General features: G+C 42.7%; 2 protein-coding genes across 9 annotated transcripts; both read left to right on the top strand.

Moving 5' to 3' along the window:
• Nucleotides 1-12,703: 12,703 nt before the first annotated feature.
• LOC109433229 (protein split ends) lies at nucleotides 12,704-49,161 on the top strand. 8 transcript variants are annotated; one of them, XM_062851461.1, is made up of 12 exons: nucleotides 13,002-13,810; nucleotides 18,774-20,968; nucleotides 21,548-25,459; nucleotides 25,523-31,759; nucleotides 32,292-34,286; nucleotides 34,359-34,507; nucleotides 34,898-35,065; nucleotides 35,268-35,347; nucleotides 35,411-35,583; nucleotides 35,656-35,985; nucleotides 36,088-36,521; nucleotides 45,248-49,161. In XM_062851461.1, exons 1-12 carry the CDS (start codon nucleotides 13,146-13,148, stop codon nucleotides 45,533-45,535), a joined length of 16,626 nt encoding a protein of 5,541 aa, XP_062707445.1. In that variant the 5' UTR covers nucleotides 13,002-13,145; the 3' UTR covers nucleotides 45,536-49,161. The 8 variants fall into 8 exon arrangements, with proteins under 8 accessions (XP_062707448.1, XP_062707450.1, XP_062707449.1 ...); XM_062851463.1 differs by having other exon boundaries at nucleotides 21,548-27,805; nucleotides 27,890-31,759; XM_062851462.1 differs by having other exon boundaries at nucleotides 21,548-31,759; nucleotides 32,292-33,505; nucleotides 33,587-34,286.
• Nucleotides 49,162-60,650: 11,489 nt separating this feature from the next.
• On the top strand, nucleotides 60,651-65,860 carry LOC109433230 (peptidyl-prolyl cis-trans isomerase, rhodopsin-specific isozyme). The gene is made up of 4 exons (XM_019709646.3): nucleotides 60,651-60,930; nucleotides 61,001-61,211; nucleotides 65,293-65,638; nucleotides 65,709-65,860. Exons 1-4 carry the CDS (start codon nucleotides 60,889-60,891, stop codon nucleotides 65,809-65,811), a joined length of 702 nt encoding a protein of 233 aa, XP_019565191.2. The 5' UTR covers nucleotides 60,651-60,888; the 3' UTR covers nucleotides 65,812-65,860.
• The last annotated feature ends 6,229 nt before the right edge of the window (nucleotides 65,861-72,089 follow it).

Below are 72,089 nucleotides of genomic sequence, written 5' to 3'. Positions count from 1 at the left end.
GTGGGTGTCGTAAAAATTGCGCAACGGAGGAAGAACTTCACAGTTGAAGTACTGATTGCAACTATTTTTATCATTTTTCTAAAGCACATATTATAATCCATTGTTAACATTGAGTGTCGAATTAGCATAAAGTAACAATACACATAAATAAAAAAAAATGTCAACATAAAAACGGAATGGTTTCCTTTTTGTAACGATATCGTAGAAGGATTTTTATTAGATCTTTGGTGAGTTCATTCTTAACTCCTTTAAGAAATCTTGGCGAGGTTATCGATAAATTCTCGTGTCGAAATCTTTGGAAAACTTCTTGCAAAATCATTGACTATTGATGAATCCAGATCTCTGATGAATTTTTGTTTTTTTTTTTATTCTCATGGTTTATTAGGGAAATTCATGGAAGGTCCAGAAATTCTTCGTAATGGGAAGCTGAGATGCAGGCTTTGTCCCAGTAGGGAAGATATACCAACAAGAATATGAAAAAGATGGAGGATTCAATCTGATATTTGTTTCAGTTCCTTTCAATTTTTTTGGTGGATTTTTGCCTAAAATTTTGATAAACGCTCGTTGAGATGGGTAGTTGGTGACAAAATTATTTTAGTCTTAGTCTTAGTCCTGGTGTCCTCGTTGCAATGAAGGACAGCAAGCTTCCACGGTTCTGTGTGTCTGTGTGACCTTGTGCAACACCACTAAACAGAACAAGCTATCTGCTAGGTGCATCACTCAATGTAGGAATTTCACGTAGTTTGGTCAGTTTGCTTGTTTCACAGGTGCCATGGACATTGTCACAAGATCATTGGGAATGAAGCGTCTTGCAAAATCTAGGTAACATAAACGGGGCAGTAAGAGGGTATATTGCAGCCAGTCTTGTTAGCGATCACAGTCTTTGACACCTTTTCGTCGATATTCGGCTGCCTTTGTCTCCAACATTCGCAACACAAGCGATCAAACTACTGTACGGAACAAAAATGTCGAATGAATGCGCTTGACCACGTCTTCGGGAGAAGGTTCGGTTTTTGTTATTTCTGTCTTTCCCATAAATAGAGCTGTTTGGATAAATGTATGTGTCGTAATCGATTTATCACACACGAATAAACTAACATTATATCAGTGTTAATCAAAATTGGCTGAAATCTTGCGAAAAGCTGGAATTAGACAAATGTCATCGTGTCAGACGACGTTGATTTGATCCACTTTTTTGTTTATTGATCTTCGTTCTGCCGCTCGTGTTGTGTGTAAGAGGTAGCGGTCGCGCTCGAATGAAACAAAGCAAGCTGACACCCGATCGCGGCAACGAAACGAAGGTAGTGAAAAGTGTCGAATGTTTACAAACCTGATTGCAGCAGCGTTACAATCTGAGAAAAAAAAACATAATTACCATAAGAAAAGCGTTGCAAGAAGGCGGGGGCTGAGTCCAGGAGGATATGTACTGAAAATTTGGTAATGTGTGTACAAATTCGTAATGTGTGTACCAGGAATCACAAGATATCATGCCTAACGGCAAATCTGTACCAATAAATGCACTAAGCCAAAAATAAAATAAAAAATGGCCTTCTCCAATTTGAGATTAAAATTGTTTAGTGAAAACTAGACCTTCGGATCAGTAAACAGTAAAATCATTTCAACCTTCAAGAAATTAAGTTTCCAAAACATGTGGTCATATTGAAAACATCTGTTACAATTTAAAAAAAAAACTTCAAAATGTCGAAATAAGGCAAAAAATACACAAATTTTGCCATGGAAGCACTGAAAGTTAGCTAATCTCCGAAGAATAATCTGTATATTGTTAGCTTGACCCAACCTTGGTAAAGCTAACTTCTAACTTCAACTTCACTAACATTTAGCTGAATTTAGGTAATCTGAACTTTTACCGAAACCAGAATAGTTGAATAAGTAGCTCCAATAAAAAGAAATTTCAAGAGAACTTATCCAACCATCCAGCAGTACTAGGGGAGACTGAGTTGATCCCTTTTTCTTAACCCATTAACGCTCACAATGATGCCACAATCATGATAAACGTCTGATTTTTTCTGGAGTATCTCAAAACCACAAAAGAGTGGTAGGGTGCGGGCACCGGTTTTGGCCAGTCTAAGGGAAATCATTTTTATTAAAATAACCAATAATCCTATGTAAACAACCAATGCGTCAAATGAAAGGTTTCAATCTATATTTTGAAGGAAAAATGCAGAAATCAAGCCAATACTTGATTTTTATATTAAAAGTGGCACTGGCCAAAATAGAAGCTCTGCCGCAGTTTTGGCCATATTCTTAAGTTTGGTTTCTATTTTGACCAATCACGTGTAACACTAGTTTACAAAATAAAATGAAAGTCGTGAACTTCTGTCAACGACCAAAATTTTTGAAGCATAATTTAGCGCTGATTTCGAAACCGTGCTTCAAAAAATTTAAAGTAGAACAGTTTTTGAGTTTTAGCTCAATATCGAGTTATACAACTTTTTAAAATATGAAATTTAATGAAATTCAAATATCTTGCGTTTTGTTCAACCAATTTTAAATCTTTTTCCATAAATTAAAAGCTGAATATAATACCATTCGATCATCTGAATGCAGGTTTTGCGTCAGATTGATGAAATTCAAGATATTGACGAGATTTAGGGACGATCTCCTTAAATTTTAGCAAAATTTCCAAAAATATATGAAGAAATGTATTTTTTTCAATAAGAAAAAAACAATTTAAAAATTATTTCTCTATATTAATTTGACATATCATATGTGGGCGAGTTACAGTAAAAAATTCAGCTCAATCGGAGCATGGGTTACGGAGAATGAGATGTATGAAGTGAGCGACTTTGCTTAAAAATAGAACAAAAATCGATTTCAAATCATCAACGTTGTATGGAAAGTCGAACAAAATTCCGCTCTACTGTAATTTTTTTCCTTCTCGTTTTCGAACTCAGGGCATGATTCTACACCAAAAACGATCATCAGCTTACCGAGTTCAAAAATGCTGTAAACTAGTGTAATTAGAGGGTCTTGCCCGGGATTTCCCGGGACAAAAATCCCGGGATCTGAAAAATCCCGAATCCCGGGAATTCCTGAAAAATATTCCCGGGATTTCCCGAAAATAAAAAAAATGGCAATACTAAAACAAATCTTTTCACTTTGAAATCTTCTCTTTATCAATGTTTCCTTTTTTCCATCCAATTCTACGCTATCTGTCAGGTATAGTTTATTTCTACTCAAATCAAGTTTAGATGAAAGTCCAACTAATTATACCAAAGATATTTTGACTGGATTTATGTCATTAATTTTTCTTTTTTTTTTACTTATTCGTTTATTTGAAAGGCTCGGGCGCCACATGAAATGTGAGCCGAAATCTTTTGTTTTTACATTGATTTTACATTTTACAATGTATTACTACTGCCTTTCAATTTTTCATTTATGTGGCGTTACACAGTACGAACAAAATCTGTAAATTTATGACGAACTGAATGTAACAAATTGACCTCCATCGTGTTCAATAGAAATTTATGTGTGATCTTAAAATTACACGGCTGATTGCTGAGAGAAAAGTGTTAATTAAGCATCGACTTTTCAGAGAAACTTCAAAAAAATCTTTATACGAGAATCGAACTCAGATCTTCCGAGTGAGAGTTCACGCCTAACCCTTCTAGGCTGTCTCACCAAGCTGAAGAGAGAGCAATCAAAGATTAACATGTTCCACCACAAACTGTTGTACCGCTTCAGCCACAGAGAGCGAGAGAGCAGTCTCCGCAGCGAGGCAGACGACTGAGCGTAGCTGTCCTCGTTTACGTTACTGCATGTAAATTTCAAGCGGATATGTCTCAAAAAAATGTAAACAGTACGCATGATTGGCTGATTACTGAGCGGATAGTATCATCTCTCGGCAAATGGCTGTAATTTTGTAGCTTCTGCTATATTTTTAGTCGATGCTTAACTTACGTGCTGTTCAATTTTCATGATTTCTTTCTGTGTACATTACAATTATAATCAAACTGAATCAACAGACAGAATATCGGAATGTGAAATAAAATGATTTATTTTAAGCTAGATTGTTCTGGTAGTATTCTTGGAATTTATGACAATGTTCAACATTTTTACAATATGTGAAATATGTAAACTTTTGCAAATATTTTTAGATGTTTCTGGAGTTATCCCTTAAGAATACTGTGTTGTTATATAAAATTCAATAGCCCTGATAAATTGCTTGCACTTAAATTATGAGGAAAATTCGCAGAATTTTCAAAAGAAAACGGATAAACAATTCCTAACCTCTGCAAGACTTTGACAATCTTTGAAATATTTGTTGACGATTTCGTAAAGATATTTCCGATAAAATTCGTTGAGACATTTTGTTCTTAAGTCCAGGCGAAATTTTCTGCGGAACTCATTTCAACAATCACTAGAGATAATACAAGTGATAATTTTGACGAAATTTCCAAGAGAAATCAGGAATTCATTTACAAGCAGGAACAGAACATCGTTTTTAGATCTTCTGCAGAAATTTCTGTGATGAAAAACAGAGCAATATCGAATTGCAAAAAAAGAAAATAAAGCGAATCGTACAATGAAATCGAAGAATATAATTTAATACCATATAATAGAAATAATAGAAATATAAAAGTTGTTGTAAAAATCACAAAAAACATCTAAAGAAGTTGTTAAAGTTGTCATCTAGCCAAATAAATAAAAAAAAGATCAATGGACTTTCGGGATAGAAATGTTAAAATGGAAATCATAAATAATTTTTTGGAAGAATTTTATAAGGAATGATGATATAAGGATATGAAGATATTCATATCAGTTTAACAAGAAGTTTGTTGAGAGGGTCTGTCTTGAATTATAATGGATTTTTTCCATAGTTTCTTCAATGTATTTCACCAAAAAAAAACTAATCGAGATTCTAAAATGTTAACATGAATGTATATTCAAATATAATTGAAATAGTCACACATTTTCTTTAAGAAAAAAAAAAAACAAAATGCGGACAAATAATATCTTAAGAAATTGCCGTTTGAAATTCTCATATCACCATTCTAACACTGCAATTTTAATTCCGTCATAAAATTCTCACACAGAATTCGTTCACGTCTCAGGGTAAATTATGAGGGATTACTCTAGAAATATCATCAAGTTTTGTCAAAAAATTCCTTCGGATAAGTAAGGCAGAAATTAACCTATAGCCCAAGTTAACCTATTGCGGAAGAAGATGAACTTTTTTTTGAAAATTTTCAAATATCTTTGAATGCCTGCAACTGCCCTCACACAATCAAATGTCTATGAAATATGTATTTTCTTTCGAATATAACGGTTATTAGTTGATCGAATTCAATTAAAAGTGCTTAAGAAATCGTTCCATTAGCTTTTTCATCGTTTTTTAGAAAATTTAGATTTTTCCCGGGATCCCGGGAAATCCCGGGATTTGGAAAATAAAAATCCTGAATCCTGGGATTTTTTTCAGTCCGGGAAACAAACCCTCTACGTGTAATTCTTATGGGAGTGGCCAAATTAGAAGCACCCTGGCCAAAATAGATATATGGGAGCAGATTTTTTAAGGAAATATATTTTTTTCTTCTAGTTTTTAATCCAAATGTGTGGTTTTCACAGCTGTAATCATCATATTGTATTAGGATCTACTAGTAAAAATTAAATTTACGCCGATTAAGATCGCAATAGGCTGAATCCCGCACTTTGGCCAAAACTCCAGACTGGCCAAAACTGAAGCTTCTACGCTATTGCAGTCATTCAAACGGAAATCTATGGTGAAATTTTTATTTGAATACACAATGAGGAATATGCAAGTGAAACATTGAAAATACTATATTACCGTGGATACACAGTTATGGATCACATACGGTTACGTATTAATTCAATGTTTACGGTCAAATGTCGCCTCACTGCACAGCATGGCATAACACAGCATAGTCTTCATAGCATGAACACTATACTATTTATGCCACTCCATGCCATGCTAATCTGCAACTTACGATCGTAAACATCGAATTGATCCGTAACCGTGTGTGATCCATAACTGTGTATAACTGTATAACTGTATAACTGTGTATAACTACTTCCTGCCCACGATTTCTTTTAAAGTTTTGAATGCTAAGGAAGGCTTTGAATAAAAAGTGCTTGAACAAAAGTTATTAGGAATCAGCTCAATTTATCAAAATCGTAAAAAAGTTTTTAATTGTTTATCAATAGTTACTGATTGTTTATCAATAATTTCACTATTGAACCAAAAATTAGAGTGTACAAGTACTCCAATAAGCTTATAACCTCTTTCCAAATGCTCTTACAAAATATTGAAGTGAAACTGGTAAAGTGATGGTGCTCTACAGACGCCATGAGCGTTAAAGGGTTAACTTATCATCAGATAACTCTTGGTGTCCTAATAACTTTGCCTAAAACAAAATTCTTCAATGTGATCTGATTCTCGAGATACTCACTAGCGCTACCGACAGAATCCATTAATTAGGGACCATTCACAAACCACGTTGATGACCACGTTGGTCATTTCAGCCTCCTTCCCCCTTTCGTCCATACAAAAATTTAAAAATTTGTATGAAGCATTGACTTTGACCAGATCGCCCCCTCCCCTAAAAAGCCTGCATATCGGATATCTCTAGATGTCCTGATAAACTTTACCGTAGACGAAATTCTTCTAAGTGGTCTGGTTCTTCAGATACAGCAGTTTGGAATTTCCATGTCTCTCTAGAGCCACCTTGCGAATAAACCTAGAATCAACTAGTTCACTATCTGGCAGCTCTTGATGTCCTGACCAACTTTGCCGAAGACAAAATTCTTCTATCTGATCTGATTCTCGAGATACAGCAGTTTAGAATTTCTGGTGCCACCTAGCGGATAAACCTAGAATCAATTAGTTCACTACCTGGCAGCTCGTAATGTCCTGATCAACTTTGACGAAGACGAAATTCTTCTAAGCAGTTTAGAATTTCTAAGATACACTAGCGCCAGCTAATGGATAAACTTAGAATCAACTAGTGCACTATCGGATAGCTCCTGAAGTTCTGATCAATCTTGTCGAAAAACTCATCTCAAAACTAGACTCATCTAATTCATTATCGGACAACTCTTGATGTGCTGATCAACCTTGCTGAAGACGAAATTCTTCTAAGGGCCGATTTCTTCACCTCGGCTTAACCGGTAAGCTAGGCTTACCCATATAGTTAAACCTGGTTTAGCGCTTAAGCCAGGGTGAAGAAATCGCCCTAAGTGATACAGCAGTTTAGATTTTCTTAGACTCACTAACACCACCTAGCGGAGTGACATCTTCTTCTTCTTCTTCTTCTTCTTCTTCTTTGTGGCTCGACGTTCGCATTGGAACTTGGCCTGCCTCTCTTCAACTTAGTGTTCTTAGAGCACTTCCACAGTTATTAATTGAAGGGCTTTCTTTGCCTGCCATTGCATGAATTTGTACATTGTGTGGCAAGTACAATGATACGCTATGCCCAGGGAGTCGAGAAAAGTTTTCCGACTGGAACGGGAATCGAACCCGCCGTCTCCGGATTGGTGATCCATAGCCTTAGCCATAGCCTTAGAGGAGTGACATGGAATCATCTAATTAACTATCGGAGAGCTCCAATGTCCATGATGGGACGTTCTACCGTATCCAATAACCTTTTTTGCAAGTTGTTTTAATTCTCCTCAATCTTGTATTGTCTCCCCATCATTCAATCAACACATCCGGAGGACGCTCGTTAGTGATCCAAGGCCCCAATCGAAGTAATGTCAATCAACACCTATCTATCTCTCTCTCAATTTAATGGAAACATTCTAGCTTTTAGCTGAATCGGTTTTTCTCAACTATTTTGCGCCGGAACCGCCTCTCTTACCTACCCACAAACCAAACATACTCAGCTACGTAGAGCTTCGGTGGGGCTTCTTACCCCTTTAGAAAGAGCATCGGTGGAGCTCATGGGACGTTAGATGCGGTGAAGGTGCGGTGAAATCCGATGACGCAAGTTTCGATTTTTCGGGCCGCCGGATGGCACGTATTGCTGTGGTTTTCGATTGTGAAAATTGGAAAGCGGTTTCGGCCTGTGTGTGTAGTGGATGAACCTGAGTAGTGTGAAGACCGATGAATGACGAAGTTCGACAGGGTCGCACAAAAATAGCCTCCACCCCTCACAACTTCTGCCATTTTCACGACTTCTCGCCGTAGTGGCGATGCATTTTTCGCCGCTATGCTGTGGTGGATGTTAGGACACTCTCGAGACTCATATTGAGGCGAGGGAAAATCACCAAAACAAGGTGTAGCTCTACAACAACAACATCAATGCCCACAAACAAACCCCAATGCGTTGCGATTCGATGGCGGTGGCGTGTGTGCCCCTGTGGATTACCTTCAACGAGTTTGTTTACCTATGATCTAGAAACTCTCTAACTAGCTAGAGGCTCCAAGCAGCAACCCTACACTGAATGCGATCTGCCGTCAAGTACATACACGATGGTTCATACGAGAGCCACAGATTGGTGGCGGGCGATGGTTGTTGTGGCATGGTGTAAATGCGCACGATGGCGACGACGACTTACGACTTAGAAGGTGCAGTCATTGAAAACAACGTGCTCGGTGTGCTCGGTGGCCGTCAAGTTGAGCTAGAGCAGAACGGAGTGGACCGGCGAGTCGAGAGTTTAGCCAAGACAAGCACAAACCACCGCCGCACTTGAGATTGTTATCAGTATGTCTGATGGGGATTCGATTTGGGGGCACGACTATGAGTATTTTACTGAGTCAGCACAAGTTGTAGCAAAGTGATGAGACTATTTTAATTATTCACTGTTTGCAAATTTCAAAGATTGTTTGATTTTAGGAGATGTCAGAATTATAGATAGTAGAGTAAACATAGATCCGCGGACACCGCTGACTAAAATGTTTCAAGCGTGTAAGTAGTAATTTTCAAGAGTGCGACGGTGGAATATGACGTCATGCGCTCCATTGATGCTATCCAAATCGTGACGTCATGCTCGTTTGGATACAGATTTTGACAGTTCGTTTGGATACAACGGATTCATCAACACGGATCTATGTTTACTCTACTATCTATAGTCAGAATCATTCATTACAATTGTACAATTGTACGTACTATCTAAATAACGCAAATTTTAGAAACTTTCAATTTGAAGATAGGCAGAGTTTGCATACCAGCAGCCACATCGTCATAGATAGCAAGGTTCGTTTGAAGAATGTTTGATCTGTTACATACTTTACTGCTTGAGATGCCATTATTTGATCGTAGGTAGGTGTGGTCTAAGGGAGGGTTTGGTACGCTGCGCTGTTAGAAATCCGACCAGCAGAGTTAGAGTACGGTTGACGTTTCCATTCATCTGCCGGGTATGTGATTCAACAAACTGTTCAAGCGTAGGGAATTTTTAAAAGTTTATTTTTGGTTAACCTGCAACTCGAAATGGTTGAAATATTGTTTTCACTGTAACATCCTCTTTAATCAACAGTCGTCCCAATAATGGTTCATGAATATTAAACCGCTTTTATTCACAGAAAATGCTAAAATTGTTCTCAGAACACCGCTATCAACCTTTGATTAATTTCCCCCGTTCCAAGTCGCGTAATCGAATTTCGCAAAACATGCTATGTGGCCATATCAATCCCTCTCTCCGGAGGCGGCTCCCCAAGCCAGTTACCGAATTGCGTGGAATTCGATTCGTTGCGAAATTCTCTGTCCAAAAATCCAGTAACAGCACCAACGACATACCACGACCCGTAATCCTTTGTGAATTATTTCCATTTGTATGGTTTTCCGATAGCTTGCCCGTATGTAGAGAATCAGAATCGTCACGCGGATGAAAGTCAGCTACAGTGCAGTGGCCAGAGCGGAAAATTAAATCCTAAAAAAGCTCCGCACTGTCGGCGCTGTCTCTGATAGATAAACAATGTCGTCTCCCACCACAAGTAACCTCTCTAAGCTGATTAGGGTGACCAATTCGGGCCACAATCAACAATCCTCCTGCCCCAACCATTTCCCGAACAGCAGTAATGAATGTGGAAAAATTGATAAATTACCATTTACGTAATTAGGTTTAGCTTCTGTTTGGGTTTTGTGGCATCAGGGAAAATGGTGACTGGTGGCTAAGCTGATTGAAAGGGGGTTCGCGCCCGGTCCCCATCACATGGCACCGACGAGCAGGACGGAGGTTCATCGATGGCTTCTTCCTGCGTGCAATACGATGTTAGTATTAGTAGTAGTAGTAGTACCTCTGTTTGGCACTTAGGCAACTACTGTAAGCACTGGAAGGATTATGTGACAGGCTGGGAGGGGCTTGCTTTCGGCCAACTATTACCCATATTGTCGTATTGAACATAGAAGTTCACTACATTTACGAGGAATAGTAAATATACAATTTACGAATAAACTTTAGATTTCCCTTTTAAGTGAGACTAACAAGTAACATTGGTCCATTGGTTACCGTTTCTGATGCGTTCGCCGAAGGTTCTGGCTTCAATCTCTGGGCTGTCCCTTTCATAGCCATTGCTAAAACTAGAAACAGTTTGAAACCCTGTTTTCCTTCCATCCTACTCCACAAAATTGTATACTTGGCTTACCAATCGATGTTTCATTTATTTAAACTTACAAAACACACAACAAGTTTTAATCCATGCTCCCACCGTAGGCAAGAAAAAAGCAAGATTGAAACTTGATGTGGTAGATCTTACGCACCGTTCTAAGGTGATCTACCCACGTTACGGGACATTCTGCTAGAAAACTTCTATGTACAAATAAGCAGCGATTTTCGGTTGAAAAGATTGCTTCCGAAATTACAAACCAAATTCATCCAATGGAAACTGTTATTGGAGCTCCGATAGACATCCTTTTACGGACATTGATTCACAACTTGCTTCGTAGAATCAATCAGAAGAATTCTTAGAGATTTTTTTTTTCTTAAAATTCCTTTCAAAATACCATCTTGGAATTTCAGCAGAAAAAAACTTTTGTTGTTTTCATTGGAATTTCCTCAATTGGGTTTTTAAATTAAGAATAATATATTGATTTTTTGATTTTATTCGAAAGAGCACCTTTTTTTAAGCCAGTATGATTTTTTTCAGATTTTTTAAACTTTATTTTGATACCTAAATTCAATTACAAAAAGATTTTTTGAAATCACCTTTTGACAGCTGGGCAACTGCTTGACAGCTCCGCCCAGTACGAAATGCGACGAGGGGTGATTCGACAAATCGCTCCCATACAAACTTTAAATCGATTTTTAAATAGGTTCCCGGGCATAAAAGTTCATGAAAATTTGGATTCGGCTCAGTTTGGCATGTAGATTGTGAATATGGAATTATCTCAACACCACTAAAGAAGCCAATTACGGAATACAGGACTACGGCACAAATAACATCAAGAAATAAAAGCTAAAAACTCAAAAAGTATCATATGTATTAGCATAGTTGTTATGCAGGTACATTTCCAAAGATTTTTTTATGTAATTGTACTTATATCATATTTCGGCGGCATCCCGAGAACTGTGTCACATCATCTTCACAGTAACTTACATACAATATATCGCTTACTCAAAGTATACGGTATACCAATCCGTGTATCTGTTTGCCTATCTCACAGGCGTTGCTTCCTCAACGAGTGTGCTGAAGAAGAACAATTGATACCTGGCAGGCAACCAACGCATCGTTCACATTCTTTCAAAAGTGTAAAGTTTCGGTTTACCATTCCGTGTGGTCAATTACGAATTCTCAACGTACAATCTACTGCCTTACGTCTATCAAATGCGGCGACCCATGTAATAACGTAAGCCTCTACCAAATATCCGTTTCCCTAGCGCTCCAACATCCGTGTGAACTTGCGCAGACGCAGTAGTGGTATATACAGTCTGCCTTGGGAAAGCGTTTACATCATCACTTCCTTCCTCTTCATCATATTGATCTGCAATTTGGCGTATCAGACGCCATTGTCACCTGAAAATAGAATATCATCAACACTCACATACTGAAGTTGGCTGGTAATGCCAAGCAGCCATCTGATTGGTTCCTTGTGTATGTATCTGGATACATTGAAGAAGCAACTACGTGCAGTAACTCAAGCTTAGTGAAACTTACAAGAAATATTTTGAAACCAGCAAAAATAAGCGAATAAACGCTATACTTTATTTAGTTGTCAATGCATCAATCAACCAATATGATTAGCCATTCTCACTGTTAACATAATAGTGTTTCAATGTAGTTGAGTATCCCTATATTAGAACCATAAGCGAAATCCGTCCCAACAATTTATTAGTTATTTGCGTTGTACAGTATTATATGTTGATTGTAATGATGAGGCATAACACATGTATATGGGCATATTAGGTGTAATTGTATATAACTGCATGCGTCGTTTTCGGCAGGTCGACATACCGTTAATTGTTAGCTATCACCAGGTGTTATGTATACATTGTGTGTGGTTTGGGATCTTCAGCTGCTGACAAAACCCTCGCTTCAACTCAATTACTAATCCACCACTAACAGAACCGCAGTGCCTACATCCGACTAACCCAGCGCATCATTGGAACTTGGCTATTGCTATTACTAACAACGCCGTCACAAATAAGCAACATCCACCCTTCCTGCTGTTGGAAAACCTCGTCCTTTTTCGTAGCCCCTCTCGAGAGTCTGTTTTCTTATTTTAATTAGTTCAAACACATTATTTTTTTACCACTAATCAATGGCGAATCCATCCTAATAGTAAATTTTTCTATATCTCTCTCCCTTTCTCTCCACCTACAGATATGGCAGAGTTCAAAGTGTTAGAATTATCACCTCTCAGGCGTACAATCCCACCTCCTTCTCATCCGTTGCTGAATCAGGATCGTCCAGGGATCTCCACGGAGACGGTAGCAGCACCTCGTGCAACGGACCCAGCCTGCTGGACATCGACGGCTCTGCAGCAGCAGCAGCGTCCTCCTCCGCTTCGTCCTTCGCTCCCGTATCCTCTGCGGCTTCTTCTAGTACGCCATCGTCGGTACCTGCTGCAGGATCAGCAGCCGACTTCAACACTATCAATAGCACTAGTAGTAGTAACAATAGTAGTAGTCATAAGAACATTCCTCCTAGCTTACTTGGCACCAGCAGTAGCAGCGGCAGCAACGGCGGTGGCAATGGGCTCGTCATCAGCGTCTGTGCGACGATTGCCTTCATGGACATCAAATCTGCGTCGAAGGCGCACACTGCCGAGCACAAGTTCGACGATCGCATACTGACCACGGAATACTACGAACCCTCGCTGCTGACGATGCCCCCAACCGTGGCCCCATCGACCTTGAGCGGCGGAAGCGTCAACACTTGTAGTACAACGACTCCCGGTGATAGTAGTTGTAATAGCGCGTCTAGTACTACAATGCCGAAACATGATGGCAACTGTAGCAATAACGGCGCAGGGAACAGCGTTCAGTATCCTTGTCCACCGTCGTCGGTTGCGGGCTTCCATCCGGGTGTCGGTGGCAGTTGTCCCAATGGTAGTATTAGTAAATGTGAACCCTCGGGGGGTGGTAAACTGCTAGGGCTTAGCGATGAGCACGGTTCGTTCTACGAGTGTAGCAATGGCAATAGTACCGGTAGTAGTAGCGGCAGCAATAGTAGTAGAGCGGCCAGCTTCAACCGCTTGCAGCAGCAGCAGCAGACTGGCGACGATCATGGGCGCCGGATGTCCTCCGGATCGGTGGGTGGCGGCGGCTATTCTAGGGAACTGCTGTTAGAGGGCGCCGGCTGCGGTAGTGGCAGTAACGCTGCGGTCGTTGTACGCGGTCGTCAACGAGATCGGCAACACTACCGCAACGGGCCGTATGCAACGACGGCGGATAGGTGAGTGTACCGTTTTTTGGTACGTTTTACCCTCATACCCCTTCAATCCCGTGATATGTTTTCTTCCTCCAAGTATACTACTTTTGTTCGTTTTCAGACACCGACGCCGATCTCGGTTTTGCTCTTTGGTTTCGATGCGCGCTCTAATACAAACACATAGAGAAAATTCTCTGAATGGAAGTCTTTCTGAGCTTGAAGACGTTCGTATTTGTTGGTAGTATCTTGGAATGAAGTAACTTTTAATTTCCTTTTACTAGATTTGATTTTGGATAATTTTCTTCTGTTTCTTTTTTGTTTCTTACAGTTGTCCTTAGATCCTCCAGAACGAATCTGCTGTGCTTGAACTTATGCCGTATATAGTTAGAAGTACTAGATTTCTTGATGTAGTAGATCATAGTATTGAATATTCTCCTTTTTACTGTAGATAGTGTGTAGCGGTAATAATAGTTAAGCTTTATTGTAGTTGTTTCGGAATGCTGCGACTGCCTTACCTAGAATGGATTATCGGTAATTCTGTGAAATATTGCGATTGTCTAAAGTTTTTGTAACAGACATGAAGATTTGTGCCGTAAGTTTTTACTATCACCTTCGTTAAAGTATGATGCTAACGTTATTTGAAGTTTTTCTATTCAAATGTGGAAAGCGCAATATTTCACTTGAATATTACCATATTTTTCATATTTTTAGTTCCTAAGTTTATTAATTCTCATGTTATTTCCAGCATTTTTAGTGTTATTGAATCATCTCTACTCATTCTCGCAGTGAACTTTGTTTGAGGATAATAAATAAACGAAAATCACCGAACATACCGTTGTACACGAAAAACCCTAAAGGGAGACTAATGGACTCGGCATCCCACGCCGATGTGGTGAACGATTGAAGTCCAATCTGTTGCAGTAGTGCACTTCAATCATTCGCTTATCGCTCCTCGCACATATTCATGCCAGGTCTCTGTGCATTCTCGCGCGCCAATGCTGGGTTTGCATTGACCCACATAAATTTTATTTCTCGGAATAATAAAAAATACAGTGGCGAAGTTGATAGCAGTGGAGGCGGCCGCGAGGACGACGCAAAAAGCGAACATCATTTCCCCAATTCAAGGAAGATTCGAAACGAGTTCCCCTACGAGAGAGGTCCACAGTCGAGTCAAGGATGATACAATCAAAAGAAGCGAAACTAGAAAAAGAAGGAAACAGCACCTTCACTCTGGCTCGGTTCCCATCACAGTTGAATCCATTTCTGACTATATATGAAGTGTGTTTTTCTCGTTGGTTGTATGTTTCGTCCGCCACTGTTGGATTCGTAGTTTTTCTTTTCTGTGTACTTGTTTTGCATGTGATTCCGTTTGTCGTTTGTTCATTGTATATGTATGATTGTGTGTCTGCACTGAACTTGGTGATGCCCTGACTGCATGGGATCCAGATTCAAATTTGCTGAAAAGAAAACAAGATTGCTTCGAATAGATAAGTACTCAAATTGTACACACTTAATTCAGATTGCCGGGATATCAGCATTTTTCCATTCTTTTGCCGAGATTTGCACAGCCGAGTAATCAGCAAACAACAATTTTGCTGAGATCTCAGCAATTTTGACAGTTCATTGCTGAGCTTCGGCAATCGTTTTGCTGAGAGTCAGCTAACAAATGTCACTTTTTGCTGGGATATCAGCTGATAGTTTTACTGAGCAGACGGCTGTGCGCGTTTTTGCCGAGCCCGCAAATCTGTTTTGAGTGTGTACCCTTTTGTTGCAAAAAGTAATACGGCTGAAATATTTACAAAAAATGATACATATGGTTCATTGACATCATTAAGTCATGTATCGAGAAAAAGCTGTTACTTTCCGTATAGATTCCAAGTAATGATTTCCAGGACTGTTTAGATGATGAGGTCTTTTGTTTTTGGAAAACATTGAGTCAACGTTTACAACTAGAGATCTTCAAAATCATTTTTGAAGACAAAATACAATCCATAGAATATTTGTTGTTGAGCTTCCAATCTGCCGGAATGTGTGAATCTACCTGTATTATTTTGTCTGGACAAACTCATATCTTATAGCGTTATTATCTTAGAATACATTACTTCTAGTAGTACCAAATCGCTTATATATCTAGGGTTAGTCTATGAATATGATTCGAGGCTGGCTACAACATCGAAAAACTATTTTTACTAAGAGCCAGAAAATACATTATTCCAGAAATGTAATACAATTATGGGCTAGCGGCACTTCTTGGAAGTGTGAACCAAAAATTTTGAGTATCAATTAGTTATCCTAAAATCAATCTCTTCGTGAGAGTGTGACCGGCAATAATGACAATCATGCTGTTTTGATTTTGCCTTCTTTAGTTGATGATTGGCAGGTTATTTTTCATTCTAAGCTCAATTTTAATTGTCGATTTAATTCAAGGGGCTCATCTGAAAATAATTAGGGTGTGGGACAGTTTGGGTAAGGGGTCCTATTTTAGGTCCTTGTCGCATTTGCATGATATCGATGTTCATAGCTTGTGTTTGTGTGTGTGTATTTTTCTGGGTTGTATCGTTCTAATGTTTCTGATCAATTACATAAATTTTATTCAAAAAAGGTACAATGAATGTGTTTGGAAACATGAATTTGCATTATAAATGGTTTTAGTAGATTATGAGGTTTTGAGCAATTCGATTCATAAGTAGCAAAAATGTTCTACACTGAATGCTGATGTTCAATTTACTCGGCTTTTGGAGATTCCAAAGTTTCCCATCTTTTAATCGAATCTAAGAAAATTTCATTTAATGTTGCTTGCTTAGAGATTTTCAGATAATTTTATTAAATCGAGCAGCGATTCTATCCACGAAAACAAAACTTGATTAGCAATTTGTATATTGAATATACATACAGAGGAGTGCGATGAATTGTTTTATTATTCGTAAAAATGTGCATTTCCTAACAAACTAAGAAAAAGTGTATGTTACATATCCGTATGCCAGCTAGTCATCGATAGAACCAAAAACGGCGTTAAAATAAATAGTTTGAAAAAATCTTTTTCCTTTCAAACTTTACTGCACTCTAAAGTGAATCTATCACATTATTTCTACAAATCTGCAACCCGCGAACACACAATCTAGGGTATGTGTGCCATCAGTAATCTTACGCTCCCATATTCATCCTATTCGAATTCAAGCGATTACGGCACCGATTGCTTCCGTTCTTTTTGTTTTCATGGGTGCTCACTTCTAACAAAAAATACAAAAATAAGAAACAAAACAAACAGCGCTTCAATCCCTTGTTTTTCGTAGGATGAAAATGGGAGCCACATGCTTAATAAGGGAACCAATACCCTATCATATTACATACCATGCGGCATGCACGAAGCAACGTACACCTCTGCCTAAACAGTCATTTCCTAAACACTCCGCATGACTGTCGCCTCTCTTCGCATTGACGTGCATATGCCATTCTAGCCTGAAAATAGAAGATCGCCAACACTCACACATTGGAGATAACTGTTAGTTCCAAGCAGCTATCGCATTGGTTCCTTGTGTAAGTGCACAATGATCTGGCGATACTGGAATAGCAACTACAGGCGGTTATTCAAGCTCAATCAAGGGAGAGCTTGTTCCATGCTCTTATTTAGCAAAGTAAATAAAAATAACATCGAACAAGCTCACCTATCAAAATTCATTGGAATGGGAACACTCAATTCCAAAGGATTACATTCACTTGCTATTATCTCAGCTCAGCAGCGTGCTATCAAACAACAGTGTAAACTACATTCACTCCATAAAACGTCGCTTTATAGCTCTGCCACGTCTTTGCTATGTGTGTGCTATTTCATTCAGCAAACTTTTAGATACAACTACAAGGTAAAAGTTTCGAGATGAACCAGCCTCCGGCTGAAATTTTTATGAATAAAGTAAAAGTCCTCCATACATTATTTTTTGTTAGCACTCTTCTGAACTGAGAAGTAGCAAGTGATTGTCAATCTTTGGATGTGGGTGTTCCCATCCCTGTTCATTCCTATGTCAAAATAAATAAAAACAAACCTCCAAAAACACGTTTTACCGTTAATTTCTATGCAATAAATGGCTTATTGCAATTTATTTTAACATCAATAAATTGTTGTCACCTGTAACATGTTTTCAGTTTGTCATGAAAGTTTCGAATTTTACAATAAGAAGTCACTCAAATTTGGAATCAATAAAAGTATTAATTTTCATGCAAATTTGACAAATTAAAAATTAAATTGAAGTTCAACGCAAAGCACTGTTCCGTTGAGATCACTCAATCTTTTTGACTCTTTGATCAGAAGTTTTTCTCAAATACAACATTAATGCAAACCTAAATCTAGTCTGAATGATGCCAGAGAGAAGAACGCAACGCGTATGCATGCTCGAACCACGAGAAGAATTCTAATCCACGCCGCACACTGTAGTACTTACCTTGTTGTTAGCTTGTTAGTCGTTCGCTGCTTGCATTGCGTTTTCGAAACTTTTTAACAATAGTGTTTTGTTTGCCTAACATCCTCGTTATGTTTGTTTCATTTTACTGTACGACAACATCCAGTCGGTAGGTTGAAGAAACCTGTTGGTCTTCCATTCAAAGATTTACGCTCGTTTGTCGGAAGTGTTGATCACTTATGCTGACGATGAACCTTTCTGTTTATTCTATGTTTGTGTCATATTATTTTTATTATTCTGTCAATATTATTTCTATCGGTTTGTTAATCGCGTCGCGGTTTTACGTTGTCTACATACATGTCAATTGCTTATCATTCGTTATGAATGTTCATTTCGACCCCAGAAGAACGCCTCCATTGAAACATCCATTCATACCTTCACTTAATCATCTTCATACATACATAAAAGAACGACACCCAGCATTACTAATGAAAGCTTTTATCTTCTCTCCCTTTTCTAATTATTTCACACTCGCACCAACGCAAATCCACACTCAACACACAATCTGCCGGCTGATCTTCTGATCTAACTAGATCAAACCCAATCAGTCACCATCGCTTATCGTCCAGCAGCTGGTACAACAGCTCCAACAGCAGCAATACCGGAAGCGGCGATAACCTATCGATCTCGCAGCAGCAGCAGCAGCAATCCAGTGGTCTGCCCTCGGGTCCGCTGACACCTACCCGTAACGTTTACAGTGCCGTCGTACAACCAGACCACCCAAGTCAACCGTCGACGTCAGCGACCTGCGCCAATCCACAAGCGGTGCCGTCCAGTGGCAACGCAATCAGCACCAGCAACAACAACAGCTATGATCCGAGCTTTCTGGTGAAGAAAAAGCACAGTTCGCGTTCATCGGATTCGGGATCGCCGCAGCCTCAGCAACACTACCATCATCATCAGCCGCATCATTTATCCCGGAACACCTCGCCGATCTCATCGAGCCATCACCCCGCCGCTCACCATCATCACCATCATCATCCGAGCGGTGGACATCTGCATAACCACATCGGACATTCCTCGCAGCAAGCGCACACGCACACCGCCAGCCGCAGCGATCGGTCCAACTCGCGGTCCCGATCGCGATCACCCAGTAGCTCGTGCTCGTCCACCCACAGTACAACCACCAGCCAGTCGAACGAGACTTGTTCGACAACCAGAAGCCCGGCTATCCTAGCGCAAGGAGTAGCCCTCAGCAGCAGTGGTGGGGGTCCATTGTTCGGTAGTTGTCGAGAGGGTCGTACCGATCGACTAGACCGGGATCCGACTGCGCGTGGAGGTCTACAGTCGGCTGCCGTAACCGTCGGGAACAATAATGGTGGAGGAAGTTCGGGCGCCAGCACCAGCAGTGGCTCAGGAGGCGGTAGCCTAAACTGTCATTCCGATGACAACCGGCCGCTGGCGATTTGCGTACGGAATCTACCTGCCCGTTCGTCCGACACTTCGCTCAAGGATGGCCTCTTCCACGAGTACAAGAAGCACGGCAAAGTGACGTGGGTGAAGGTCGTTGGCCAGAGTACCGATCGTTATGCACTTGTTTGCTTCAAAAAGCCCGAGGATGTTGAGAAGGCTCTGGAGGTGTCCCACGATAAGCTGTTTTTCGGCTGCAAGATTGAAGTAGCCCCCTACCAGGGATACGACGTTGACGATAACGAGTTCCGACCGTACGAGGCGGAGCTGGACGAGTACCATCCCAAGTCCACCCGAACTCTGTTTATCGGAAACCTCGAAAAGGACATCACGGCCAGCGAGCTGCGGAAGCATTTCGACTGTTTCGGTGAAATCATTGAAATCGACATCAAGAAACAAGGTGTTAGTGCATATGCGTTTTGCCAATATTCGGACATTATCAGTGTAGTGAAAGCCATGCGTAAAATGGACGGTGAACATTTGGGCAGCAATCGAATCAAGCTCGGGTTTGGTAAGTCGATGCCCACAAATTGTGTATGGATTGATGGAATCGCGGACGCCGTCGGTGAAGGCTATTTGAGATCTCAGTTCGATCTGTTCGGCGCCGTCTCCCAAGTGACGATAGATCGTGAAAGGAAACTAGCGTTAGTGTTTTTCGAGCAAGTTCAATGTGCGCAAGCAGCGGTCAAAGAAATGCGTGGCGCGACGCTCCGAGGGCGTAAGCTGCAAGTGGACTTCGCTTCGCGCGAGTGTCAAGATGCATTTTTCGATAAGCTAGACAAACAATCATGTGCGTCGTTTGGTTCGCCGCGTTTTGAATCGGGTGCGGGCGGTCGTTTCAGTGGCAATCGGTACGTGGAAAACACCGGTCGAAGCAGAGCTGCGTCCTTCAGCCGACCTGGCAATCCGCTGAGTCATAGTGGAGCCGTGTCGCCTCGCCTCGATCCATCGCCGGTATCTTCGAGTCGCGGCGGTGGTTCCTCAACTTCACGATCTCGTATTGTTCGGTATTCGAACGATGAGTACTACCTGGATGGTACGAACGCTCATGGAAGTAGTAGCGAACGGCGGTTCCGCAACTACGACGAATACAGCCAAGGATCGGCTGCCAGTTCGCACGAGGATGTCTACGAGCACGACGGCTACAGTGGCAGTCACGTGAGAAGTAGTGCTCACGATCGGCTGCAACCGTCGTCTACGTCGGACTCGCCACCCCCAACCGTCACGTCCAGCGGTCTGTCTTCGTCGATACAGTCTCGGCTGGGCGATGTGGAACCGGCCGTGGGTCTCAGTAGAAAGCGAAGTGAGAAAAGTCCAGGTAAGTGCCCTTTTTACGAAGTATGATATTTTATTTGAGGTCCCACTGGTAGCTATAACGTTCTACTTGATGATTTTTTCCAAAATTATTTTGAAATTCTATAATTCCATTAATTGATAAGAATTTCGCTATTCCATAGACTGCCTATGATCGCATAATTGCCCCATATGAAAAGGAAACCCAGCAGCTGTTATGCGACCATAGGCAGTAGACCCCAGTACAACTAATGAAATTATGCGTCTACGGTGAAAATGTACCACCCAATTACTAAAATACAATTGACAGAATTCCGTAAGCACAAAAATACAACTGAACTTCAAAATTTACACCGGATAAATGAATACAACACCAATCTCTGAATTCCGGACAGTTTTGTAGTATACCAAGAATTTACTACAATTTAGGCTGGAATATTAAGATTTAATCGTTTATATAACCATTGAAAATACGTATGATATTCTTTATAAGAGCTACCAGATGGGACAACATATTCCCAAACCCGCAACTAGCGATTTTGTTAACCACCATTTCGTACTATTTTCCTCTCTTCAACCTTTCCACTATCCGAAAACGTTCCAGGTGATATACGATATTTACAAAAAGAAAGAGTACATATTTTAGAACAATTAGAAGAATGCCCGTCCAGTGGTGATGAGTTAGTGAGCCCAAAGAAACGTATCAAATACAACCCAGATGCTCACCTTGGCAGTGAACCATCTGATCATCATCATCCCCATTATTCTTCTTCGGTGGCCAATTCATCGGCGGCAACGGCAAGTGATTCGACGAGTGGTTTGTGTGGTGATCCGGTGATGTCATCCTCGTCCGGCCGGGGCGGAGGCGTCACCGGCGGCGGTGAACATCACCTTTACAATAGCAGTAGTAACAATAGTAACCATTACAACAATCACCACCATCACCACCACCACAACAGTGCAGATAGTGGTGGCCTGCAGTCCGGATTTTCCACTTCTTCCTCGGCTTCGCACCACCGAAAGTGCGTTGAGGTGCGGCGACTTTCGGACTGCAACCTGCAGCAATCAAAATCGTTATCAAGCCAATCAACGCCTTCATCTATGCATAGTAACAATAATAGCAGAAGACCGTCCACTGACAACGCGTCATTGCATCAAAGACATGGTAGCAGTAGCAGTAATAGTTCTTCCAGTTTACAACAATCACACCTAGATAGCGGGCATCTCTATTCCCATTCGTTAAACAAGCGACGGAAAACGATCCTCAACAGTGACAACAGTATGACTGTCATAGCAAGCGCAGGATCGACGTCGGTGTCGTCTAACGAACACCACCACTCGTCGCGTGGCCGAGGTCACCAGCTACACTCGTTACATTCGCACGAAGCAAGCGGAGGCGAAAGCGCCGATGGTTCACGGCCCGGAACACCCCTCTGTGATGAACGGCCCGAAAACCTTCCACCAAGCGAACCCAGACGAATACCCACGAGTCGGTCGTACAATCAGGAACCGCTTAGCTTACCTCTACCACGGTTTGCGATACAGTTCCTGCAGCAGTACCGATTACAAAATCAACAAAGTCAAACATCGTCGTCGGTACCTGCAACTTCATCACATTCATCATCCAATGTTGTTCTGCCAAGCTCTTCGCTGCATCAGTCAACATCGTCATCTTCGTCGTCGTCGAACTCTGCAGCGGCACCGTTCCCCAACGTCACTGCCGCATCGGCTTCGACCTCAACGCAACAGCAAAGCGCTCTAAGTTCTTTGCATACCGCTTCGTCCAGTGGTGCTATTAGTGGTCCTTCACTCTCGTCTAATTCTAGTCTACTAAACAACGCTCTGTCGAGTCCACCGCCAACGCATCCCTCTAAACTATCCCTGCTGATACCACCGAATATAAGTTCGAGCAGTAGTTCCGTAACAGGGAACACTCCAGCCAGCGCCAGCACGTCAAACAGCCTGGAGCACGTCAACCAAGCACCAGCCAGTCCACTACGAGCCCCTTCTGTTAGTTCGAATTCGAGTGACTCCGAAGGTGGTCCATCCACCTCGCCATCGCTGGAGGAACGAATTAACCGTTTGGATGAAATGTACGAAAAATGGTCCGGCAATAGCCAAACGCGGATAAACAATGCCGTCGGTGAACATCACTTCAACGATCGCCACCACAACCATCATTTGTACCACCACAACCATGCGAGCACGACGGGAGGAAGCCTGAACCAATCGCCGCTCTCGAACGTTTCTTCCTCATCGACGTCCTCGTTCCGGCATAAGTTCTTAGAGCTCGATGTGCACGAGGTCCCTCCGTCTGACATAGTGAAATCGCTGCTGTCGCGTAAATCGATTTTCGATGAAGATCTCAAGCGGTTGGAGAACATCAGCGACAAGTACGAACCCGGCATGTTCTCGAGTTACACGAAACACACTGCAAATTTCAACGCCATCAGTGCAAATAGCTCGGCCGCTGCATCGCCGGTAAACACGATCTTGGCATCACAATCCCCGCTACATGCACTGAAAGCTCAAACACCGCCAGCTCCTAGCCTGCAACGACTTGGCAGTTGTAGTACCTCTGGATCTCCAATGAACAGTCCTCAGCCATACAATAGCCCCAATCCGTCTGTGAAATCTGGTCTGCAGTACCCGTTCCCAAGTCATCCACCGTCAATGCCATCGGTAGCTGTTCCTAGTTCGACAACCCTGACAGCGTCTGTGACGCTCCCTATTGCCAGTATGGTCACTTCAATCGCCGGCAGTACCAACAGCGGAACGATATCAACATCTTCCGCCACCAGTAGCAGTTCGCTTTCCGCATCAGCTTCCTCCTCTCCTACGCATAGCATAACATCCGCTCCCGGAACGTGTGCAACGCCAAGCAGCTTACCCAGTACTGCGTCGATAAACACACCCAGCTCGACGGTACCGTCCGTGAGCTGCAGCAGTTCGGCTACCCTAGCAAATAAACCAAAGACCAATATTTTAAATAAAAGTATTAGTTTAACGGAAAAATCAAGTACAAATATTAGTAGTAACAACAATAATAATTTAACGAGTAATAGTAGTAATCTAGCGAGTACTAGCGGTAGCAGTAATACTAGCGTAATCGAATCATCTGCATTGGTAGCAAGTACTACAGCCACTGCAACGACAACGAGCATACCAACACCGAAAGTATCCTCAGCAATTTCTTCTTCTTCTTCGTCATCGTCAATCGAGACAGTCGCATCGTCAACCACTGTCATAGTTTCCACTACGGAAGGTAGTGCACCAGAAGCTTCAACGAGTGCTTCTACCTCTTTGAACACCTACAAAAACACTACAGTTACGGCAGCTCCACCTGGTAGTACAAATTCGGGTACAGTTAGGTCCAGCAGTATGTTGTCATTATCAACGAGCACTTCCTCAGAAGGAGTCCAACAGCATTCCAATAGTTCTAGCACCAACTACGGTATCGACAACAACAGCAATAGTGGTGGCTTTGAAAAGGAGGATAAGACCAACAGCAACAACTCCGGCAGCAAACACCACAAAGACCGGCGAAAACTTTCAACGGCTTCGTCCTGCTCGACTAGTTCGACGGGATCAAGTACGCCAACTACCTCCTCCAATGTTCCTTCGCAGCCCGAGTCGAAAACGGGCGCCACGTTATCTGCTGATGACGATCAGCCTCAGCAACAGATCAGTGGGAAGCATAACAAATCTACCAAATCGAATAACCACCACGGTCATAGTCACAGCCACGGTCATGGTCACAGGCATTCTAGTGACAGCAGTAGCTCCAGTAGCTCGACCTCCACTAAGAATCACAACAAGGGTGGAAACGATGATTTGAATGAGTTTGATCGCTTAAAGCGAGAGGTACCAGTGAACACCATCAACTCTCGAATAAATTCGTCCAATCGCAAGGAGAAAGAGCGTCAAGAGCGCGAAGAGAAGGAACGGAGGCTTGAAGAAGAAAGGATACAAAAGGAGAAGGATGAAATGCGTCGTGCTCAGGAGTTAAAGGAGAAAGAACTAGAGCAACAACGGCGGAAGGAAAAAGAGCTAGAAGAACAGCGACGAAAGGAGAAGGAACTGGAAGAACAACGACGGAAAGAGAAGGAACTGGAAGAACAGAGACGTAAGGAAAGAGAAGAAGCTGAACGTCGAGAGCGAGAGGAGCGTGAACGACAGCTGCAACGTGAGCAGGAACTTGAAAAAGAGCGGCAATTGCAACAGGAGCGTGAAGAGCTAGAAAAGGCTGAACGGGAAAAATGGCAGAAGGAAGAAGCCAGAAAGTCCAAGGAATCACCGAAAAATGAATTCGAGCCATGCGACAGCTTTGTGAACGACCACGGCTCCGATCGACTTGATCGAGTGAACTCCACAGATAGTAATTCGCAATCACAAATTACTTCGAAGCGACGCCACAGCTCTCAAGAAAGCAACGATTCTCCGACTGAAGACATTAATGCAATGAAGAAACATAAGCACAACAACATCGGCGAGCGTCGTGATTCCGGAAAAGACGGTAAGCGAGAAAAACATCATAAAAGTCACAACCGAAGTGATAAGTCCTCCAAATCATCCTCAGGCTCATCGACGTCCTCGGACAAAGTACACTCGCATGCCAATGCTTTGTGCAGTGTGGGTAAACACGACAACCATGACGAAAAACAGCAGTTTCTACTGGAAGAACGCCGCAAAGAGATTTCTTTCTCTGGGGATGGTGATTCCCTGCAATTGAGCCACCACCACAAGAAGAAAGACCGTTATCACGAGAAACATAAATCCAAGAAAGACCGCAATGCTTCCAGGGATAAAGAGAACACACAAAACGTTAATTTCCCCATGGATTATGTCGACCATCGTTCCACCAGTGATGAGGACGAACATGCTCGCCTTCAGCACCGAAAGGAACGTAAAAGCTCCAAAGATTACGGTCAAAGATTTCATGGAGAAAGTGGTGAAGAATATAAGAAATATGATAGAAAGTCCAGTCGAGCCGAATCTTCTGCTGATGAAGAAGGCAGAAAGAAGAGGAATCGCACCAACAATAGTCGTACAAAGACAACGAATAGTTCGGATACGGATGATTCAGATGAACCCAAGAAACATTCTATCTTCGACATACCCGACGATGGACCTAATATTTCAATGTACGACAAAGTTAAGGCGCGCTCCTGCAAAAACATGCAGCGCCAAGAGGAAGAGAAGAAGATCAAGGCCAAATTTTCGAAGTTGAAACAGAGTCGAGCTAAACGTGAAGGCAAAAACCGATCGAAGAGCTGGGACGAAGATTCTGATACCGATGGAATGAACTCCGATACAACCATCAATAGCAAGTACAATCACAAGGATCATCTGAACAAGAGTGGTACAATTACCACATCAGAGGATGATGACCATTTGCCGTCAACGCCCAGAATGAGACGGCCAAAGGAACCACTTGCTACTGATTCTGAAGAAGAGACCAATCGTATTCGTTCCAACCGGGATCGATTGAACGATCTTTGTGACGACGAGAGTTCCGACGGCGATCATACCAGTAAGCGACCACCTCGCACGCCACGTCGGAGCTCTGACGAGAAGAAAATGTCTAGAAAGAATTCACGATCAACGAGAATACAGTCGGAAACTGACTCTGATGGTCATCATTCGATCATGAGAGAAAAACCAGCCACGCCGAACTGTGACACTAAAGCTGAGGTCTCAGACGTCAAGATGGATCATATCTCTATCAAGCAGGAAATGAAGAGCGAAGAAGATACACAAGAAGGAATCAGCAAGGTGGAAATCAAGGTTGAAACAAGGGTTCAACCGCCATCTGCACTGGTGACAAGTGATGTGTCTGAAGATGAAGATATCTCTAAACCCATTGTCAAATCTGAACTTATTCCAAGCACAATGATCAAGAAAGAACCCATCGACGAAGGATTCAGCGCTGTGAAGAATCGCTTTGGAGATGTCTCATCTGAAGGTGAACCGAACATGATATCGGTGGCCAATGCGGAGATCGAGAATACAGTAAATAGCGCGGTTGATCAGTTGATGTACGGACATTCGGAGGGAAAGAAGCGACACAAGAAAAAACAGAAACGTCACAAGAATGTCGAAGGATCTGAAACGGATGTGAAGAGTGAAAAAGAACATTCACCTCACGATGACGCTGGCTCTGCGAATTCTATGTTCGATGAGCTGAAGAAATCATCTGACGATCAGATTTATGTCAGCTCAAAGAAGAAGCATGGTGGTAAGAAGGAAAAGAGACGAGAACGTTCGAAGGAAGATCACGAAAAGTCTGGTAAATCCAAGAAGTCGAAGAATAAACACAAGGATTCGAACAAGATACCAGATGCGATGTCAACAAATGTGAAGCGAGAGGAGAAGATTGAAGACATCTTCGGACCTATATCGGACGAAGAATCTCAGCATTCGTCTGTGGAAACCGAAGTGTCGATAAAGCAAGAGCCAAGTGATGTAAAAGCAGAAGATACCGCTACACTGGAAGAACAACCCAATGAATGCGAGCAAACCGAGAAGGAGAAAAATAAGGAAGAATCCAGGAAGAAAAAGGAAAAGAAGCGACGGGAGCGCGAGAAGCTCAGAGCTACGATTAGTATGAAGGAGGAAGAAAACAGCGTGGATCTGGATGAAGCGGGTCGTGCCCTAGAAGCACAGCTTATGAGTGATTCGGATCAAAAGGCTGAGGATGCATCACCGACGTCAACGATAACAACCAGTGGAAAACGTTCTTCAGTTGATGTGATGGATGTATTCCGATTTACTGACGGAGATGACAGCATGGAAACATCGTTTACCGAAAAGAAGGAGTCCGAACATAGCCGTAAGGAGAAGAAAAAGAAAAAGAAGAGAGGTAAAGATGAGAAGCACAAACATCATCATGGTAGCAGTACTAATCATTCTAATCCTCCTACAACAACTCCGATTACTCCGACAGCAAATAAGCTATCATTGGACATCATATCAGCTCAACAAGAAGATACCAAACACAACATCAGTAAACCTTCTCCGAGTCTACCATGTTTGCTTGATGAGAGTCCGCCGGCGTCGAACAGCAGACAACCTGCCCAACCTATGTACGCATCGACGCCATCTAAACAGCTCATGTCACCAACTCCGACGATTCATGAAATGACTAGTTCTACGCCAACCAAAGATGAAGCCGAACCGCTGTCAGTCTGTGTTAAAGAAGAAAGCGCACAACCTAAAGCTGTTGATTCGTCGCAGGCTAAACGAAAATCGGAAAAACTGATTCCCGGATTTGGTACAGACATCGACGAGCAATTGCACGAAAAAGCAGTTCTTTCCATTTCCGGTGATTTCATTACTGACAAGGTTATCAAAGAGGACGCTAAGAGTACGGATCCAGTCGAGTCTCTGAAGAGTAAAACAGACGATGTGAAACTAGAAGAAAAATCAAGGGTAGTTATTTCACAAGAAGAAACCGAAGATGCAGTGGCTGCCCTCCTCGGTGAAAGTTTTGGAACGTCAAATACTCAGGACTTTTCAATCGACTATACTGTGGATCCGACCGAAGAATCTTCTTCACAGTTGGCGTCCGACTCATCACAAATCCCGGAGGAAGATAATGAAGAAATTAAGAAAGCAATCCTTAGCTTGAACACCGAAGGGCTGGACATGAAGCCCGATACTCCGACATCTGAACACGATCTACAAATCGATACGGACACTGAAGACCAGGTTGATGACGAGCACCCCGCAAGTCTGCTAAGATTTGACAATCCACCAAAGACTCCAGATGTAGATTTGAGTCAAATCGGCAAAGCGTTGTCGGACACGCTGAATAGCACTTCTTCAGCTCCAAATTCTGCAAAGAAGGAAGACAAGCTTGAAATTCCTGATACACCTGGAAAGAATGTTCAGATCGTGGCTAGTTCACCGGTAACTTCAACATCTCAAAGTACATCTGTAACGACACCTGTTGTTAGTACGACAATTACTTCTGCGCCAACCGTTAGCGTGACTTCAACAGTTACGTCTACTTGTGTATCCAACACTACGCAATCATCTATTGTACCTATGACGCCGGCTGTTACAGGGCAACAGGGACCTTTGCCATCTACAGTCGCTACAAGTGCGCAGGGATCAAATACTAAAGTGGTGAATGTGATACCTCCGGTCCCTAAGCAAATAGCAGTGACAACACCACCGGCCTTACCGGTCCAAAGTAATCCGACCGCTATTGTTGCTCAAAAAACAACGATTGTCAATCAACCACCGATGGTTGGCAACCAACCACAGATTCGACAACAATTGGTAATGCAAGCGCCTCCAACGATTACCATCCCTGAACAGCACATTGTGTATCAGCCGATCGACACAATGATGTCTCCCAGAGGACCAGGAGCCAGCGATCCTAGGATGCAATCACCCAAGATGCAGCATCAACCACTTTCTCCGTTCTCAAGAACCTCGTCTCCAACTGCCACTAGTCCAAATTTGCTGAGACCACAGGTGATGATACAGACTCGTCATCCTACTCAGCTGAGTCCTGGAGTTGGTCCGCACCAGATGGTCGTCCACCAAGTGGGCAGTCATGTTGTAGTTTCGTCTCCAAGCCCTACCAATCAGTTTGTTCCAAAACCTGCGCAATTTGTGCAGTCTGGCAACACAGCTCCACGATTCCCTATAGCAGCAGGACAATTGAAAACGCCTCCCTCGTTACAAAAACCAACTGAGCTATCACCATTGGCAAAGCCGAATTTGAACACTTTCGCCAACATAGGTATGGCTCCTGGGGTACGTCTCGTAACACCCGCTGCTAGTCCATCTTCCATGCCAACGCTTGGAAATGAAAACGCTTTGATTTCAACTGTTGGTACTAAACCTGTGGTAAGCTCATCTCCAATGCCTGTGTCTACAGCCTACGTTATCCATCCTAATGCTAAACCTCTGGAAACCTGTCCAAAGACAACTCCTGGCACCCCTACGAAAACCATCATCCATCAGCAGCCAGTATACCTTCAGCATCCCATCAAACAGTTTGCGCCACAGCATCCCGTTCCGATGCAATCGCAAATGGGAATAAATCAACAACCTAATCGCCTGATTCAACCCGTACTTACTCCTGTGAGTAACGTTATCATCGCCAAGCCACAAGAACCCAAACCCCAGAACACTATTTCTACCATCACCTCAAATCCTAACCATCAGATGGCACCCTCAAGTTTGAGTTTGCCTCCAATCAAATCGGACGCACCATTGGCCACCCCAATAGGTGCTTTGGATAAGGTAGGGGAGCCAAAGGACAAGTTGTCACCTCTGGAGGAAAAAGACCGAACCCAAGCGAGTCAAGGAAGTACAGTTCAACCACAACCTATGATGAAGCTAGAAACCTCTGCCTCAGCAAGCGAATCCGCTAGATCATTGCTCACTGAAGAGAACGTTGCTAAAATTCACGATAACTCCAGCGCAGCGAATGTTCTTGATATTGATCCGGAAGACCAGGAAGCGGACTCCAAGGAAGACAGTGATTACTGGTCCTCCAAGGATACAATCATTGATTCGGTGATTAAGAAGGTCGATGCTCTGTGTTCCGAGGATGATATTTCGGAGGGAGGATCCGAAGTCAATAAAGAAGAATGGAACAAGCCCGATGACAAGACAAAAGCTACTGAACAGGCATCGCTTCCAAGTGTATCGAACACATCTGGCGGTCAAGCTTTCGAACTACCCAAAGTGGAAGAAAAGAACCCCGAACCGGCTACCTTCATGAGTACCATTCCATCTACCGTACCTGCTCCTTTGATGCCCGTAGCAACCACGATGATGCAGGCAACTCCGTCTATTCCGGAGCCCATCGTAACTCCACCGGAAGAAGATGAAGCAGAGACTGCTTCAGCTGAAAGTACCACTCCCACGCGAGGTGGAAAGCGAGGCGGTCGACGGGGAGGAAGAAAAACGTCGGAAAGTGTATCAACGCCGGTCAAAGCTTTGGTGACGGAGAAGCTACCGGAAGTGGATATGACGACACCATCAAAACGCGGTGGAAAGGCAGGAGGATCAAAACGAGGAAGAGGGGCAGCAAGAGGTGGTGCAGCCAGAGGTGGCGCGTCCAATGTTCAACCAGCGGTAATGGGCGGTGGAAAAGGCAAACATACAAGTACCGGTTCGGATGTGTATGAGTTCCACGATGATTCCGGTGAGGAGGTTACCGGAAGTGATAAACAACAGGCAGATGGATCTCGCCCAAGGCTGATCCTCACTATTAAAAACCAGGGTACCACTGCAACGCCGACTCCGAGCACCAGTACTGCTCCGGTCGTGGTAACATCTGCTCCGGTCATACAACCTACCATGACAACTGTCGGTACCATCAGTACACCGTCCGTTCAACTTCAGCCAACAACGTCCTGCCCAGCTCCACAGCCGCCACCGGAAGCTCAGAGCATTCCGGCACCAGCTGTAGACGCATCGAAGGAAGAGTTCATACATCCAACGTCAGGAAATACTCGCAAGTCGCGCCGTTTGCTGGAGAAAGACGGTCGTACCACTGTGGACGACATCATCGACGATGTCATTCGTAACGGTCCTTCATCGTGTGTGATGCCAAGCTCACCGGCGCCCGTACCTTCCCAACCGCCGTCGGTGGCACCGACACCGATGATTCTACAGCAGTTCCAGTCGCAACAACATGTCCAAGTGAATCAAGTCAACCAGATGATGTCGCCAACAGTGCAACAGCCTCAACTTGTGCATTTGCCGCCGCAACATCAACCCGTTCCGATGGATCTCCCTGGACAAACGGGCAGAAGGAACACAAGGCACAATGCAACCCCCGCTAATGGTAAGTGGTCTTAAGTAATTACTAGTAATGGTCAGCAGGCTGTTAAGTGGGGTCTACTCAGTTTAGCATAATCCAACTTGGCATACATTCGTTTATGTCGTTTTTTTGGCATAATGGTCGTTTGGCATACCAATAAATGAAGTATATTAAATATTCGCATCTGTATTTTTTACGCATACCTCATCTCATGTTTGTTTTTGAAATTTGCATCAAATATTCAAAAAAAGTCAGACAACTGTGCTAAAAATGCATGTTCACCAAAATCATTTGTGACGTGAAAAAAATTTAAAAGGTCGAATATGGGAATTTCGACTGTAGAATGAGGCCAAATTTTTAGGTATTCTGCTTTTTATATATGTTTTCCAAAATTATGCCAAACTCGGTAGACCAGGGTAAATGTTGCATGTTTTGCTTATTTCGAATAAGCTATATAAGTATCTAGCATTAGATTGATTCTACCTTCTAAAGCTGACCATTTGAATCATTGAAGATAACAGTTGTTCTAAATGTGCTTTCTCGAATTTCGCTTCAGCAGGTCCCGATTCTCGCAAATCTCCCCGTGCAGGAGGTCGCAAAGGCAAGGATCGTAAGATATCAGAAACATCCAACGATAGTAACGACGAGCGTCCAATGAGTTTGCCGAGACCCGGGCAGATGGATGGCAAAGTTGACGAAACATCTGTTTCGGGCACTTTGTCCGCTACAACACCGATTACACCGAGTGTTTCGGCAACGCGTCCCAACGAGATGGCTTCTTTGGCTGATAAGTCGAAGGAGAAACCGAAATCTGCCGACGATCTTAAGATGGAGCTTGACCCAGCCACAGGAGAACTAACGGTAACCCGACCAGGCAAAGAGGGTCAATACGTAGTCATGCCGAATGCTCCTCAACCGCTGAAGAAAGTCATAGCAGCGGCAGCGAATGCAGCTCAGAATGCTGGAATGGAGCATCACAAGTCATCTCCCACTCCGCCTATATCTGCTTCGGGTTCACCGATTCCTAATAGGACTCCTACACCCGGATCTGTTCCTTCACCTGGAATGACAAGAGTTCCGACTCCCAATACAACGGTTGCTCCGCATCCTACTCAGCAAATGGAGGCGCAAAAGTTGACTAAACAAGCGTCACAATTGCCAATGACATCTCAGAGCGGTGGTATTCCGCCGCCCACCGGAATTATTCCGTCACCGCATGTCAACGCTGGAGCCGTCCTTATACAGCACTCGTTGGGTCAAGGGATGCCACAGCCGCCAACGGTTCTACAGCAAGGTCCATCGAATAAACCGCATTCGTTGAAGGCCCATGTTCTCAGTTCACAGCAAATAATGAACCAGCAGGTTCAAGCTGGAAAACCGATCTACCCGCCATCTACACAACCTCAACCCCAGATCGTGTATAAGTCTGTCATACCTCAACAACCGGGATCGGTTTCCGGGGCTATCCATACCACTACCGGAAAGCAGATCCATCCTAGTACCAACATTAAGCTGCCCCCTCAAGGCATACCACCCCAAGGTATTCCCCAACATTCTGGTCCACAGCAAATAATCATTCAAAACCCGATGCCACAACAACAAATGACGATCAATAAACATACGATCATCAATAAAGTTGGGCCACCACAGCAATCGGGTCACCCCTCAGCAGTACATCATCCACCAGGTAGCGGCAACCTGCTAATCAACATTCCTCCCAACCTCCATCAATTGGGCAATATCCCAATGTCTCCGAGAATGCCTCATCAGGTAGTGATCACTAACAGCAAAGGTCAACCAGGACAAATGCAGACTCAACAATCTCATTCCCCACAAATCATCCACAAACAGGGCAATCAACCGCTACAACCAGGTCAACAAGGCCCACCAGGTGGCGCCCCTCAGCAAATCATTATCCACAGCAGCAAAGCACCCCCGGGTCATCACCAGATCCCCGCTGGATACACCACAGTTCTGCAGAGTGGAGGTAAAATCATCCACCAAGGCCCGGTACAACTTGGCGGAGGACCTGGACAGCCACAACAACCGCCGCAGCCTGGTATGCACGGGAAACAACAGACTCAGACCATCCAGATCTCCAGTCCCAGTGGTGTTCCAATCCACTATCAACAACAACAACAGCCGATTCAAAGTCAACCAACTGTGGTGCACAAAACCGTAACAACGGGTCACGGCGGGCAGCATATCAAGATACACCAGCACAAGGTAGGCCCTGAAGCCGTTGCCCATATGCACGTTGGTGGAAAGCAGCTACCTGCGGGCACCAAAATCCCACTCCAGCAACAACAACAATCGCAACAGCCGGTGGGATTGATCAAACCGAACCATGTCTCAACGGGACCGATGCCGCCTACGGTCGGTGGCAACCAGCCAACTGCTCCTCCACCCTCGCCATCGCAACTGGTCACAATCCAGCCCGGAAAGGGAGTGTCCCCACATCTGCATGCCCAACCGCAGATTCTTACCGGTGCCGTTGCGAGCCCTCCGCTGAAGCAACCACACATGCAGAGCCAACAGCCGATTGTGACGGGTAGGATGGTGATATTACGTAATGGTTGTACGAAAAGTCTAACGGGATTCTATTGTTTTTTCTTGTGCACAGGTGCGAGCAGTTCCCGGGTAGCGTTACCACCGATTAGTCCCCAGGGACAACCAGGTCAGCAGCCGCCTCCACCGACGTCCCACATGCGGCACGTGCAACAGCCCGGTGGACTGACTATGCCGCCACAGGTGGCCTACGAAACGAATCAGGTGAGTGCGGACCCTTCGTTCATTCAGTACTTTTCAGGGTTTACAGATATTCTATCGAATGATGTTAAGTCCAATGATGCTTGGTCAATGTTAAGTACGAATCTTTGGCACAAAACATAGTTTTATATAAATGTCTCTATGGAAGGTTATGCTATTTTATTGATTGAAAGAACTTTTGAATATCTTTCAAAAAGATTCAGAAATACAGAATTTTAACAATATCTAACCTTGGGTTCTTTAAGAACCATCTGCCATACAGTTTTAACTAATCCTTAGAGATATTTATGTATGTACATTTTATGCCAATGATTTTGTAACAATTATTTTGGCATGTTGCCATACTGAAAGAGTCAATTTTAAGTTTTTGAACTCCTTTCCCCGGATATATAGCTAAGATCGGTTTCACCTCTCTTTGAATGCTCCATTCCGGATCCTCAACTGATGGCGGCTGCCGTTTCTTTGTACATGATGCAGCACGGAGATTTGGTGGGTGGATTCATCGCACGGGGACAAAGTCCTCCGCCGGCTCACCAACAGCAAACATCGCCCATTACACCGGTACTAGTACGATCCCAGTTACACCCCTTATTTAAATGTTTAGATTTGATCTCTTCCGGTTCTTTTCATATGTGTTTCGACAATTCGTCGAATTTGACGTAGGACTACGTCTCTGTTTTGTGTTCTCTGATTACTTTTCTTTTGTGATCACCTCGATTCCGATCATTTGCTTTGAATCTAATAGAAGTTTCAACTCTTCCAGAATGACCCATCCTTCCGCGGCGGAATGCCTCGGGAATATACCAAGTACATGTACAGCAGAGGAAACATCCACATACCAAGGTTTGTGCCGATATTTTTGTTAGTTCTTGAAATACATAATTTTATTGTTCTCCTTCTATTTAGCAGCAGATCGCCAATGTTGCCAGGAACCGTGGATCAGCGTGAGTTGTCCGAAATGGAAGAAAGTGTTGCAGCAAGTCCGCCTCTCGAATTGCGGCGCCCGGCAAGTGGACCACGTGTTCAAGTCACGACTACCGTGCCGAGCAGTCTGCAGAGTCCCGGAGATCGTTCCACTGGTAAGTTTATCGTAATCGCGATATAGGATCGATGAACAAGACATCTCTAACGTCATTTCGCTACATTTGCAGATTCACCTCAAGTGGCACAAGTGTACATCGGAAGTGCCCGTGTTCCGCACAACTATTCGGACTCGCTCACCCGTTTCTACGATCCGGCAGCTGGTCCGAACGCTCCTCCGCGAGCTTTGAGTGCCGAACCCCCACCAGCTCATCGGCCACACAATTTGATCAACACCGGTGCAGGATTTCCTCCGGGATCCTACCCGGGAACTCCCAGCCAGACACCGCCTCCAGCGTCACCTGCTAATCTTGCTCAGCTCCAGCAGCAGCAGCAGCAGCAGCAGCAACAGCAACAAACCCCACAGCAGCAGCAACAGCGCGATCGTGTCACCCTGACAGGTAGTTACTACGACGATCGCTTCAGCGACGATCCCTATTATTACAGCTCGCGCCGGCCATCGGACTACGAACTGACCGATTACTTTGATCCTTCCCTATTAGGTCACGCAGCGGTCGCTCCGGTATCCGGTGCCCCGTTGCCCGCCCATAGTGGAAGCTTGCCGGCTTCTCAGCAACAACAACAACCACCGGCTGCTGCTGGACGAAACCTGCAGGCAGCGACTCCGCCAAGTGGAGGAGCCGCAGCCGCCGCTGCCCCAACTCAGATGCCGCCGACTGCTGGTCCGCCAGCAGTACCGCCGGCACAGAGTGACTCGCTGGAGGCACTGCTGCAACGCTATCCAGTAATGTGGCAAGGATTGCTAGCGCTGAAGAACGACCAGGCGGCCGTACAGATGCACTTTGTGCATGGAAATCCGGGCGTGGCCGGCAGTTCCCTGCCGAGCAACAGCGACGGCACCACGCCGCCGCTCCGGATTGCCCAGCGAATGCGACTGGAACCAGCGCAGATCGACGGTGTCGCGCGGAAGATGCAAGTAAGTAGCAGTGCTATGATTTCTAGATAAACGGGACGGAATTGTTTTGCGAGGGAAAATGTTTGCCATATTTTATTCTGAATCTTTGACATTCTTAATCAGTCTCAACCAGCCAGTAGACCATAATTTATTAATGTGGTTCTCAGATTCCTTTATATCTCTTCCAACTTCTATTGTCATAACTGAAGCGTTTAATATTTCAGACACTGACATATCTTTTCAACTTTTATTCTTGTTTTTGGTGTATCATTCTCACTGAAATAGAGCCTGCCTCTCTCGACATTAAGCTATTCTGCCGTAAATCGCAAGTCAGTCCCATCTGCATTTTGGGCAAAAATGAGTTAATGACCGTTTTCGAGCTTTCTTCGGATAATCTTTCAGCTGCGTACAAAAAAATATATAGTTTGTTCAGTAAAATTGAAAAAAAACAACACCAAGTCACATTGTCCCATACATACATACATTTATTTGTTCAACATCATCAAGACAAGACATAATCAACAATAGTACGCCACAATACTCGGTTCGTGGCTGCCGCTCTCCATCCTCGGTCGCGCCCAATGCTCGCCAAGTCACGCTCCACCTGGTCCGCCCATCGTGCTCTCTGCGCTCCACGCCTTCTTGTGCCAACCGGATCAGTTGCAAACACCAGCTTTGCAGGGTTGTTGTCCGCCATTCTTGCAACATGCCCTGCCCACCGTATCCTTCCGGCTTTGGCCACCTTCTGGATGCTGGGTTCGCCGTAAAGTGCAGCGAGCTCGTGGTTCATCCTTCTCCGCCACACACCGTTCTCCTGTACACCGCCGAAGATCGTTCTTAGCACGCGTCGCTCGAAAACTCCGAGTGCTTGTAGGTCCTCCTCCAGCATGGTCCATGTCTCGTGCCCGTAGAGGATCACCGGTCTTATTAGCGTTTTGTACATGGTGCATTTGGTGCGTGGGTGAATCTTTTTCGACCGCAGTTTCTTCTGGAGCCCGTAGTAGGCCCGACTTCCGCTGATGATGCGCCTCCGAATTTCACGGCTCACGTTGTTGTCAGCCGTCAGTAAGGATCCGAGGTAGACGAATTCCTCCACCACCTCGAAAGTATCCCCGTCTATCGTAACATTACTACCCAGACGGATCCGGTCGTGTTCGGTTCCGCCTACCAGCATGTACTTTGTTTTTGAGGCATTCACCACCAGTCCGACCTTTGCTGCTTCGCGTTTCAGGCGGGTGTACAGTTCTGCCACCGTTCCAAATGTTCTAGCTATAATGTCCATGTCGTCCGCAAAGCACACAAATTGACCGGATTTTGTGAAAATCGTTCCCCGGCTGTTGAGCCCGGCTCGTCGCATCACACCTTCCAGAGCGATGTTGAAGAGTAGACATGAGAGTCCGTCACCTTGTCGCAGTCCCCGGCGAGATTCGAATGAGCTGGATAGTTCACCCGAAACCCTTACGCAGTTTTGCACACCGTCCATCGTTGCTTTAATCAGTCTAGTCAGCTTCCCAGGAAAGCCGTTTTCGTCCATGATTCTCCATAGCTCTGCGCGGTCGATACTGTCGTATGCCGCTTTGAAGTCGATGAACAGGTGATGCGTTGGGACCTGGTATTCACGGCATTTCTGGAGGATTTGTCGTACGGTAAAGATCTGGTCCGTTGTCGACCGGCCGTCGATGAAGCCGGCTTGATAACTTCCCACGAACTCATTAGTTTTAGGTGACAGACGACGGAAGATGATCTGGGATAGCACTTTGTAGGCAGCATTCAAAATAGTGATCGCCCTGAAGTTCTCACATTCCAAATGGTCGCCTTTCTTGTGAATGGGGCAGATTACCCCTTCCTTCCACTCCTCCGGTAGCTGTTCGGTTTCCCAGATCCTGACTATCAGCCGATGCAGACAGGTGGCCAACTTTTCTGGGCCCATCTTGATGAGTTCAGCTGCGATACCATCCTTACCAGCTGCTTTGTTGGTTTTGAGCTGGTGAATGGCATCCTCAACTTCCCTCAGCGTGGGAGTTGGTTCATTTCCGTCCTCCGCTGCACTGGCGTCGTCGTTTCTTCCGTTGCCGTGGGCTCCCGTGCCTACGTTCTCCACGCCGTTCAGGTGCTGATCGAAGTGCTGCTTCCACCTTTCGACCACCTCACGTCCGTCCGTCAAGAGGCCTCCGTCTTTATCCCTGCATATTTCGGCTCGCGGCACGAAGCCGTTGCGGGATGCGTTGAGCTTCTGATAGAACTTCCGTGTTTCTTGGGAACGGCACAGCAGTTCCATTTCTTCACACTCCGCTTCTTCCAGGCGGCGCTTTTTCTCCCGAAAGAGGCGGGTCTGCTGTTTCCGCTTCTGTTTGTAACGTTCCACGTTATGTCGAGTCCCTTGCTGCAGCATTACCGCCCTCGCTGCGTTCTTCTCCTCCAAAACCGTTCTGCACTCTTCGTCGAACCATTCGTTCCGTCGATTCCGTTCCACGTACCCGATGGTGCTCTCGGCTGCGTCGTTGATGGCTGCTTTCACTGTACTCCAGCAGTCCTCTAGAGGGGCCTCATCGAGCTCGCCCTCGTCTGGCAACGCGGCTTCGAGGTTCTGCGCGTATGCTGAGGCGACATTTGGTTGCTTCAGTCGCTCTAGGTTGTACCGTGGCGGTCTCCGGTACCGTACATTGTTGATGATGGAGAGTTTTGGGCGCAGTTTGACCATCACCAGATAGTGGTCGGAGTCGATGTTGGCGCCACGATAGGTCCTGACGTCGATAATGTCGGAGAAGTGCCGTCCGTCAATCAGAACGTGGTCGATTTGAGATTCCGTCTGCTGTGGTGATCTCCAGGTGTAACGATAAGGGAGGCTGTGTTGGAAAAAGGTGCTACGTATGGCCATATTTTTGGAGGCGGCGAAATCAATGAGTCGTAGGCCGTTTTCGTTCGTCTGCTGGTGGGCGCTGAACTTACCAATCGTCGGTCTGAATTCCTCCTCCTGGCCTACCTGAGCGTTCAAATCTCCTATGATGATCTTGACGTCGTGGCTTGGGCAGCGATCGTACTCGCGTTCGAGCTGCGCGTAAAATGCGTCCTTGTCATCATCAGTACTTCCGGAGTGTGGGCTGTGCACGTTTATTATGCTGAAGTTGAAGAATCGGCCTTTGATCCTCAACCTGCACATTCTTTCATCGATCGGCCACCAACCGATCACGCGCCTCTGCATATCACCCATCACGATGAAAGCTGTTCCCAGCTCGCGTGTGTTGCCGCAGCTCTGGTAGATGGTATGATTACCTCTAAACGTTCGCACCATGGATCCTGTCCAACACACCTCCTGCAGCGCTACGATGCCGAACCCGCGGTCCTTCAGTAGATCGGCGAGTATGCGGGTGCTCCCAATGAAGTTGAGAGATCGGCAGTTCCACGTACCGAGTTTCCAATCGCAAGTCCTTTTTGTTCGCTGGGGTCGTTGCCGTTGGTCTCGGTTCGTATTATTCTGTTGCTGATTTTCCGTTACAATGGTTTTTTACGGCTGGCTCGTAGGGCCTGACACCAACCCCCTACTTTCCGGAGGACCATAGTGCAAAGTTGAGCTTAGAGTCCTTCCCTGGCACTCGGACATAGATCAGCCGCCCCTAACATGGGGATCAGACGCTGTTGTGAGCCGCTCCTCCTGGAGAACAGACGCTCAGGTTTGCCGAAGCAAACCCCCCCTTCCCTGTCAGCCTACGACCAAAGTTCCCACCGGGGTTGGTTACCCGATCTTCCCTAAGGTTGCTCATAGTTTCCGGCCGGTACCGCGTGGAGGTAGGGATAGGAGTTGCTGGGCAGAGGCTAGTGGATCACAATGGGATCTGAATTGCGCAGCATACCCAGCCTTTACCGTGCCCCATAGATTGTCCCATAATGAAATGTAATCGCAAGTCAGTCCCATTACGAACCTGTGCGCCCTCCGGTACAAAACCTAACACTATTTTAGCCAGTTTTATATTTTTCACTGTTACGTATTCACGTTTGAAACAATATGTAAAAGTTTCATGATGATCGCAAAAGTTTTCAATTCATGGCGATTTTTTAGTTTCGCATGGAAATCGAATTTGAAAACTTCAGAGGCCATTTTCTCAATGCCTACTTTTTACAAATGGGACTGACTTGCGATTCACGACAGTATTGCTCTATAAACCCCTTTTCCAATAAATATTACTTACCTTACATAGTACATAGTAGACGTCTCCATTCTACTCGGTCCGTGGCTGTGTGACTTCAGTTCCGCACTCTGCGAAGGGTCCGCAAATCGTCCTTCCCTTGATCGACCCACCTAGCTCGCTGCGCACCACGCTGCGCGTGCGCATACCGGTCGGATGACTCTCGTCGAGAACCATTTCAGTCGGGTTGCTATCCGACATCCTGATGAAGTGACCCGCCAACCGTAGCCTCCCGATGTTCGCGGTGTGGATGATGGTTGGTTTTCTCAGCAGCTGATGCAGTTCGTGATTCATTCGCCTTCTCCAAGCCCCGTCTTCCATCTGCACTCGCCGTGGATGATACGTATCACCTTCCTTTCGAAAACTCCAAGGGCGCGTTGGTTCTCGGCACGTAGGGTCCAAGTACATGAATTCTTCAACCGCCTCGATTTCATAACCGTCGATAGAAATTCGGGGTGGCGGGCGCGGTGATTCCTTCTTGGGGACCTTTGCCATCATGTGCTTTGTCTCCGACACATTAATGACAAGATTAATGACTAATCCGATTCGCCTGGCTTCACTCTTTAGTCGGATGTACGTTTCCGCCTCCGTCTCAAATTTATGAGTAATAATATCAATGTCATCAGCGAAACCAAGCAGCTGAACGGACTTCGTGATAATCGTTCTAAACCAAGGTTGAACAGCATGCACGAAAGACCGTAACCCTCTGCGAGATTCGAAGGGACTCGAGAGTGTCCCTGATACTCGAACCACGTACATCACTCGATCCATCGTCGCCTTGATCAATCTTATCAGTTTTTCCGGGAATCCGTATTCATTCATGCATAATCTACCATAGCTGGTCTGTCGGGTGATCTCCAGGTGGCTTTGTGGATATCTTTGCGGGGGAAGAAGGTGCTTCGGACTACCATACCACGGCAAAGCTTACGCATCGCAGGCCGTTATCATTCGATACGGCGTGCAGGCTGTTTCCCCCTATTACCGATCTGTACATTTCCTCCTTTCCTACCTGCGCGTTCATGTTGCCGACAACGATTTTCACGTCACGCGGTGAGCAACCATCGTATATTTGATCTAACTACGCGTAGAATGCTTCTTTCTGGTCATTGGATCTCCCTTCGTGTGGGCAGTGAACGTTGATGATGCTGTAGTTGACGAAACGGCCCGTAACTCTCAACATGCACATCCTTGCGTTAATCGGCTGCCACCCAACATCTTTGGTAGAAGGTAGTCGCTCGATGCCCACACTTTCTGTCCAGTCCAACAAAGTTCCTGCAACCCCACGAAGTCGAAGCTGCGGGGATGTAGTTCGTCGTAGATTATCCTGTCACATTCTGTGAAACCAAGTGACTTGTAATTCCATGTTCCAAGTTTCCAATCGTAGTCCTTTTTTCGTCGTGTGGGTCTTTGTCGATTGTATCGAGTCATATTCTCTACTATGTTATTCGCAACGGCGATTTTACGGGTGGCTTATTGGGCCTACGCCATCATTCCTGTCTCGCCGAAGGGCTATCGTGCCAGTTCTGTTTAATATCCCAACCAACACTGGGACGACCACGCTAATGAGGCTACCAGCTTGGATCTAGCTGGGCGTTATGCAGCATTTCTTTGTGTTATTCTCCGGTCCCTTTATATCTCTTCCAACTTCTATTTTGATATTCTTCCAAAATTTGTCAGCCACTGACCAGTTCGACACTTAAACTTGACAGCTCTTCTAAGGAAATAATTATCGAACTGCCAAGTTTAAGTAAAAATTAATTTTAATTCTCCAATTGGAACAGACCCTTGGTGTACATGAAGCGGGTAAATAGTTCTTTATAGGTACCGTAAAACGGGGTATCATTGATCAGCGGGGTAACATTGATCGGCTTGACCGACCTAATGAAATGTCCAAACAAACATTTTTAATTGAATCAGTTATTGCTCACGAACGGTATTTCGTAATCTGCTATTACCTAGCCATTAAATGACATGGAATTCAAGAAAATTGAATTTCATGAACATTGAAAAAAAAAACTTTTTCCTCAACTGTGTTTCGTAACGCAATGAGATACATTGTCAAACTTGGCATGAATAGGGTAACCAATATAATTTGGACCCCCATATATTTTGGACCCCCTGGGTCGTATTATCACAACTTACACCGATTTAATGATGAGATGACGAACATTTTTAGAATCATTCGCTAAATAAGATTGCTCTGCACGGGCAGCAATCATTTCCTTACTGGAAATATCCTTATTTGCCTTGAAATTAATTTTTAACAATCTCGTCATCCGCGCGAGTGTCGCCTCATGTTTACAAAAAGAGATTGCGGTGCTGAGGAAACTTGCAGATGTAAACAAAAACGTTTATCATTCTAGCGCATTCAATTCGCAAAGTTCGTTTAATCAGCCTTTGTCAATCAAGTAAATGGGATGTGATCCAGCATATTCAAACGGCAAATTCTTCCAAAATAGTTTCAAACGAGTTTAAACACTGGGTGTCCAAAATATATACTGAACAGGGTCCAAAATATATTGGGGTGTCCAAAACAGTGAAAACTGATGCTTCAAAAATCAGTTATTTTCATCAAATTTTCAGTTAGAAATGACCTTGTGGATATTTTTAACGGTCAATGGAGGCTTTTACAAACATACCAACATCATCATTACGTGTAAATACCGTCTGAATCTGTTTGATTTTCACTTAAATTCAAACTAATGCCCTCTAGGGGTCCAAAATTCAACCGTTACCCAACTAGATACAATATTAGGTTAGAGATCACTGTATAACATCAATATGATATCCTAGAGTTGGATTCAATAAACGAAACTGTGATAAAAATAATCCTTTTCAATAAAATATACGATTTATTCAAAGTAGGCAATCAATTCCGTAAGCCATTGCCTACCTTTAGGCCCTATTCGTGGTTTATAGCATTTTAATCCTAAATTAACTCAAAAAGTGCGTAACTTGTAACAATTTGGACAACATATTTGAAATCAGAGACCCCAAATTTAGTAAGTAAGGGTATTTTCAACACCAACGAACATTGTTTACTTAGGTGATCAATATTACCCCAATCAACAAAATCAAAAATTATATGAAAAAGCCTATTTCAACATGTTTTAAAGTTCCACAATACTTTTTCGAGGGGCTCAACACATACTCAGAGGGCCAGTACTTGTTTAAAAAAATATGAACCTGTAACGTTTGCTTTAACAAGAAAATTTATCAAGAAAGATTGAAATCAATGTTACCCCGGATTACGGTGTAATCGATAACAAGTATACTTAAAAATGTTCATTTTTCGAGATGGTGTCGCGTTTCTTTCTGTATGTATCTTGATTTTATCAAAGTAAAATTTCTTATTTCCGATTAGAAAACATGAATCGAATCTTCTGTTTAATTCTGATTTTATTAGATGTAATGTGTAGGATGTACCTTGATACCTTGTTGGCTGCAAAGTAACTTACTTCAGTACTGAGCGTATAATAGAGTCTCGTCGGTTTTGGCCGCTGTTCCTCCAACTTCTCCGAATGTGTAAGGTTCCCAGATCTTCTTCAAATGCGTGTGTTCGCGAACGTCCACAAAGTCGCCGTCTTCTATCTGGTTCCCTGTTGAATATTATTTTCGCCGAATGTCGTTTCTCCGAATGCCAGGTTCCCGAACACCTCCATTTTTCCAAATGACTCGTTTCCCCGAAAAGGTATGCATCACATTCTTGTTCGATGTGATCTTTTACCACACAATGTCCATTATCCTAGGAATTAAGTTGTTCAATGAGTTATCCCATCTTAAGCTAGGAAGTATTAGAGACAATATTATTACTGAAAGAACGAGCGCCTATGGAAAGAAGGAGCACTATCGCCTTTTTCATTCAGCGGTTATTGCCAAAGACCTGGGTAGTAAGGTAATTGGCTTCTTTAGCGGTGTTGAGATAATTCCATATTCTGAATCTGCATGTCAAACTGAGCCGAAATCCAAATTTTCATGAATTTTGGTGCTCGGGAACCTATTTTAAAATCAGTTTGTAGTTTGTATGGGAGCGATTTGTCGAATCACCCCTCGTTGCGTTTTGTACTTGGCGGTGCAGCTGTCAAACAGTTGCCCAGCTGTCAAAAGGTGATTTCAAAAAAACATCTTTGAAATTGATTTTAGCTACCAACATAAAGTTCTAAAAATCTGAAAAAATCATAGTGGCTCAGAAAAAGGTGCTCTTTCGTATAAATTCAAAATATCAGTACATTTTTCAAAATTTAAAAACCCAATTATTAAAAACCGCCTATAAAATAAAGATAGGATCATCGGAGTGCATAATATATTATTCGGGGAAATGGGTAATCCGGGTATTCGGCGTTCGGGTACGGGGAATGAGGGCTTTCGGAGAACTCATTCTCTAAGTTATCGAGCCACCTATTCCATATGTGAGCCATCTTGCCCCTTTATTTTTTATACTCTCTTCTCATTCTTGACTTTTAACTTAATACATAGCTAGTTCTTCACAGCCCCTTACTAAATCAGTAGCAACCACATATCCCATAACAAAAATATTAATTCCTTCGCTTCTCCAATTCCCAGATGGACCAAGAGCACTGCATGCTCCTGGCGCTTCCGTGCGGCCGCGACCGGATGGACGTGCTCCAGCAGCAGAACAACCTGCAGACCGGCTTCATCACCTACCTACAGCAGAAGCAGGCCGCCGGCATAGTGAACATTGCCGCGCCGGGCAGTTCGCAGGCGGCCTACGTCGTGCACATCTTCCCGTCGTGCGAGTTCGCAAACGAGAACCTGGCCCGCATCGCACCGGATCTGATGCACCGGGTGGCCAACATCCAGTACCTGCTGATTGTGATTGCCACCGTGTAGGAGGAGCAGGGCGACGGCGGCGAAGATGGTGAGTACGACGCTTCCCCTCGGATATGACACTGTTCTGTTCTGTTCTGAAATGGAAACAACCCGATTTTGACAACGGAAATCGTAAAATGATCTCATTATGATTATACGGAATATATATAAATATACTTTTAGTGGTAAGCTGCTACCTACTAGAGGGAAGGGATGTTAGTGAACCGGCTTCACTTCGGTGATGATCGGCCCAGGGTTTTAAGAGAGGCATAGTAGGCTACAACTGTTGACGGTTACTTAGAGAGTTTGTGAGACAGGATTAGGGAAGGAAGTAGAACTAGAAAGCGTTGAGCGGATAAGTTGTTGAGTAATATGGTAAGAAACGGAGCAAGAAAGGGGTATACTATAGGAACACCGTTAATTTTTAAGTGGTTGAATAATCTTAACGACAGATAAAGAGAGAGAAAGCAAGAAGACGCAGGAGCAAAGCAATCGATTGGTCAGAGCTGCACAGCTTACTTCGATGAGACGAAAAATTCATGCATAGAGAGATAGAGGGAGAGATGATGAGGAGAAAGTTTATGTGACAACTGTGATTTTGATCATAATTTTTAAGTATTATGAACTTTTTATAACTGTAAACTGTAAAGCAAAATTGAACGGCTGATTAAAAAAAGGGAAGAAAACCGCGTAGAATCGACGGAACACATGTTGAGTGTAATTACGAGTAACTTTACCCGAGTCCCGCCCTTTGAGGATTTTTTTGGTTGGGTGATTTCTCCCCAACGCATCGGAGGATGGAAAACTGAAACTGAAAGAGATTTTTGTACATGCTGGTAAAAAAAAAAACAAAATGAGAGCACAGGAGGAGAGTGTGGATTCTGCTTTCCTCGTCTCGATTACCTCTAATTTATTGAATTATTGTTTTCCTTTTCTGTTGACAGGTGTGTAAAGTAGGTACTTTTTAGTTTTCGTTTTGTACGATATAACGGATAGTAAAGTTGACGGTGGAGCTGTCGCAAACTATTTATATTTTGTATATACCGAGAGCGAAAGTAATTGTTGAAGCTTAAATAGTAGATTTACTCTGATAACTTGTAGTAACCGATGACGATGATGACGAAGAAGAAGAAACTACGAAGAAGAATAAACGAGGATATAATGTATAAAATAAATATTTCATATAAGTTAAATGATAACACGATTCAATGTAGGTCTCAAACACATTGGATGCTTCGGTAATTGTTATGATTGAAGAATATACCATCAAAATCATAATCGCCAGTTGGTTCTTATTGCTATTATAGGGTTTTGCGTGGATTTTGAAAAAAAAAACTGTAGAATACTTTTTTTGATTTACGGTTTAAACGGTTTAAAGACATAAATTCTAGATGTCAAAAGACTGTCAATGCACAGTTTCATAGTAATTTTTAGAAAAGGCTTTTCTCGTTCATTTTGATTGAATCTTTGAGGAAGGTCCCAATGTGATCGAAACGTCAAATAATACTAAACAGTTGCAAGATAATTTTGAAAAACCGAATTGACATTGTCTTGCGAATCTATAACAGAAGATCGAAGTACAAAGGGTCTGATGGACAAAAGATCGACATGTCAAAAATACAAAGCGCAAAATGGCGAGGGACAAAAAGTCGAAAATTTATTTTCGAAGGAAGGCGAAATTCTCTGGACTATTGTAATTTTATCCTCCCGTGTTTCGATCTTTTGTCTGTGAACGATCTAGTTGCAAATTTTTATTTTAATGCAACTGTGTTGAACACAAATAAACGTGGCATAAACTATTCGTTTGATTGTGAACATTTTGAAAGGATCTAACTCAAAAATCTATCTACAGATTTTCCAATTTTTTTTCATAGATGTAGAATAGTAGTACAAACTAACGGACGGCTATCGTTTCTGTGGTATATTTTTGACTATAACGATGAATGAAGCACCGTCGAACTGTTTCTGATGAGAAACAGATAAACATACAGCAATGTTTGTCGAAAATAAGCAAACGTTGCCGGAACAGTAAACGATAAATGATAGGCGATAAGTTCCCTACAATTGAAGTTATTGTTTTATTTTTAATGAAACTAACTTAAGGCTAGTACTACGTGCAGTTCACAGACCCAAATGTGTGTAAATATAATCTTAAAATATGGCGTTTGCAAGAAAAAGCGCCAAGAAGCAACGGAGAATAATGCTGTTTTAGAAGTCTACTGTGGTAAGATCCTAAATCTAAAATATTTACGCAAAGTTCTTGTTTGTACATAAAAAAACGCTGAATATGATAAAAGCTACAATCACCACCAACACTTTCTCATCTGCGAGGTGTGTGGTGATGCAAAATGACCCAACAGGAGCAAATATTTTGCCGCAGTCATTTGTTCTATCGATTGATTTTCCCTTCCGGAAGAATACCTAGTTTTGTGATGTCGCGAGTTAACGCTGCCACACATACACACACAGAAACCCACACACATACACACATGCATACGTGTCCTGTCCATGGTTGTGAGCCGCGCCTATTTGCAGATAAGTTTTACTATTTATTGACAAAGTGCACAATTCGTTAACGATGTGCGGAAAACAAAAACTTTTGGCAGCTTTTGTAACGTTTTTCATCTCAAAAAAAGCTTTGCCGTTTATCCGGCACGAGACCCCCTGCACTACTTCACGTGTCGGTATTCGGCGAATGCATTGTTCTTATACACGAACAAACACACTCTTTCGGTTTGTACGTTTGTGTCGGTTAAAATTTTTATCGCGGAAAGATAACTTGCTCATTAGATTGGTAGAATTGTGGGATTTACTTCCACCGTTAAAAAAGTAAGAAAAAGATGATAGCATACTTTAACAACTCACACATCCGATAGAAAGTCCCAATTCTGGAGAAGAAAAAAAAAACGCGTTGTAAAATGGAAAAGAAAATCTATTTAGATAGCAAAATTATGTGTATGTGAACTGAATGTGACACCTATACACGCCCGAGAGTACATACTGAATTGAAAAATGTCGAGCAACAAGCTTAGCCGATTAAAACATAGCGCATCAGCGACAGGACATGCATAGGAGGCACGCGCCCATAACTGCAAATTTCCGTAGAATCCTCCTTGCGGAACAGGCACCGTGACCACAATGTGTCACACAAAAGAAAAAAAAAATAATCACCAAAAATTTAAAAAAATATAAAACAATTTATTGTTAAAAAGAAAAGATAAAAGCAACTACAAAAAAAAAAACATTAAAACAATAATCATTAAAAAACAACCATCGAAGCAGCAGCGTTAAAATGCGATAAAAACCCAAACAACACACACAAAACACAAGTATAGTGAAACACACACGCGCGCGTAGGAGAGAGCACTATAACTCGCGCGGTAGAACACAAACACTGAAATAATTCTACACCGTTAAAGGGGAGAACGGAGAACGGAAAAAATAAGAAAGCAAAGTAAAACTACTACAATTATGAAAATAAAGCAACACAGAAAAAAGTGGAAAATGAAAAAAGTTAAAACATTAATATTAATATTAACTGATTGTGATCATAATGAAAGAATAAATTGTACCTTTCTTGTATATTTTGTATATATTGATTATGATTAATGATTAAAATTGCAAGGAATAAAATATTTAAAAAATCAGTTTTAGAATGCGTGTTTTATGAGGAACGAAAAAAGAAATATTCAGTCAAGTATTGTGTCTATAATAGATCGGTGCTGTAGGTCTTCTTTCCGAAGCCGTGATGAGCACCAGCCTTGGGGTTCTTCATGAACCACGTAGACCCAATTTTGATCATCTCAGATTCCCCTCCCCCTTTAGACTTTAGTTCATACAAAAAATTCTACAATGTCATTTAGGTATAGACACTGTAGAGATATTCTAGGTCAGTCAAACTATCTTGGAGTTCAGAACTTCAGTTCTACACTCTTAACAGTAGCCATATCTGATATACTGAGTAACGTTGCATAATCAATCACGGTTACTGGACCAACCTGAAGTCTACTATACATTACACTAAATTCTGTTTTTACGCAATTGATGCGTTCGCGCAAAAAAAGATCGTGTAAAAAAAGTTCGCGTAACTTCAAGAAATCGCGCAAAAAAATCCAAAGGAATTTTTTTTTACGCGATTTGGCCTCCGCAAATGACCAAAATCGCGTAAAAAAAGTCGCGTAACTTCGAGAAAATCGCGTAAAAAAAGTCGTGTAAAAAAAGAATTTAGTGTACTAGTTTATTTGTGGACGCAGTTGCGCCCGTGGCAAGTGTTTTTTTAAATATAAACAGTTCATGTGTTATTCACGCTTGTAGACTTAAATGAGAAAAACATCATTTTTTCTACGTTTTGAATAGTTTTTTATTCGGTAAATTCAATGCAGCTTGTATTTACATCTGAAAACCTTCGGTGAAGTCATCGGACAAACAAACAGGGCTATCTGTATTATTGCCACTAACTGCTGCATTCGATTGTCTAAGGGCCAATTTCTTCACCTCGGCTTAACCGGTAAGCCAGGCTTACCCATACAGTTAAACCTGGCTTAACGCTTAAGCCAGGGTGAAGAAATCGCCCCTAAGAGTGAGAGATGCTTTTCTGCATTGAAAAAAAAAAAAATCAAAATTTTCACTGTCTGTTGTCTAGTCTAGTCTAGTCTAGTCTACACATACACAGCCATTCATTGTGAGAATCCAGGAAAATGGTAGAATGGACTAATTCTACAATTTTTCTTGTCATTATTAATGTGTGCAGTACATTGGAAATGCATTACAAACATTAAAGCGGCCAGGCCTACTGTGCAGCATTATTATTTTTACAATAAAGCTATTAAGTGGGGACATCTCGTACCAACCACTGAGCTTTTGAGAAAGGAAAATAAGTGAAAATCGATGGGGGTGACGATGCTAAGAAGGTTAATGTCACCCCTTGGTCCTTCGCTTCCTGGGATGGAACACAGGTATTTGGTCCGTGTCCTGGCCCTTATGCCTAGGCTTAAGCGCCTTTACTCGCTCTCTGAAATGAAACAAACTGGGTGCGAGGGAAACGTTGCGTAATTAAAAATTAGTTTTCGAAGTTTATGAATGCCCCCTTAAAGGAAAAAAGAAGATTGAAACGGTCTCACCGATTTATCTGGAAACTGCTGTTGCTCGGTGTTAAGGGGGACGTCATTACAGCGTAGTCAGGTTTTCTCCTGGTTTCACCACCGTCGCGCACGCAGTCAGTCATCATTGGAACAATATGCCGCTTCCTTGGCCGCTTCATCACTCACTCGCGAATCGTTGCCGTGTTCTTGACCTCTAACGAACTCTACAGCAAGGGAACGTCCATAAATTACGTCACGCTTTTAGGGGGGAGGGGGGGTTAAGCAAAGTGTGACGACTCATACAAAAATTTTGGAGGTCTCATACAAAAAGTGTGACATAGGGGGGAGGGGGGGGGGGGGGGGTTGAAAATGGGTAATTTTTACGTGACGTAATTTATGGACGTTCCCCAAGAACCGTAAGGGGGAGGCAATACACGAGAGACGCGCCTCACAGCATATGAAAACATTCGACGGAAAACTGAGCCCTACGAAGAATCGTTGAAACTGCTACCACCCACCGCCACCGATCACTCCCGCACACCCGCACAGCCGATGATTGCGCAAGTGAAAAATGCGCTTCCCGGCGCGGATTCAACTTTTTCCTTGTAAATTTCACTTGGTTTCGCTGCGGTGACACTTATTTTTCTATAGGTACTTTTCGGTCGGTTTACACACTCAGTTTTTGCTATTTCACTTTTTACGTTTGCCATCCGTGAAAAACATGTAATCTGGGTGGCGTAGCGCAAGCAAAATCACCATCGAATCTGCGGAAAAGAGGAACACGAAAACGCAAATTATAATTGTAAAGTTAGTGACGATAAATTACGGAGGTTACATCCAGCGAACTCCGTGAATCACTCGCGTTCTGCTTCCGGATGGCGTAACACCAGTCAAACTTTTCTTCCGAATCACATAAAACGGGAACGCGGAAAAAAAAGTGAAAAGTAAAGCAAGACGCGTGCGGTCGCGGCGAAGCCTACTTCGATTCTCCAAAATTTTCACTGTCTGTTGTCTGTGATTTTTCATCAAATGCTGTGTCTGGTTGTCTAAGGTTGTCACTGGTTTTGTTTTCTGCATCTGATAGTCAAAAAGAAATGAAGTGTCAAATATTTTAAAAAAATCAAGATTTTCAACGTATGTTGTCTGTGATTTTTTCATCAAATGTTGTGCCTGGTTGTCTAAGGTTGTCACTGGTTTTGTTTTCTGCATCTGAAAAAGAATTTAAAATATTTAAAAAAAATCAAAACTTTCAACGTCTGTTGTCTGTGTTTTTTTTTTCATCAAATGCTGTGTCTGGTTGTCTAAGGTTGTCACTGGTTTTGGTGTCTGCATCTGATAGAAAAAAAGAATTGAAGTGTTAAATATTAAAAAAAAATCAAAATTTTCAACGTCTGTTGTCTGTGATTTTTTCTATCAAATGCTGTGTCTGCTTGTCACTGGTTTTGTTCTATGCATCTGGTCGGCGTTAGGTCAAACTGGACAATCTGTTTTTCAATGATTTTGGGAAAATATCCTGCAAAGGCTTAGGATATCAAATCAAGTGCATTATTTTTGTGAACTCTCTCTCTCTCTTCTTGGCGTAACGTCCTCATTGAGACAAAGCCTGCATCTCAGCACTTCCACAGTTATTAACTGAGAGCTTCCTCTGCCAATGACCATTTTGCATGCGTATATCGTGTGGCAGGCACGAAGATACTCTATGCCCAAGGAAGTCAAGGAAATTTCCTTTACGAAAAGATCCTGGACCGACCGGGAATCGAACCCGTCACCCTTTGCATGGTCATGCTGAATACCTGTGCGTTTACCGCCTCGGCTATATGGGAATTTTTGGTGAACTATTATTCTTTTATATATGAAATGAAGCAACTGCATTAAAATAACATCGAAAAGTTCAGAGTTATTGAATTCCTTCGCTTATCTTTACTGCCCAAAAAATCGCGTGGTCCACTCTGACTGAACGCCGACCATCTGATAGTAAAAAAGAATTGTAGTGTCAAATATATTTTTTGTGAGAATTTTCCCGCGTGTTGCGTCTGGTTGACTAGTCACCGGACAGACAAACAAGGCTATTAAATATATGATGATGAAAATGATTATTATGAACCTTTGTGACAATACGGGTCTCCATAACTGTCCTGAAGTTTAACTCTGATGATGTCCATTGAACATTCAGAAGATTTACTGGACATGATAAATTACAAATCGTAGTTCTGTATAATTAAAAAAATTACATGTAGACTTTAGGATCTAAACTCAAGAACAATTTGGATGACCTAGAATATCCCGACTGATCTGGTACTGTCTATTGAACTTTCAGAAGACTTACTGGACATACTTACCTTACCGGTCAGGCTAAGGCCGGGGTGGCCTCTGCTGTACATAGTAGCCGCCTCCATTCAACTCGGTCCATGGCTGTTTGTCTCCAGTTCCGCACTCTGCGTAGGGTCCGCAGATCGTCCTCCACTTGGTCGACCCACCTAGCTCGCTGCGCTCCTCGTCTTCTTGTACCGGTCGGATGGCTCTCGAGAACCATTTTAGTCCTGATGACGTCACCCGCCCACCGTAGCCTCTCGATTTTCGCGGTATAGACGATGGTTGGTTCTCTCAGCAGCTGATGCAGCTCGTGGTTCATTCGCCTTCTCCAAGTCCCGTCTTCCATCTGCACTCCGCCGTAGATGGTACGCAACACCTTCCGTTCGAAAACTCCAAGGGCGTGTTGGTCCTCTGTAGGGTTCATGTTTCGTGCCCATAGAGGACTACCGGTCTTATCAGCGATTTGTAGATAGTTAACTTCGTGTGGCTGCAAACTTTGTTCGATCGTAGATTTCTGCGGAGTCCAAAGTAAGAACGATTTCCTGCCACAATGCGCCTCTGAATTTCTCTGCTGGTGTCGTTGTCGGCGATCACCAGTGAGCCCAATTACACGAATTCTTCAACCGCCTCGATTTCATCACCGTCGATGTTGTAGATCAATAGGATTTTGATTGTGAAAAGTGCCATTATTGAAACAAGTAGGGTAGAAGCTTCAGTTTTGGCCAGCCCGGAGTTTTGGCCATAGTGCGGTATTCAGCCTGTTACGGTCTAAATCGGCATAAATTTATTTTTTACTGGTGAATTCTAATATAATATAATGATTATAGCTGTGAAAACCATACATTTTGATTAAAAACTGGAAGAAAAAAAAATAATTTTCCTTAAAAAATCAGCTCCCATATATCTATTTTGGCCAGGGTTCTTCTAATTTGGCCACTCCCATAAGAAATACACGTGATTGGCCAAAATAGAAACCAAAGCTGAGAATATGACCAAAACTGCGGCAATGCTTCAATTTTGGCCAGTGCCACTTTGAATACGAAAATCAAGTATTAGCTTGATTTATGCATTTTTCTAATAAAGTATAGATCGAAACCTTTCTTTTGACACATTGGTAGTTTTCATTGGATTATTAGTTATTTTTATAAAAATGATTTTCCTTAGACTGGCCAAAACCGGTGCCCGCACCCTAGATATTATCTTGAACCGACTTTTCGAACCCTCTAAGCAGAGTATCCCCTTCGAATGAGTGTAATCAGTTTCGTACCTTTTAATTCCGCCCTAGGGTAAATGTACCAATAGTGGTGCTATTAGTAGCTCCTTGTAGAAAAATAATTTAATAAAATTGAATACCGCAAAATAAAAAGTCTGAAAACGTTAATCAGTAGTTTTTTACTTAAATTTGCTAGGAAAAATGTAAAAACCATTGCTTATTTCATTTTTTGCTAATAAATCACTTGCACCAACTATAGGTACACGGTTCCTATTATGGAGGTAAAATTTAACATTGGTTCCTATAGTGGCGCATCCCATTGAATTCTTATGGGACCCACCACTATAGGAACACTACCACCACTATAGGTTCAAAGGAGCAAAAAATTTAAGGAAAATAATTGTTTAAAATAGGTTTTTCGGCAAATCCTGAACACAAAACTGAATTAATGTTATTAATTAGTTACGATGCATCTATTAAAAATGTCATTTGCAAGCTTTTTGTTCGAAATAGTGCTAAATTGGCACTACCACCACTATTGGTACTACCTCCACTAAGGGAGCTTTTACCCTAATTGCTTATCCTTTGACAGATACGCGTATTTCGTCTACCACTTGTAATCTTCCTCAGTGTCAGTTATCCACTATTGGGCATCGTTATAATTGAAAGAGAATCGGAACAAAGAGAGCCTCTCTTTTGCAGATTGGACCTTTAGATTTGTTTATCGCCAAGTGAACTTCAGTTTTGGTTTTCTCAGTTACGATGCATATCGTAAGGTTTTGTCATTAACCCTAAAAGGGATACCTTCATGGCCTCAGTTTCGTCACCTCGCTGAGTGTGTTCCATCAAAGACGAGCTCTGAAAGGCGCCTGGGGTCCAATGGGTTAATTTTCAATTTTAAGCTTGAAAAAATTAGTATCTGTATATTATCATCGTTTAAAAATGCCCTAATAGTAAACTCCATGGAACCACACAGTTCCCTATAAATTAAACCCCATAATCCCTTCAAATTCTCATTAATTCGTCCCCTTAATGCTAGAACTAGGTAACTCAAAATTTGTCGTTTTTGAGTTGAATATACCATTATATCGAGCTTTTTGAGCTCTATAAAATATCCAAAGACCATTGAAATACGATTATAAACGACGAAAATATTCACCATATTCAAAACTAGGTATCTCAGTGTAGAATACAAGAACTGAGTGCTATAACTAGGTAACTGAGAAAATCATATCTATCTTTATTTTTTTAAGCTATCGGACACTTTCACGTGGAAATATTACTAGTCATTCTTTTGTTAGTAGATTGAAAATCTACTCCTTTCTTTCATTCTAGGTCTAAAAACTTAAAATATTTTACTTGTATGGATTTAGCTAAAACTGTTATTGTTCGTAGACGATTATTTTATGAACATTTTGAGGTGTCATGTTGTGATATAGCAGTCATCCTAGCAAATTAAGTAATTACACGTTAATTTCAATATGTGAACCCTTTTAAATTTGCATACTGCAAAAGAAAACTAAAAAGAATGATATCAATAGTGGTGAAAACTAGGTATCTCAGAACATCTCCATTATTTATGTTGCATTCTGAGTGCTATAACTAGGTAACTCGACCATTTTTCAACCATTTTTTGTTTTTCACGCAGAAAAATATATTATAAAGCCATAAAAAATCTGAATAGATTCAACAAATTATTTTGTAGACTCAGGGCTTACCAGTAATTTTTGTTGATTCAATAAATTTGCAAATTTGATTACAACAATGATGATTGTTGTTTCTAAAAATGCACGAAAAGATGCTGCTGTCAACAACAAAACAGATTTTTTTAGAAACAAAAATAAGATTTTTCGAACCTACAAAAATAGTGTATTGAAATAATAAAAGGAGCCACATTAAAACAATAAAAAATATTTGTTGTTTCAACAATACTAGTTCGTTGATATTAAAAACGGTTTTATTAAATGTTTTGTTTACATACATATAAATAGAATGCAAACACTTTTTTTAAGTGAAGTGAAAATGTATGTCACTCATTCGATTCCGGTCTGTAGTTATGTGGCGCAGTAACTTAAAACGAATCTCTGTAGCCGGTACCATCAGCGTCTAAATAAATTCGATTCTTGACAGGGTGTCTACTACCTGGAAAAATCTGGAAAACCTGGAATTATCAGGGAATTTTACTCGACCTGGAAAAATCCTGGAATTCTCAGGGAATTTTGGTGACAATCAGGGATTTTCTGTGTTTATCATTTTGATACAAATTTTCAGTTAGAAATGCCTCAAAGCGAATAAAAATTTCGGCTGCGCCGCTATTAACTACCCGATAGTTAAATATTATTTATCAGATGCAATGAATATCTGACTGTAGTATATAGATCCTCATTGTGGAGTAATAAAAATAAGCGTAAAAAAACAAACGTCAAAAGCATGATTTGAAATTAATGTTTTGTTCCAGTGCATTTACTAGCACTGACAGCCGACTTAACACGTTCACTGGATTGACAGATGTGCTGAATAATCGACAAAGCAGGTGAAGCTTCAGGCTAGCTCGGCTTCGTTGACTTGGTCGGTCTTCTTTTGGCGGATTAAGAGACGAACGGACGTGTCCGTGTCGCGCTCTGTGCTGGTGGAGGAGATTCGGAAATCAGATTCGAATCGAAGAAAGATTGGCTTCATTCCCGGACATTTGGCTTCCGGGAGAAACGGATATTCACGACACTGACGTTGAAACTAACTTGTACTTTTTTCACAGTAATCTCCTATTTTATGTTTTATCTATTTTGGAAAACTGAGTCGATATGCTTTTATTGTAAGGATTTTGAATTCTCAAAACTTTCAATATATTGCAGCGTTAAATATTGGCTTAGTGACATAAATTGTATAAGCTATTTTTCTTTATTTCCATGTGAATGAGCTTACTGTCTTGCAAAATTTGAGGTTTGCCAAACAAATTTGCAATCGCCTGTAGATGTTGGAAAATACCTGAAGCAACTTAAAGATACATTTTGTGTGTAGTTCCTGAAACTCCTGCAGAATATTATTGATCAATTGGAACTTCTGGCGATGTTAGTATTTCTAGCGAAATTAACTAGGTGACTTCTGGAAGAATTTTTAAACATTTTTCTGACCATTTCTGAAACGTGTTTAGAACAACTTATAAATGATTCTTAACAATGTTTGACAGAATTGATTGATTTAACTTTATTATAGAGATTTTCAGCCCTTGGCTGGTTCGTCTCTTTTTGAAAGAATGTTCAGCTCTCTCTTTCCCATAGTTGCTTCTGAGCTCCACATATTTTAACGAACTCTAGAGAAACTATTTTCGATGGACATAATGCACTAGTTTTGGAACATGATTACCTTGATGATTACCAACTCATTAGTATATTATAATTGTCAATTACTTGTTCTAAAAGTGAAACTATTGACAACCAGAGCTATCGAATTACAATTTTTTTCCTATTAATTTTGAAAGTAGTCCATCTGTAACAATGTTTGTTCATATAATTTTGGTAAAACGATGTTTTGACGTAAAGTAATCGTTCAAATATGTGGAGAAAATAATTAAAATATTCTGAAGGAATTAAGAAATTCCTCTAGTTGAATTTATGTGGACATTTTTAAAATTTTCAAGTGTAACTGGCAGTATTAGTCAATTCTTTTGAAACTCTGAAAGGATTTTCTGACTGAAGTCCTATAAATATATCTAACATTGTTGCTAGCAATTTCTATAAAAGGAGGAATCACTGGAGAGAAGAATCTAGCGAAATACCTGAAAAATACATACTTGAGCGATTCTTTTGCGAAACCAATGAAGGTCTTCGTGCGCAATAACTGAAGCTATGCGTGAAAGGTTTCTTTGAGGATTAGTTTAAAAGCGTTAGCTGCAATTTTTAAAATGTCCGACAATATTAAAGAAAGTTTGCACAGGAACTACTCGAAAAAATTTCTGCTGGAACGGCCAAGCTTACCTTTTATAAAAAAATACTGTAATTTCTTGTTGTTTTCCTTGCTAAATTCCTTCATAAATTCATGAACTAGAAATTTCCGAAAAAGTGGCGTTTCCACGTATTTCTAGAAATCTGAAAACATGTTTAGTTTAGTCGATTTGTTGAACCTGGAATTATTTTCAAAAATCTGGAAAAATCTTGGAAATATCAGGGAAATTCATTTTCATAATTGAGTAGACACCCTGTCTTGATTATTCCACATTATGTGATCCCTACTTTTTCGACCAGAACTTTTTTTTACACTTACAAGAAAACAGAAAATGTTGACTGTTTATATTAGACATAAAAATGGTGCCGTAATGCAAGAATATTTTTGATTCTACAAAATCATGTAATAGAATCTATAAAGTCAATTTGTTGAAATAAAAATCGAGAACTGGTTTTGAAATCAATTAGAAAATTTGTTGTTTCAAAAATTGACCAGAGCAGAAACAAATAATAAAATGAATTGATTCAATTCGCACAAAAATGATAGATTCTAAGCAACGAGATTTTAGGTTCGACCTAACGATATTTTTCTGCGTGTTATCAAAGGTTTAAACCAAAACTTTTTCTTGTAGCAAGAAGAGTAGAAGCTAAATAAGCAATCAATGCTAAAAAATAATTATTTTCAAGGTTCCATTCCTGTTGGCGAGCCCCTTGCTGCCAGCGCGCCCCTACAATACAACCCTGAATTACGAACACCACGAGCGCCGAGATGACAGGTAATACCAACGGCTGTCAACCGGTGAGTAAGGAAGAAGATGGATAGAAGGAAAACAATCCTGCAATAGCAAAGTGAGTTGGCATTAAAACTGTAGAAGATAATTTGTGATTATTAGATATACACCAAGTGAATTAGAACGTCAATTGAATTTGTGATAGCTATTTCATGAGCTTTAGGTAATAATTGTAATGCGACATACTCTAAGGAAATTAAGTAATTCTGCCATCATAATAGGTTCAGCCAGTGCTCTTAAATTGTACCTTGCACATAACCCGTCCACCAGTCTACGTACAATACCGCGCAACGGTAAGAAAACTTCATTGTAGAGTTTCTTCCAACCACTTATCAGATTAATTATCTAGCTACCGACTGATACTCAAGACGAGACAGAAACCGAAGACGTACGATACTACCTAGGGGACTAAACGTAAGTGACCGTCCTACCATATGACATGCAGCATGCACCATTGTAAAACCAAACAATATTCATGAACTAACTTATATAACGTATACAATTACCACCCCGCCTAGGATAATTATAATCTACCGTTAAACTACACAACACCGTGTTTCAGTACGGTGATTATAATCACGGACATAACCCTTGCAGTACCCTGTTGGTTTCCAGAACCAACAATACCTTTGGAATAACTGCATGAAAAATTGTAAAATTTTCAAAGTCATTTTTCTCGATACTATGATTTTTGAGTTACCAAGTTCTAGCATTAAGGGGACGAATTGTTGCCGGTATTCTTTATTATTGATAAGAATAGTCAATTAGCATTTGATTGTGTGCAAAACAAAGATTGATCATCCTGCCCAACCTAGGGTGCTCATTATGCCCCACCCCCCAAAACGCAATCCACGATTTTATATACGTTTTAAAAAACATCCAATTTTGCAACATTTATACCTAGCTTTATTCGAAATTTCAACGATTAGTTTTTGTCAGTAATGGTTCAAATGAGGATTATACGTCAAAACTACACATTGATTGTGCTTAATTTACTGGATTTGGAGGCAAAATGCTTAAGCTGCTCATTATGCCCCGCCTACCCCTACGCTGAATAATACCTACAAAAAGCATTAGAAGCTAGGAAAAATTGCAGCAATGTAAAATGTGTATGCCCGTCTTTTTGTCTCGACATGGTTTTCCGAAGAAACTAATAAAATTGATACGCCGGACGCTGGATGGATCGAAATCAAGTGTTCGGATAGCAGACGACATGTCAAACTCGATTGTGACCTTCGATGGATTGAAGCAGAGCGATGATCTTTCAAATTTATTGCTCATAATTGCACTCGAGTGAGCGATTAGGAGGCCTGTCGTGCAGAGGAGTGGCACTATCATCACAAGAGTCGCACACGCTCCTCGGCGATACTTTGAGTACGATGTTGACCTTATCGGCATCGATCGTAGGGCAGAGGAGGAAGCTTATGCCCCTCCAGCGAGGATAGGATTGACGATAAACTCGACCAAGTCAAAGTGCATGATTGCTAGTAGAGACAGAGGCAGGCCTATTAGTGTTAGTCTGAGGTAGTACGTTTAAATTGTTCCATGATTCATTATTCTTGGATTGTTTGTGAAATGTGACAATGACGTTTCCCGTCATTTTTCATTGCAAGGGCATATTCCAGATATCAGGGTAGATTTGATCCAATCGTATACCTACGCCTCTTTGCTAATCATAATCCTTTCCTTTGATCAAACATTCAACATAATAAATATTTCAGTTGTTTTAGAAACCTTTTTAACTATAGATTAGCTAATGGAAAACTTTCCAAAATGATGCAACTTTTCACAAATCTAAGTGATACATATAACAATTCCACCAGTACCAGTGCGTAGATACGGATTTAAGCATACGAGAAAAATCAATACCGTTCCCGAAGTTCTACGGCTTCGCAAATATCGCAGACTGAAAAAAGCGAACAACTGCTGGTTAGTCTATTCTAGACGGTCAACGTTCTATGCCGGCTAATTACTTTCGCTTTCTTAACCGCGTCTGTTTTTACCAAGAGTGGAAAGATTTTTCTGTTGGACCAGGATGTGGAGCACGTTTTGCATTATCTTGGCCCTGATGGCACATGTAAGATGAACGTTAAGGTAGTAGTCGTATTCGAAACGGTAGTACTGCGACATTTTTCATTGTCTTACAGGTCCATGCGGCTACATTTAGGGTTACCTCTCAGGTGTGGATGGATATATCGATTAACGGAAAGGAGGAAGGACGAGTCATCATCGGAATGTTCGGCGAAGAGGCTCCCAAAACGGTGGAGAATTTCAGGCATATTTGTGTACACGGGATCGATGGTATCTCGTACAATGGCAGTCGGTTCCATCGAGTGATTAACAAATTCATGATTCAAGGCAAGTACGATTACAGGAAGTTAATGGTGTGCTGTGCTGAGTAGTTGACCGATTTGATCAGTTACAAAAAAGGCAACGATGCCTGTACTTACTTTCAGTCCTGAGCACCCATGGTGGTGCACAAGGCCGAATTGAAAGATCTCCACCATAGACAATTGCCAGTCCTCGCCTTGATCTGTGATCAGGTCAAATTTCTGTCGATTTCCTTTTTTTCCTTGTTGCGCCGCCATGAGCCTCTGGTTCTGCTGCGATGTCCTGCTGGGTTTCAATCTAACACTTGTTTGCAGATTTTGTTCCCGCCGCTGCGTAGAGTGTGGTTGCGATCCAGCTCCACTTTCGCTTCCGAATTTCTGTCGCTATCGGCTTTTGATGACATCGACGATGGAGCTCCACGTTGGAGATCCAATTGGAGAACGAATTTATATATCGCAGGCATCTATTGATGAAGACCTGCAACCGTTGAGTGTTCTTCGCTGATACACACAAAGTTTCACTGGCGTACAGCAGCACAAATTTCACGTTCGAGTTGAAAATTCGGATTTTGGTGCGTCGACTAATCTGATTGTTTTTCCATACATTTCTTAAACTCGCAAAGGCAGCCCTCGCCTTCTTAATCTTGGTAACATCATCGGCTGCCATTTGGCTACCAAGATAGTGGAAGCTTTCAACATTCTCCATTGCTTACACAGTCACCGTGAAGTTGGAAGGGTTGACCTTGTTCACATCCAACAATTTCGTTTTGTTGATGTAGATGGTGAGACCTGCCGCCGAGGAGCGGTTGACAAGATCATCGAGCTTACTCTGCATAGCAGAGCGCCGTTAAGCTAGGAGAGCTACTTCATCAGCCAACTCGAAGTCATTCAGGTGCTCCATGGTAATGAGCTGCCCCAGCAACCCACGATTTGGTTCACGATCAATCGCACCTACTAGGATCTCGTCGATTACGATGAGGAACAGTAGCGGTGATAGGGTACATACTTGCCTCACTCCAGCAACTACCCGGATGTTTTTTTTTCAGGGACACCCTTGCGCCTGAGGGGTCCCCACATGTTTTCGTGACTGAGACGGTCGAAAGCTTTTTCGTAATCAATGAACACCAGGTAGAGAGATTCTTGGAATTCATTGATTTGTTCCAAGATTATATGGAGCGTGTCAGTATGGTCCACACAAGATCGTCCACACAAGATCGTCCAGCACGGAATCCTGCTTGCTGTCGCCGGAGAGTTGCGTCAATCTTCTCCTGTATCCAGTTAAGGATCACTTTGCAGACGACTTTGAGAACGATGCACAGTAACATGATGCCCCGCCAATTATCGCATAAGGTCAGGTCACCCTTTTTGGGCACTTTAACTAAGCCTTGCATCCAGTCGACCGGAAATGTCGCGGCTTCCCATATATTGCAGAATAATTGATGCAGCGTTGTGCAGATACTGAGGGGTAAGCTTTGAGTATCTCGGCTGATATGCGATCGACCCGCGGGGCCTTGTTCGAGGTTTCATGCTACGGATGGCTGTTTCTATCTCTTGCAATGATGGAGTTTCGATGTTGACACGGGTAATGCGTCGAACCCTTGGCAGATCATGCTGAGATGTTGATGGCGTTGCCGATACTTGAAATAGGTTTCCAAAGTGATCGAACCAGCGTTTCAGCTGGCCAGCCTGCTCGGTCAATAACTGTCCAGATCTGTCTTTCACGGGCATCGTAGCATTAATCTTAGTCCCGCTAAGGCGACGTGAGACATCGTAGAACAGACGAATGTCGCCGGTATTTGCTACTTTCTCGCCTTCATCCGCTAGGGAGTCCGCCCACGCTATTTTGTCCCGCCCACATGAGCGCTTCACTTCTTTCTCGAGAGTCGAATAGCGCTGACGGGCTACGGCTTTGGCTCATCGTGGTTTCATTCGCTCTACCGCGGTTTTGGCGTTCCTTCGCTCCTCTATCTTCCTCCAGGTACCATCTGTGATCCACTGCTTTCTCCGGGTGCGTAGCTCACCCAAATTATTCTCTCGATGGCGCTCCATTGGTCTTCTCGCTTCAACTTCCGGAATATCCGCAGCATGGTTCTTCAGCTTCTCGACGAAGGACCTTTTCACCGCAGCGTCTTCCAGTTAACGTGCGTTGAACCGGCGCCCGATTTTCTCCTCCTGTCGATGGATCCTAGTAATGCGCAGCTGGATTAGGAGATGTTGGTCGGACGCAATATGGGCGCTACGTTTGTTCCGCACATCAAGAAAGCTCCGTCTCCATTTCCGACTAATGCAGATGTGGTCTATTTGATTTTCCGTGACGCTATCACGAGAAACCCATGACACTTTGTGTACTGGTCGATGGGGAAAGAGCGAATCCCCAATCACCATGTCAATATGTATTGCGACAACACTCTGCCAAAAGCTCACCGTTCTCGCTCATTTCTCCGAGGCCACGGCGTCCGATGACGTGCTTATAGTCTGTGTTGTCGGAACCAACCTTCGCGCTGAAGTTGTCCATGAGGATCATGATATCTTTTGGAATCTTATCCGCGACAGCATTCACAGCTGACTAAAAGTTCTCTTTGTCTTGCAATTCTATACAGCATCGGTTAGCGCGTTACACTACGGTTTCGAACCCGTGTTCTGAATCTGGCTACAATTATCCTCTCATTAATAAGTTCCCATTTCATGGGCACAGCGTGGGCGTGAGTGCTAAGCAGGAAACCAACTCCACGGTGACGAGGAGCATGTTCACCTCGAAGGCCAGAGTATAGCAGAATTTGACCCGACGCCAATCTGTGTTCTCCAAAGTTCGGCCAACGGACTTCACTCAGTCCTAGGATCTCAAGCTTCATACGGCATGCCTTGTTGGCTAGTTGTGCCAGTTTACCCTAGGGTTAATATATTCCAAGTTCGTAATCTTTCATTTTCGGTTTCAGTAACGGTTTTTGGGTTTGGAGAACAGCAGGTTTGTGGCCTAAGGTCCCCTCTGCAGCGTGGTGGGGCTGCCACTTTAGGTATAGCTTCCGGTGGAGGAGCATTTCATACTCAGCCGCTGGATGCCAGATCAGACATTGTTTGAGTCGCACCTCCTTGATGCCTGTACTCGGGACGTACCTCCTCAATCTAGCTCAAGTCGAAAGGACAACAGTGCCCAGGCTGCACTACCAGCTAAGCACGCAATTCTTAGCTGGCGGCCTTTGCCCTCGCTTGACCCGTGAAAGCATGAGGAAGGAACTTATGAGGACCAGAGCTATGTAGGACGCTCTCCTTATCGACTCACCGTTTTGCAGCTGTGCACGTTGATTATGCTGAAGTTGAAGAATCGGTCCTACCATTGTATGTGTCTCTGCATGTGGCCCATCACGATGAAAGCTGGTTCCAGCTCGCGTGTGTTGCCGCTGCTCTAGTACATGGTATGATTAGCTCTAAACATTCTCTCCATGCATCCAGTTCATCATACCTCCTACAGCGCTACGCTGCTGAACCCGCGATCTTTTAGAAGATCGCAGTTTATGCGGGTGCTCCTGATGAAGTTGAGAGATCGGCAGTTATACGTACCGAGCTTCTAATCGCGAAGTACCATTGGGCTCTGTTCTTATTTTTGTTGTCGACTTTCCGTTGCCATTTGTATTACGGCTGCCTCGCAGAGGCACAACCGGCTAACTTTCCGAGGACCATGGTGCACAGTTGAGCTTAGAGTCGTTTCCTGGCCCTCGGACGTCGAGCAGCCGCCCTAACATGGGGAAAATATGCTGTTGCGAGCTGCTTCTAGCTTGGAAAACAGGCCACCCCACACTTATCTGTCAGCCTACGGCACAAGGGCCTACCGGGATAAGTAACCTAAATAAGGTTACTTGCAGCGCAGTTGGTTCCATGAGGAGGTATGAGCGGAACTTTTAGTTAAATGGATACGGACCTGACCAGGAAGTTCCTTCACATTCAGACCCTTCGCGACTTCATTGGCATGTGCTTGTGAATACCGTAGGAAGTATTTTTTTTGTTCTTAAATGCTCGCAAGGTAAAATAGGAGTGCTTTCGTATAATGATGTACTGAATTGAACAAATCTCACAGTTTAGACTTGTGTATCTGATATTAACCTTCCCAACAGGGGGTGACATAGTGTCCGGTGATGGACATGGATCAGTCAGCATTTACGGCAAGTACTTCGAGGACGAGAACCTGCACATCAACCACAGCAGTTCGGGTTTCATTGCGATGGCCAACCGTGGCCCAAACACCAACGGATGTCAGTTCTACATCACTACTATGCCGGCACCGTGGCTGAACGGGAAGCACACGATCTTCGGTAAGGTTTTGGACGGCCAGGGAGTGGTGCACAAGGTGGAGCAGCAGAAAACCGACACCGACGACTACCCGGTGCCGACGATCATCATAGAGGGCTGCGGTGACCATCCGATGGGAGATTCATTTACGGTTTCGGATGATCCGTATGAGTAAGCATTTTTTCTGATTATTCATGCATCCGTAACAGAAGGCATAACAATATTATTTTTCTTATTGCAGTCTCTGGGCTTGGATAAAAGCAGCATATGTACCTTTGGGAATGAGTTTCTCCATTTTGGCTTTCTTCCAATACATTATAAGAAAATTGGATATCTACACCTGAAATATGTAATAGTTTGCGTATAAAATAAAAACAAATACCTTCCGATAAATGTATTTATTATTTAGTTAACAATTTATGTTTTTTGCAGTATAGGTTAATCCAACGGAAGCTAACGATCCCTCCGCATCTGGTGGCAGGAATGAGAACCCTATAAAAACGTGACTCCTCCAAAATTTCACATGGCGCAGCATAGGCAAAGAATAGAAAATTTTTCACTTTTTCATATCGAATTGCGCATCGTAGAGAAACAAACGAGCACTTTTTGAATAGAAAATTTAATTCTTATTCAGATGCGCTTAGATCCGGTTGGTACTGTGTGGTACCTTAGATAATTAATACATAGATTTCCAACTTAACCATCGCAGTATGCATGCGGTTGGCATCGCTGCACTGGCTGCACCTAATACCACCTGTTGGTCGACGGGTGAAGTAATCCACCGAAGCGGGTGCGCATTTTCAATTGAACTACCCTGCGCACTTGAGGGTTTTGCTGAAACCTTGGCAACTAACGTGTTGTGTATTGAGTGAAAACAAACGACAAGCAAATGAGACTAACCCAAGACGAACCGGCAGTACGCGCTTCAGAACTAGGATATTCAGAAGGATAACCGGAACAGCCAGCTCCTAGGGATCCGTGCTGTTAATTACTGACCGATACCTTGTCCACCCAATTGGCTTAAAGCGTATCGTAATTTCAACACCTTCTATTGGTCCGAATTCCACTAATTTTCTTCATCGAATATTTGCGATTATTTTGGGTTGGACAGCACCTCCAGGCCTTACAGCAACATTACGCGTTCCCTATAGCTACCTCTGGGTGGTTCTACATTCGGGTACACCTTGGAAACCTAATTCGAAGGAATCTTCACGGTCAAATCGATTTTTTAAAGTTTGGTGGGATTGCATTGAAAAAAGAACTGCTATTGGCACCTCCGGGATAGAACCCGCAACAACGTTCGGTTTTCACAACAGGTATTTTCCAATTAAACTCACACGGGCGGCCTTTCCGAGGAACTTGGGGTGAGTCTAGGGGTGAGTTTTACTTCTTTGAGCATGGCGAGTTGGCTCAAGTCCGATCAACTCTATAACTTCCGGTCAGATGACCACGAGGATGACCTTTCACTTCGCGAGCCAGAAACCCACACGCTCTCCCTATCGTTGGTCCATCTCTCAGCCATCCACGACAGGTATACGAACGGCTCAGCATTTGGTATACCGACTGCAACCATCCATCACAACGTGGAACAGTTGGATATCTTACTTTTTTATTCCCCGGGCGATTTCTTCAAATAGTAATCTCACCATTTCCCCATAAGAACGGTGTGATTCTGTTGCAACCACATGAAACAAAAAAATGCATTTGCGGTTGACAGTTGTTGGCATGCTTCTGTCTGAGTGTTTTTTTTTTTCAGTGGGGAAATGCGCAGGGACACTAGATGAACATTAGTTCACCCATTTGTCGTTGCTGCTAGTTAGGCGCTGCTGTTTTGTTGCCAGCTTCTTCCCTAAGTTGCATATCTATGTTTTAATTATCTAAGGTGGTACTGAATCTACATTGTTATTCGACTAGACTTCCAATGTACGCTAGTAGCACATGGTCTGCCAAATGCACATCAAGCAATCTAGTAGGCGCGCGAACTGTCGTCGCGTCACTACTTCGCGAACGTCAAAGTGTAAACACGAGTTACTTCCTGGGGGCACCCGCTTGTCCACAATAATTCAAAGCTCCACATTTGGCGATCCTGCCAGGAGAATAGTGAATCTTCTGGGTGATGACAAGCGGGTGCAGACCCGGATGAGAGTGCTCGTTTGTTTTAGTACGGTTTAGTTTTCGTGGTGCGTGTGTGAAAAAAGTTAGTGAAAGTGGATAGTGTTCCGGATGATCAGAAAGGATGCCTAGAGCAAACGGCCTAGGCAGTGGTGAGATTAGATAATTGTCTGGAGATTGCTCTCCTTAAGGACAAACGTCTTGAAATCCCGCTTCAACAGTGCATCAGAACTTCAAACGCACAAATCTCAAGAAGCAAGCTTGACACAACAGTGCATTTCATTATTCTGTTCTTGCTCACTCGTAACAAGCTTAAAATAAAAAGATCAGGTGCGCTGGTTTTGTTTACGAAGAGATTTGTGCCCTCAAAATCGTGAGTAGGTGCCAAATTCGGCCATTGTGGCGGCCATGTTGGGATTCAAACAAGTCTGTCCTTAACCTTCCGGCAGTCGCGCGGTTGACAGCGTGGTTGGCAACCACCGCCAGCACCGCGCTTTTACTGAGTACAAAAAAAGCGAGATTTTTTTTTCAGCGTGTTGTACAAAATACAACAGCGCGATCGCTCGAGGGTTAAACGAATGTTTTATTATCGGTTGAATTAGTGCAAAATTTGTGCATGATTTGTTAACTTTTGGGTCCCGTGGCGATGTTTATCCTGCCAAAATCGCCACAAGGAACGCTTAAATGTACAATAACACTGTAAAGTTTGCTCATCTGTATGTCCTAGAGATTGCCGTCCTAGATCACTCACAAGCATTGTGGCGTGACTTAACCCGATGGTGCTAAATCGAACAGTTTATTTTTTTTCCGATTTGAGATAATCGTCAATGATGTAGTATAAAAAAACAACCGACATTTTTGTGATTTAAATATCAAAATTGACAGCATGGATCTGCATATGTCTTAGCCATGTCAAAAGACAGACAAGCAAAATATTCATTTCATGCATGATTTCTATGCAAGAAATGTCGCTTGTAAGTGTACTTAAGCTACTGATTTGAGCACCTGAAATTTCGCGTTTTTTTAAGAAAAGGAAGTAGAAGGTATTAAAGGTGAAGTAAAGGTAGAAAAAAGTAAATTACCTGAATATTTTAAGCAGAGAGAGTTTCATTCGAGAATTGTGGTATTCATACGCATTTCTGGAGCAACATTTGAAAAGGGCCCAAGAGGTCTTGTGTCTTTTTTCTAAAACGCTCCGTAGGGCATAACAGCAGCCCGCCCACGCAAATGAACACCGTTATCCGAAAGATCGATGTTTGCTCTATCTGATAACGGTCTTAGTTTTTGTGAATAAGCTGAGGGGGGCTCAGGAGCGACGTGTGAAGTCATTGTTTACCAATGCTTGTATGCCCTTTTCAAATGTTGCTCCAGATTTTTGTATTTTATGACAACATTTGGTTTGCTCATCGGTTGAATCAGTTCTGTAGATACGTACAAAAAAGACCATTGTTATATACGGCTTACGTTACATTTGTTGTCCTGTCGAGTATTTTGAGTATGTTTTAGAATAAAAGATTGCAATTCTTAAAAATGAAAACGACTCAAAAAAAAAAATGAAACTATGAGAGTTAAGTATTGTAGTGTCACCAATTAAAGGAGATTCCCTGATCATTTGATATTTACTGTAGGATCAGCGATTCTGAGTAAGAGTTTAAAAAAAGCGGGTTTGTCAAAATTGTGTCTCCATTTGATATTTTAGGTGATCAGAGTGCACCGGCTGCAACAGTATATTATTTTTAAATAAAGTATGTGTGCCATCAGTAATCTCACGCTCCCAAATTCATCCTATTCTAAAAGAAGCGATTACGGCACCGATTGATTCCGCTCTTTTTTTTTGTTCTTCATGCGTACTCACTCCTAACAAAAAAAAAAAAAAATACAAAAAAAAGAAACAAAACAAGCAACGCTTAAATCCTTTGTTTTCCATAGGATGAAAAATGGGGCCACATGCTTGATAAGGGACCAATACCTTAAATAACTGAAAATCAGTAAACAAAATCAGGATAAACTTTCGACTATTTGAGTGAGCCCTTTGCTGATCATGTTGTCGAAATGATGTTCAAACCCACCAAAGAGCTAGAGTCTGATTAACAATCAGGCAGCAATGGAAAAAGTTTCATCATAAAGCATCTTGCGAGTAAAAGAAAATCCTACGCATCGTAACATTATGGTCCCGAAAGTGAACTGAGTGTGATTTTTATCGTACCGCGCTACTCTTCAGTTGAGTATGATTGTTTTGTTCATGCATTTGGTTTTGTATTGCTTTTGAACAATGTCCGGGAAGTTGGAAAAGTGTTATAAAGTTGAAGTGTTGGTAGTTGGTAAAGGCAACAGCAATGCACATTGTACATATCAGTATATAGGTAAATCCAACGGAAGCTAACGATCCCTCCGCATCTGGTGGCAGGAATGAGAACCCTATGAAAAACGGGGCTCCGCCAAAATTTAACATGGCGCAGCATAGGCAAACTGCACTTTTTTCACTTTTTCATATCGAATTCCGCATCGTGGAGAAACAAACGAGCACTTTTTGGAAAGAAAATTTAATTCTCTTTCAGATGCGCCTAGATGCGGTAGGTACTTACGAACAATTTATGTGATTAATTTGAGGAGCTCTTGCTATGCCTCCGGCGGGCGATCTTCCGGATTTTTTGTTAGCTGGCCAATCCGGTATCTGTCGGCATGGGCATCAAGAATGATGATAATGGAAGCCATTGCAAATGGAAAATAGCAACTTCTAGAGCCAAGAATGAGTAAAATTTGACGACAAAAAATTGACCTTTTTATGTAAACAAACGATTTTCTCCTCATCTCACCAAGCGCCTCTACAATTGGGGGTAATCTGGATTAGCCTATTGCGATCTATTTATTTTAACGTGAGATGCATAGCGGTCTTTTTTTCAGCTCTCTTTCAAAATTGAACTATTAATGGCAGTCTTAGTTTCGTAACCATGTTAAGCAATGTGAAATCAGCAAAACAAGTCGTCTTTTGAAAGAACTTCTGTCTCATGGCGACAGTAACAACAGTCCACAGCGCGTCCGGATGACCGCACCCTTACTTATGTAAGAAATTCTGTCTCATGGCGACAGTAACTAAAGTCCACAGCGCGTCCGGATGACCGCACCCTTACTTATGTAAGAAATTCTGTCTCATGGCGACAGTAACAACAGTCCACAGCGCGTCCGGATGACCGCACCCTTACTTTTGTAAGAAATTCTGTCTCATGGCGACAGTAAAAACAGTCCACAGCGTGTCCGGATGACCGCACCCTTACTTTTGTAAGAAATTCTGTCTCATGGCGACAGTAACATCAGTCCACAGCGCGTCCGGATGACCGCACTCTTACTTATGTAAGAAATTCTGTCTCATGGCGACAGTAACAACAGTCCACAGCGCGTCCGGATGACCGCACCCTACTTTTGTAAGAAATTCTGTCTCATGGCGACAGTAAAACAGTCCACAGTGCGTCCGGATGACCGCACCCTTACTTTTGTAAGAAATTCTGTCTCATGGCGACAGTAACATCAGTCCACAGCGCGTCCGGATGACCGCACCCTACTTTTGTAAGAAATTCTGTCTCATGGCGACAGTAAAACAGTCCACAGCGCGTCCGGATGACCGCACCCTTACTTATGTAAGAAATTATGTCTCATGGCGACAGTAAAAACAGTCCAAAGCGTGTCCGGATGACCGCACCCTTACTTTTGTAAGAAATTCTGTCTCATGGCGACAGTAACAACAGTCCACAGCGCGTCCGGATGACCGCACCCTTACTTATGTAAGAAATTATGTCTTATGGCGACAGTAAAAACAGTCCACAGCGTGTCCGGATGACCGCACCCTTACTTATGTGAGAAATTTTGTCTCATAGCGACAGTAAAACAGTCCACAGCGTGTCCGGATGACCGCACTCTTACTTATGTAAGAAATTCTGTCTCATGGCGACAGTAACAACAGTCCACAGTGCGTCCGGATGACCGCACCCTTACTTTTGTAAGAAATTCTGTCTCATGGCGACAGTAACAACAGTCCACAGCGCATTCGGATTGCCGCACTCTTACTTATGTAAGAAATTCTGTCTCTGGTCTCTATTGATCTATCATATGGTCTGACGTTCAAACTTCTAAACTTTTGTTTGTTGTCTAATTGCTGTTCCATCAGAATCTGACCGAAGACGTGATGAGACATTTTTGACGATTCAAGAAATAGATGAAATGATATTCCTTGATTATCACGCCGAGGACCTGAGATCGAATCCCACTCCCAACAAACTCACAAAATGTTAGTTCTTCCTTTGGAAGGGAAGTAAAGCGTGGGTCCCGAGATTAACTAGCATAGGGCTAAAGATCTCGTTATTACAGATAAAAAAAAGATATACGTAGAGGATGCTGAAATTTAAGAATATTTCATGCAGAAGATACGCATAAGGGAAGAACTATGAATCTCCGATGACATATTTTGGTTTGATAATCAGTCATAGTAAAAACATAACAACACTAGCAAAATTTA

This window comes from Aedes albopictus, chromosome 2, assembly GCF_035046485.1.
Source record: "Aedes albopictus strain Foshan chromosome 2, AalbF5, whole genome shotgun sequence".
In the NCBI taxonomy this organism is placed as follows: Eukaryota; Metazoa; Arthropoda; class Insecta; order Diptera; family Culicidae; genus Aedes; species Aedes albopictus.
The sequence above is the reverse complement of the archived record's forward strand: the minus strand, read 5'-3'. Positions and strand labels throughout refer to the sequence as shown.

Bases quoted from the DNA above. Each gene is read 5' to 3' on its own strand.
- LOC109433229 (XM_062851464.1), top strand. From the start codon at position 13,146: ATGGACATCAAATCTGCGTCGAAGGCGCACACTGCCGAGCACAAGTTC. The intron at 31,760-32,291 runs GTAAGTGGTCTT...ATTTCGCTTCAG, and splicing joins CAATGCAACCCCCGCTAATG to CAGGTCCCGATTCTCGCAAA. The intron at 36,522-45,247 runs GTAAGTAGCAGT...TCCAATTCCCAG, and splicing joins GTGTCGCGCGGAAGATGCAA to ATGGACCAAGAGCACTGCAT.
- LOC109433230 (XM_019709646.3), top strand. From the start codon at position 60,889: ATGTGGAGCACGTTTTGCATTATCTTGGCCCTGATGGCACAT. The intron at 61,212-65,292 runs GCAAGTACGATT...CCTTCCCAACAG, and splicing joins TAACAAATTCATGATTCAAG to GGGGTGACATAGTGTCCGGT. The intron at 65,639-65,708 runs GTAAGCATTTTT...TTCTTATTGCAG, and splicing joins GTTTCGGATGATCCGTATGA to TCTCTGGGCTTGGATAAAAG.